Genomic DNA, 72,089 nt, shown 5'->3' with positions numbered 1-72,089 from the left:
TGCTTAAGCCTTTGATTATGTGGATCACAACAAACTGTAGAAAATCTCCAAAATATTGGAGTACCAGACCAGCTTACTTGACTTGTGAGAAATCTGTATGCAGGTCAAGAAGGAACAGTTAGAACCAAACATGCAACAATGGACTAGATAAAAGTTGGGAAAGGTGTATGTCAAGGCTGTATATTGTCACCCTGCTTATTTAATTTATATGCAGAGTACATCATGCAAAATGCCGAGGTGGACAAACTCAAGCTGGAATTAAGATTGCCAGGAGAAATACCAATAACTTCAGATATGCAGATAAAACCACCCTTATGACAGAAAAGGAAGAGGAATTAAAGGGTTTCTTCATGAAGCTGAAAGAAGAGAGTGAAAAAGCTAGCTTAAAACTCAACATTCAAAAAAGGAAGATCATGGCATCCTGTCCCATCACTTCATGTTAAATAGATGAGGGAGGAATGAAATAGTGACAGATGTTATTTTCTTGAGTCTCAAAATCACTCTGAATGCTGACTGCAACCATGAAATTCAAAGACGCTTGATCCTGGGATGAAAAGCTATGATGAAACTAGACAGAGTATTAAAAAGCCAAGACATCCCTTTGCCAACAAAGGTCTGTCTAGTCAAAGCTATGTTTTTTCCAGTAGTCATGTATGGATGTGAAAGTCGGACCATAAAGATGGCTGAGCACTGAAGAACTGATGCTTTTGAATTGTAGGGCTGGAGAAGACTCTTGAAGAGTCCCTTGGACTGCAAGGAGATCCAACCAGTCCATCTTAAAGGAAATCAACCCTGAATATTCATTGGAAAGACTGAATGCTCAAGTTGAAGGAACAATACTTTGGCCACCTGATATGAGGAGCTGACTCATAGGAAAAGATCCTGATGCTGGGAAAGATTGAGGGCAGGAGGAGAAGGGGATGACAAAAGATGAGGTGGTTGAATGGCATCTTCGACTCAATGGACATGAGTTTGAGCAAACTCTGGGAGATAGTGAAAGACAGGGAAGTCTACTGTGCTGCAGTCCATTGGGATTACAAAGAGTCAGACATGACTGAGCACCTAAACAACAATGAGAATTTTAAAATTTTGTATAGAGAAAATAAAAATTCACTTTATTTGCTTTATACATTGCTTAGTTTTTTTCTCTTTCATATGTATCTCTTCCTGTAATGTTATTAAGAACATTTTACAGAATACTTAATTACTGCGTCCCATGTACTGTGTTTTATGATTTATTTATTTGGATTTGCAGAAGAGCAAATTTGACTGATTAACGGTTAATAGATTCACTGTGGGACAGTGAATCTTACCTCTTTAGGGTAAGGAGAAGGATAGGGTTTTTGTTTTGTTTTATCAAATTTCAGGACAGAGCAGTCACTATGGAGGAGAGAGAAAAGGAGGAAGCTTGAACATGAAGGATCTTACACTGCAGCACAGTTCTAAGATAGGTTTTCCCAGGCCCATGAGAATCTCCTGGTCACAGTCTCCACTGAAGGATTGATTCTTGATTCTTGCTTCCTTTAGGAGTAAGTTAACCTTGGCTTGAACACTTTTTGTTCTTACACATTCTGTGGAGCAGCCTTTGGGAATCATGGCATCCGACAAGCACCATGTGCATTCAGAGGGCAGCAGATGAGGGCCTCTGGTCAATTTGTCTCTTGCACAGAGCAAAACTGAGTGCACATTTAGTCTTTTATTTACTAGTGGCTTTCTGAGATTGAAAACATTATAATACTCATTTTACAGAAAAGGAAAGGGAGGCTTAAAGAGACCAAGTAATTTTCCTTGAGTTTCAACAACAAATAGTGATGATGGAATTAAAACACAGATTTTTCTGACCTTTAAGTTGGAAATACTACGCTTCTTTTCAAATTGTTAGGAAAGTAGTCACAGAAATGACATAGTATCATTATGCTTAACCCTGAATTGAGGTACTAAATTGTACTCATAAAATTATATTTAATTGAATAGTTTGTGTAGTTTGGCTGTATCATATGAAATATATCTCAAAATATCAAAATAATAGAATTATCAAAAAGAAGTGATATTTACTAGCCAAGACTACAGGGTAGTTATTTTCCAAACAAACATATACCAATGAAGGTTTACATATTTTTTTTTCTTCTCAGTTCAGTTCAGTCGCTCAGTCGTGTCCGACTCTTTGCAACCCCATGAATCGCAGTACGCCAGGCCTCCCTGTCCATCACCAACTCCTGGAGTTCACTCAAACTCACGTCCGTCAAATTGGTGATGCCATCCAGCCATCTCATCCTCGGTCATCCCCTTCTCCTCCTGCCCTCAATCCCTCCCAGCATCAGAGTCTTCTCCAATGAGTCAACTCTTCACATGAGGTGGCCAAAGTACTGGAGTTTCAGCTTTAACATCATTCCTTCCAAATAAATACCAGGGTTGATCTCCTTCAGAATGGACTGGTTGGATCTCCTTGCAGTCCAAGGGACTCTCAAGAGTCTTCTCCAACACCACAGTTCAAAAGCGTCAATTCTTTGGCGCTCAGCTTTCATCACAGTCCAACTCTCACATCCATACATGACTACTGGAAAAACCATAACATTGACTAGATGGACCTTTGTTGGCAAAGTAATGTCTCTGCTCTGTCTATCGAGGTTGGTCATAACTTTCCTTCCAAGGAGAAAGCATCTTTTAATTTCATGGCTGCAATCACCATCTGCAATGATTTTGGAGCCCCCAAAAATAGTCTGATACTGTTTCTACTGTTTCCCCATCTATTTTCTGTGAAGTGATGGGACTAGATGCCATGATCTTAGTTTTCTGAATGTTGAGCTTTCAGCCAACTTTTTCACTCTCCTCTTTCACTTTCATCAAGAGGCTTTTTAATTCCTCTTCACTTTCTGCCATAAGGGTGGTGTCATCTGCATATCTGATGTTACTGCTATTTCTCTCGGCAATCTTAATTCCAGCTTGTGCTTCTTCCAGCCCAGCGTTTCTCATGATGTACTCTGCATAGAGTTAAATAAGCAGGGTGACAATATCCAGCCTTGACGTACCCTTTTCCTATTTGGAACCAGTCTGTTGTTCCATGTCCTTGGTATATTCTCTGCCCACCCCTTTCCTTCTAACCTTTACAAGGACTCTGGTACAGCCCAAGTGCAGGAGGACTTCAGTAACATGTGGTGACTAACATGTGCTAGGGAAGAACTTTTGTTCTAACAGTTACTGAAAAATAAAGATTGTTGCTGCAATTGGAGTATCTGTTTGCACAATATATTGTCCAATACTCCTTGACTTCCTTCCTTATTTCTTCCTAGTTTATCCAATTATTAATTACTTTGAGAAAATGAAGACAGTTGATCAAAATATTTAGATTGATAGTACTAATTATTTATGTGTAACTTTGGCTCTATATGTGTATACAGGTAATACATATATCATTCATTAAACCAGACTTTGTGCTGTGGAAATGAGAGAGTTAAGTAGCTCTATACCCTCCAAACAATGTTGCAATGCCTTTTAAGAGAGGTGATATGTTGTAGAAGACAGAATATCAATGAGAATGGTTAATATGTAAGTTTTACCATGTGTAACACTGTTCTGAATCATTGCCGCCAAAGTTAACTCATTTAATCCTATGAAATATATGATATTTTTGTTGCCATTTTACAGACAGAAAACTCAAGAGGCAGGGAATTCATGTTCTATGTGCAAAATCCTAAACTGGATTAGCGTCAAGATTTGAACCCAGGCAGGCAACCATACAGGAAAGGACTTTTTGATTAATGGGAAGATACTCCCTCACAATACTCATTTCAACATAGTCATTCCCACTGTGTTAATCTATAATGCCTTAAATTTGTCTCATATAGTAAAGATGGAACAAAGGAAATGCAGTTTTTCTGCCAATACTATAGAAAGCTACCTTAGTAAAATAGCACCTTATGCAGTGATTTTTTTTTTCTTTTCCTTTTATATATTAGCAATTAGGAGCAGAAATAACAAGGACAGTGGAAACATATTTGCTGAACTCAGGGGAGTTGAGCTAGGAAGAATTTTCTTAAGTCACTGAGGTTTAAAAAGTTGTAGACTAAGAAAATGACAGCTCCCTCAGTTAGAACACTAGTGCTGATCCAGGAAGAGGCCTGTCCTGCATGTTTATTGTGAAAAGCAGAAATGAGAGATAAAAGACTGATAGAAGAAAAGTGAGGGCAAAAGAAGAAAAAAAGGATCCAGGAAATCGTTGGAGAAGTTATCTACATGTTCTTTCAGAGGATGGACCATTAAAACAATGAGAAAAAAATCAACATATTTGCACAGTAATTGTGCAAAATTAAAGAGGAAAAAAATTCACCTGTATAAGTAATACAGTGCAATGTTAAATACTTCAATTTAGTGAACATTGTTTAGGACTTGGTAGGTTCTGACTGTTTGGGATTTGTGACTTCTTCTGATTATCTTAACAAAGCCATTTGATAAATAATGCATGCATGCTAAGTTGTTTCAGTCATGTTCAACTCTGTGACGCCATGGACTGCAGTCCATGAGGTTCCTCTTTCCATCTCCAGGCAAGAATACTGCAGCGGTTGCCATTTCCTCCTCCAGGAATCTTCCCAACCTAAGGATCAAACCTGAGTCTCCTGTGACTTCTGCCTTGCAGGCTGATTGTGTACCACTGAGCCACCAGGGAAGCCCATTGATAGATAATAATTATTTCTTTATCTGTCATCTTAGTCATAAATAAAGAAAACAGACTTAGGGAATTTATTTTATTTGCTCAAGATTAAATATCTACTTATTAATGGAATTGGAATTAGAATCTTTGTCCTCCAACTCAAGTCCTGTGGAAAATCAAGTTTCTACTGGGCTACATTTTTTCAAAAACCTAAATCCGGTGACATTTCTAGAAGATAAGAATTAGTTCACTATTCTCTGTATTATTAGCTGGATACTGATTCCCTAAAACCTTGTCTAATTTATACCTTGAGTTTGTGTGGCCAGCTGCTGTTCTCAACGGAACAGTTTCCATCACCTAAGCCCACTTATGTGCATAACTTTCCATGGGAAGTTTAGCTCCAGGTTTGGATAATAATGCCTTCTTGAAATATTCCTGTACAAGTTGTTTGTAGCTTGTTGCCTTGGGCTGTCAGAATAACTTACAACACATGTGACACCTTTGCTCTTTATTCTATTGGTTATTTTTAATAATTTATCTTAGTGTCATTCCTTACCCTGGTGTAGCTTCTATTGAAAAATGCATAAAAGGAGCAAGCCAATGTTGCTTATATTTGTGGCTTAGATAATCAACTTGGTCTAGAACAAAAGGGATTGAGTAAATTTACTTTACACCACAGAGAGTATTAAACTCAAATTTGATTTTGATAAAAGCAAAGTTAATATTGAGATGACATCATGCATAAGCTCTTACTATGTTCTGATGGGAAGACAATTGTTCTTGGGAGTCTTACATATCATCTCTCCATCACTATAATACACATTTAGGGTTTTGCAGGCTGGCAATTAGTACAATCATTTGTTGCCTCTGGCTTCACTATCATACTTTTTTTTTTTCTAGCTCTTTCAGTCACACTCTTATATCTGACAGGTTTTCAGTCAGTTCAGGACAATGAGCTCTCAGCTAGTGTGGCAGAGATGAAATGATCTTTCTTAACTTGTCTAAAACTACCAAACCCAGAATTTTTCTAGGTCAAATTACTGATGCAGTAAGCTATTCCTAAAACTAATTTATATCTCATTTTTATAGAACAACTTACCATTTTAAAAATACGTTGATATATTTTCAGTCTCACAGCAACTTTATAGGATTGGGGAATGAGTTATTATTCTCAGTATTTTTTGCAGAAAAAGAAGTGCAACAAAGGTAATTTGTAGAAAGCCATAAAATTCTTAAGTGGCAGTATCAGAAGTTGAAGCAGGTGGTTTTCTTGCTTCTGTACCATAATTACTCATAATAATTTTTGAATGATGCATGTATTTTCTACCCTGCTTCCAGCAGGCTTCAATAAACATGTAGATACTTGGTACATTGATTCATTCAACTTTTCTCTGATAATGACTGCTTACACACTTGCTGTATCAATGACCTACTAGACATAATTGTAATATTATGACTTGCATTTTGCTCCTTTTCCCTTAGATTATTTTAAGTTATTAATCAAACACCTTGGCTTGGCTGGTTTCTTACATATTCTCTGACTCTCAAGTTTTAAAATCTAATTTATTTAATTTCTATATACTTCCAGAAACACAAATATACACTCATTGGATATTTGAAGTTATAACCAAGGCAGAAATTCTTAGTTAAAAAAAAAAACAATTAATCATAAGAATAAAAATTATTACCTAGATCATGGTTTCTCCTTTATTTAATGTATCAGAAAGCACAAAGTTTTTAGTCATAAATAAAGAAAACTCATTAATCTGTTTCCTAATCTGGATTGGTTTCCCTTAGTGAAAGGTCTAATTTGTATTTTTTTTAATGAAATGATTTTTTTTCAAAATGCATTTTCAATACCCTGTTATGTACTATAATTGGAATTAGAGTAACAAAACACTAGAGTTCTGAAGCTGACTAGCTTCAGTGAATAGATAAGAATGATTTGAAATTAGCTCATCAATTGCTTGTATGTAAATGATTTTTAGAGTGCTGGGATACCTGAAAATGGTCCTTCTATTCTTTTCAGTCATTTCAATATTCTCTGTGCAAGTTTTAATTTTCCTACCAACCCCTTCATTATAGATAAGTCAAAGCTCAAGCCATTTTATTACAATTTAGTAAATGCCCCAAATGGATTATTGTGAAGTATGAATTGGTGAAATTCAAATTAATGAGAGTAGACAATCATAACTAAAGATAAATATCTATCTAGCTTTACCACCATCATCAGAAGTTTTAGGACGTTATGGCTTTGTTACTACACTTTGCAGACACTATACAATTTTTTAATGTATTGTAATTCTTATACAATTAATACTCATAAACTCTTCAAGCACTATCACATGATTTTCAGAGGCATTTATAATATTTAGAAAATTATTGATGCTATATGGTTTTGTAGAAGTAATGTGATACAGTGTTCCAAGGACAAGCTTGAAATTCAAAGTATCTAAGTTTAAATCCTAAGTTATTTTTTGAACAATTCAGTAAATCCTTTCAAACTTTAGTACCTTCATCTGAAAACCTGTGGTATTTGCACAAACAATGCAGTACTAATACCAATATTTAGACTTGAGAACTGGCTGATAAACACAAATATAAAACACTTTGAAGGTGTAAGTTGCCACACAAAAACGACTCTAATAGGGAATTTTAGCTTGCCTATGCACCTTGCATGTGTGTATGCTCAGTTGCTCAGTTGTATCTGACTCTTTGAGACCCCATGGAGTGTAGCCTGCAAGTCTCCTCTGTCCATGGAATTTTCTAGGCAAGAATATTGGATCAGGATGCCATTTCCTACTCCAGGGGATCTTCTTGACCCAGGGATCAAGCTCATGTCACCTGAGTCTATCGCATTGGTAGGCAGATACTTTACCACTGAAGCACCTGGGAAACCCCTTCTGCAGTTACACAGTATGAAAATCACTTGCATAGATTTGCTGCGTTTGAAGTCAACACCACAAATCCAATGCAATAAACTGGATCTGAAAGACAGAAACTCTGAATCATGAATTACTAGTCACATGGCAAATCCTCTCCTTTTTGCTGAAGATAATCACTGATATGACATTTTTTCCTTAGAAAGTAATTGCTTGCTTTGGTTTGTTATAGTTTCACTACCTAAGTATAAACCCTTAAGCACCATGGTTTTGGTGTGACAGTTTTGAATTGAATATGAATGGAATAATACATTGTATTTTCAATGTGTTTGATTCCTTTTGGTCAACATTGCACTTACAGGATTAATAATGTAACCAGTGAGGTATCTGATTTTAAATTTACCAGCTTATGGTATCATTTTTATTTGTTCTGTTTTATGATTCTTTTCACTTGATTAATTTTATTACTCATTTTTCCCTTTTGTTTGGATGTTATACAGTCTTTTCCTATTAATTGTTCATTTGGCTAAGGATTTTTCCATGTAGGCTAGGCTTATCAAAGTTGATATTACTTGGATATTGTACTCCCTTCCATATATTTATTTATGTGGCTCAGATGATAAAGAATCTGCCTGTAATGAAGGAAACCTGGGTTTGATTCCTGGGTCAGGAAGAGCCCCTGGAGAAGGCAATGGCAATCTATTCCAGTATTCTTGCCTGGAGGATTTCATAGACAGAGGAGCCTGGTGGGCTACAGTCCATGTGGTTGCAAGGAGTCCAACACATCTCAGCAATTAGCATACATATTTATAAACACTTTAGACGAGTTTAATCTAAATTGAAAACTACCTTAGCTAGGCCTTTAAGAAATAGATCCTCAGATTAGGTATTATCTCTTGGTGATGGATTAAAGAAGCACTTCCAAGAGAAACAGCAATGTATAGGAAATTAAAAGAAAGAGGGAAAGTCTCACATAGTACCTCTGAAGTTTAAGCAATGCCTCAGTTTGGTCCTGACCCATGACAAAGGAAATAGTTGTTTTGTTTTGCCTTTTTTTTTTTTTTTTTTTTTTTGCTCCAGTGACCTAAAGTTTTGGCTAAGAATTTCAGGAATGTGAGAAGAGTGGCTAACAGAAACAGAGGGGTGTGACGGTGGTAGAGAAAAGGATATGAAAACTAAGTAGCATGAATCATTGTTGGCTTTACACCTCCCCTCAATTTAAATGCTATTTTTCCTGTTTATTAAAATTCTAGTCTGTTTTGAACCCTACAATGTATCACTATTATAGTTATGTTGCCTATGTTAATTTAGATCTATATTTATATAATAAAATATACTTAAAAATTAAGAACATTTTTTAGAATAGTTTAAGGTTCACATCGAAATCAAGGGGAAATTGCAGAGATTTCTCATACACCTCCTTCCTTAAAGCATGGTGTGTGTGTGTGTGTGTGTGTGTGTGTGTGTGTGTGTGTGTGGTGTGTAGTTGCTAAGTTGTGTCAGCTTTTTGTGACCCCATGAACTGTAGCCCACCAGGCTCCTCTGTTCATGGGATTTTCCAGGCAAGAATACTAGAGTGGGTTGCCATTTCCTTTTCCAGGGAATTAACCCGACTCAGGGAAGGAAGCCTGCGTCTCCTGCATTACAGTCTTTCCAGTTATCAATGTCTTCCACAAGAATGGTACATTTTTCAAGACTGATGAACCTACATTGACAAATCATAGTCACCCGAAGTCCATACTTTACATTAAAGCAATGAGGTTGACTCTTGGTGTTGTACGTTTCGGGTTTTGGACAAACATGGTGACATGTATCCTCCACCGTAATATCATACAAATTATTTTCACTGACCTAAATAAATCTCTTGCTACATATGTTCATAATTTATGGAAGGCTATTTCTGGACTCTCTAATCGTTCTATTGATCTATTTGGGTATTGTTTTGCTAATACCACACTATCTTGATTATTGGATGTGTGTGTGTGTGTGTCTGTGTGTCTGTGTGTGCATGTACATGCCATTAAGTCATGTCCAACTCTTTGCGATCCAATGGACCATAGCCTGCCAGGCTTCTCTCTCCATGGAATTTTCCAGGCAAGAATACTGGAATGGATTGCCATTTTCTAATCCAGTGTATCTTCCCTACTATCTTGATTACTGTAATATAGGACAAATGTCAGACAGTATATGTCCTTCACACTTTGTTCTTCAAAATCATGTTAGATATTCTGGGTATTTTGCCTCTCCATATAAAGTTTTGAATAAGTTGATCAATATCCATAAAATAACCTTCTGGGATTTTGAATGGAAATGCATTGAATCTAGATCAGCTTGGGAAGAATTGACAACTTGACAATTAGGAGCCTTCATAACCATGAACATGGAATCTCTCATCATTTATTTAGTTCTTTGATTGCATTCACCAGAATTTTGTAGTTTTCCTGATAGAAATCTTGTATATGTTTTGTTAGATTTGTACCTAAGTATTTCATTTTTGAAGGTTGCTAATGTAGATATTTTGTTTTTAATTTCAAATCCCCCTTGTTTATTACTGATGTAAAGAAAACAGTTGATTTCTATATATTAAACTTGTATCTTGAAGCCTTGTTAAGATAATATTTTAGTTCTGAATTTTTTTTCATGAATTCTTTTGTATTGTCTATATATGGGCATGTCATCTGCAAACAAAGACAGTCTTATTCCCAAAATGTACAATTTTTTATTTAATTTTCTTGCCTTATTGCATTAACAAGGGCATTTGGTATGGCAATGAAAGACAGTGGTAACATGGGCCATCCTTGCTAAGTTCCTGATCTTAGTGAGAAAGCTTTCAGTTGTAGATATTTTTTATCAATTTAAAGGAGTTCCCTTCTATTCCTAGTTTATTGAAAGTGGTAATCAAGAATGTGTGTTGGATTTTTCAAATGCATTTTTTTTTCTATTTCTTGACATAATTGAATTATCTTTTTCAGGATTTTGATGTGATGGATTTTATTAATTGATTTTCAAGTGTTTAATCGACCTTCTTTAATTGATTTAAATGCTACTTGGTTCTGCTTTATTGACTATGCCAAAGCCTTTGATTGTGTGGATCACAATAAACTGGAAAATTCTTAAAGAGATGGGAATACCAGACCACCTGACCTGCCTCTTGAGAAATCTGTATGCAGGCCAGGAAGCAACAGTTAGAACTGTACATGGAACAACAGACTGGTTCCAAATAGGAAAAGGAGTACGTCAAGGCTGTATATTGTCACCCTGCTTATTTAACTTCTGTGCAGAGTACATCATGAGAAACGCTGGACTGGAAGAAGCACAAGCTGGAATCAAGATTGCTGGGAGAAATATCAATAACCTCAGATATGCAGATGACACCACCCTTATGGCAGAAAGTGAAGAGGAACTAAAAAGCCTCTTGATGAAAGTAAAAGAGGAGAGTGAAAAAGTTGGCTTAAAGCTTAACATTCAGAAAACGAAGATCATGGCATCTGGTCCCATCACTTCGTGGTAAATGGATGGAGAAACAGTGGAAACAGTGTCAGACTTTATTTTTGGGGGCTCCAAAATCACTGCAGATGGTGGCTGCAGCCATGAAATTAAAAGACTCTTACTCCTCTGAAGAAAAGTTATGACCAACCTAGATAGCATATTCAAAAGCAGAGACATTACTTTGCTAAGGTCCGTCTAGTCAAGGCTATCGTTTTTCCAGTAGTCATGTATGGATGTGAGTGTTGGACTGTGAAGAAAGCTGAGCGCCAAAGAATTGATGCTTTTGAACTGTGGTGTTGGAGAAGACTCTTGAGAGTCCCTTGGACTGCAAGGAGATCCAACCAGTCCATTCTGAAGGAGATCAACCCTGGTATTTATTTGGAAGGAATGATGTTAAAGCTGAAACTCCAGTACTTTGGCCACCTCATGCGAAGAGTTGACTCATTGGAAAAGACTTTGATGCTGGGAGCGATTGGGGGCAGGAGGAGAAGGGGACGACTGAGGATGAGATGGCTGGATGTCATCACAGACTCGATGAATGCGAGTCTGAGTGAACTCCGGGAGTTGGTGATGGACAGGGAGGCCTGGCGTGCTGCGATTCATGGGGTCGCAAAGAGTCGGACACAACTGAGCGACTGGACTGAACTGAACTGGTCATGGTGTATAATTCTTTGTATATACTGTTAGATTCAACTCACTATTATTTTTTTTAGGATTTTTGTATCTACGTTCATGAGATTTATTGATTTGAATTTTTCTTTTCTTGTAATATCTTTGGCCAATTTTGATACTAGGGTAATGCTGACCTCAGAGAATGAGTTAAGAAATAGTTTGTCTGTTTCTGTCCTCTGAAAGACATTGTAGAAAATTTGCATAATTTTCCTCTAAATCTTTGATAAAATTCACCACTGAACTCTTCTTGGCCTGGGGTTTTCTATTTTGTATTGTTATTAATCATTTATTCAATATCATTAAGGTATAGGCATATTCCAATTGTCTATTTCTTCATACATGAGTTTTGGCATATTGGATCTTTCAAGTATCAGTCCATTTCTTAAAGGCTATCAAATTTGTGGGTATAAAGTTGTTTACATAGTCCCTTTGTTATAACCTTATTGTCCATGGGATCTGTTTTAATGTCCTCGCTTTCATCTCTAATCTCAGTAATTTGTGTCCTCTTATTCTCATAACCTGGCTATAGGTTTACCAGATTCATAGATCTTTTAAAAACGCTAAGTTTTAGTTTTGTTGATTTTTCTTTGTTGATTTCTTTGTTGATTTCCTGTTTTCAATTTCATTCATTGCTCTCATCATTAATCAATCAATCAATCAATATATACATACATACATATATATATACTACTTTCTTTGATTTTAATTTGCTTCTCTATTCCTAGCTTCCTAGGCTGGGAATTTAGGTAATTGATATTTTTTTCAATTATATGTTTTCAATGTTAGAAAGTTTTCTCCAGGTACTGCTTTCACTGCATTCCACAAATATTGATAATAGTGTTTTGATTTTCATTTTATTGAAAATTTTAAAATTTATCTTGTGATTGCTTGTTTGTCCCACGTGTATATCAGTTCAGTTCAGTTCAGTCACTCAGTCATGTCTGACTCTTTGCGACTTCATGAATTGCAGCACGCCAGGCCTTCCTGTCCATTACCAACTCCCTGAGTTCACTTAAAGTCACATCCATCGAGTCGGTGATGCCATCCAACCATCTCATCCTCTGTTGTCCCCTTCACCTCCTGCCCCCAATCCCTCCCAGCATCAGAGTCTTTTCCAATGAGTCAACTCTTCACATGAGGTGGCCAAAGTACTGGAGTTTCAGCTTTCGCATCATTCCTTGCAAAGAACACCTAGGACTGATCTCCCTTAGAATGGACTGGTTGGATCTCCTTGCAGTCCAAGGGGCTCTCAAGAGTCTTCTCCAACACCACAGTTCAAAAACATCAATTTGGCACTCAGCTCTCTTCATAGCCCAACTCTCTCATCCATACATGATCACTGGAAAAACCATAGCTTTCCAGTAGTAATGTATGATTTTAAATTTGTCGAAGTGTGTTTTATGGGCCATAATTTTGTCTATCTTAATGAATATGAACATTTTTCTTTCTTCTTTTTTCCTTCCTGCATCTCCAAACTAGGAACTGAAATTGTTTTCTTTCTTCCTGAAGAAAAGAAAGTGCTAAGTATGAAATTTGTTACAGGTTTGCTACTGGTGGATCTTATCAGGATTTATTTGTCTAGCAATGTCTTTTTTTCACAATAATATTTATATAGTATTTTGTGTTCTGTTTATAATTTGAGGTTGGCAAATATTTTCAGTGCACACATTGATGTATTCTCCTGCTACCTTGGCTCTATTTTATTGATAGAAATTGTCAATGATCCTGATGGCTGCTAACTGTTATTAACTTAAATGCAATCTGTTTTAAGATTTATTTTTATGTTTGTTTTTATTTAGGTTCAAATGATGTCTTTGGCCATGAATTTCTTTTTATTTACCTTTTTTGAGATTCATCTACCTTCTTGAAACTACAGATCCTTTTTTATCAATCAGAGGAAATTCTAAAGAGTTAAAAACAATATTATTTCTACTACATCCTCTCTCATCTCCATTCACTTCAATTAACTTTATGCTATACATTCTCACTACATTTGCCATGTCTCTTCTCTCTTCACAGTTTTACAATCTTTTGTCTCACCTGGAAGCTGTATTTTTGTTCTAATGCTGCTATTAGTCCCACCTGTTGAGTTTTTAATCTTTGTTATTGTATATTCCATTTCTAGTTGTTCTTTTTGCAAATCTACAATGTCTTATTTATATTTTTCAACCCCTTGAAGACATTTCAAAGGTTTAACTTTTCTGCCTAATAGAAAGAATGTCCTTCTACCACATGGAATATCAATGGCATTTTATCTGTTGTCAATTATTTCTACTGGTTCTCAGTCACAGTGATTTGCATTGTCCTATAACTGGAATATCTTACATGTGAAATAAGTATTTTAGAAATTTTTTGACATAATTTGAGAACTAGAAGAGGATTACATTATCTCAGAGAGATTTTTTTTTTTTTCGCTTCTACAGCCCTGTAAAGGAACTAACAATCTAAAATAACTCTAAACCAATTTCACAAGCTGAAATTTTCACTGCCACAAAAATGACTTGAAGCTAGAATTCCATATCTGAAAAACCTAGTTTAATTTTGATTCGTGTTTACTCCTAGGGAACAGCTGTGCAGTGTAGGGAACATATGTAATTAAGTAAAAGCAGAGAACTGCTTATCAGATTCCCAACGTTTTAGTGAACCTGAATTTTAACTTTCCTTTTTGTCTCAAGGCTTTCAAAATTGCTTCACAATATCTTAGCCCGAACAAAAGCAACTTTGAATGCTAGCTTCACCTCTTGAGTTTTGTCTTGCCCTGGGTCTGGATATATACATATAAAATTTTAATTATGTGTATTGTTGTGAGTTAAGTTTTATGGAGGGCAATATGAGGACTGCAGCCCAGGAGACAGAATTTCAGAAACTCTGAGAAACTGTTCAAAGAGGCAGAGGGAAAGAACAGTATATACATAATTTTAGTAAACAGGAAATACATGCAATCAAACATGTTTATTTTTCAGAAAGTTCTGGCTGTTCTTGTGAAGTCACAAGAAACAGTCATCACCATGAAGGATTTTAGTGCTTTTCTAGATATGAGGAGATATAAGAATTGGGCTCATAAACACAGCTCCTGAGAATATCTAACTATCTGAAGACCTGTCCTGGCAATTTTCTAGGTGCACAGATTCCACCCTGAACACCTTCAGCGGAGTGTTGGAGGTCAGCAGCTGCAGCAGCATACAATTTAATCCTTGTAGAGGTAGATGGCAAGCACCCATGGCAAGTGCCAATTTGTGGTTGACAGTATCTATGTTTATATGCATGATTTTTATATTTGAATGTATACATTATAAATATATATTTATAGTCACATGTATAGTAACAGCATTTGTCGTTTTTACAGGAGGATTATTGTTCTAAATTACTTGTGTATTCATTACTGACTGCCTTGCATTTTATACGTAAGTTAATTTTTTAATAACTCTCAGAGAGCTGGCATAAGCCTTTTCAAATAGCAACCATAAGCAGTGCTTTAACACTTTTTTTTTTTTCAGGAAAACAACTCAATATTTTACCATAAGTAACTTGCCTATACAAATGCTTTATGGTTATAACCACTGTCATCATTAAACGGACCTTACATTTTGGGGAGTCAGTTCAGTTCAGTTGCTCAGTCGTGTCTGACTCTTTGCGACCCATGAACCACAGCACGCCAGGGCTCCCTGTCCATCACCAACTCCTGGAGTCCACCCAAACCCATGTCCATTGTGTCAGTGATGCCGTCCAACCATCTCATCCTCTGTCGTCCCCTTCTCCTCCTGCCTTTGGTCTTTCCCAGCATCAAGGTCTTTTCCAATGAGTCATCTTTTCACATCAGGTGGCCAAAGTACTGGAGTTTCAGCTTCAACATCAGGCCCTCCAATGAACACCCAGGACTGATCTCCTTTAGAATGAACTGGTTGGATCTCCTTGCAGTCCAAGGGACTCTCAGGTGTCTTCTCCAACACCACAGTTCAAAAACATCAACTCTTTGGTGCTCAGCTTTCTTTATAGTCCAACTCTCACATCCATACATGATTACTGGAAAAACCATAACCTTGACTAGGCACACCTTTGTTGACAAAGTAATGTCTCTGCTTCTTAATATGCTGTCTAGGTTGGTCATAACTTTCCTTCCAAGGAGTAAGCATCTTTTAATTTCATGGCTGCAATCACCATCTGTGGTGATTTTGGAGCCCAGAAAAGTAAAGTCTGACACTGTTTCCCCATCTATTTCCCATGAAGTGATGGGACCAGATGCCATTATCTTAGTTTTCTGAATGTTGAGCTTTAAGCCAACTTTTTCATTCCCCTCTTTCACTTTCATCAAGAGGCTCTTTAGTTCCTCTTCACTTTCTGCCAAAAGAGTGGTGTCATCTGCATATCTGAGGTTGTTGATATTTCTCCTGGCATCTTGATCCCAGCTTGTGCTTCTTCCAGTCCAGCGTTTCTCATGATGTACACTGCATATAAGGTAAATAAGTAGGGTGACAATATACAGCCTTGAGGTACTCCTTTTCCTATTTGGAACCAGTCTGTTGTTCCATGTACAATTCTAACTGTTGCTTTCTGACCTGCATACAGGTTGCTTAAGAGGCAGGTCAGATGGTCTGGTATTCCCATCTCTTTCATAATTTTCCACAGTTTATTGTGATCCACAAAGTCAAAGGCTTTGGCATAGTCAATAAAGCAGAAATAGATGTTTTTCTGGAACTCCCTTGCTTTTTCCATGATCCAGCGGATGTTGGCAATTTGATCTCTGGTTCCTCTGCCTTTTCCCAAACCATCTTGTACATCTGGTAGTTCATGGTTCACATATTGCAGAAGCCTGGTCTGAGGAATTTTGAGCATTACTTTACTAGCATGTGAAATGAGTGCAATTGTGTAATTAATATATAGACCCAAGAGTGTCACCTTAACAGAGTTTTTTAGGGTATTAAAATAATGCATAGATTGTTCAATACATAAGTGACTAAATACATTACCTCCAGCCTGAGAATATGACTTGGCTAACTGAGGGGACATTGAGCTTTTGGATGTTGACTTTTTCCAATGGAAAAAAAGAAAAAGATGATAGTAAAGTATTTTGAAAATAGAACAGTTTTAAAAATATGGAATTCAAACTGAAGAGTGTTGAAAGCTGTTCTTTGTACTTTGCCATTCCGTCAGGTATCTGGTATATAAAGAAAGTCATGGGTAAACAAATTGTAAGTTTAAAGAATGTAGGGTTTTATAGTATTCTTAAGATCATAAGGTCAATTCTGAAGTAATTATCACAGAATTGGAAGAGTAACATTACATGCTCATAAAATCCAAATGCTCGCTGCTAATTTATCAAGAAGTTTGAGTTATATGCTTTTTAACACTAATAAATGTATTCCTTGTGATGAGCAAAGGAAAATAAGCATTGCTATTAGGATTTATAACACTAAGCATGCACTGAAAGGACATTGTTCAAGGATTATTTTAAGGTAGTACATGATGTATTAATGCAAAGTGATAAACTTTACTTAATTGATATAAGTGTATATATATATATATATAGTTTATAAATTTGTAATTATACAATTCAATGTTCTGGTCCTGTTTTTAACCTTGCTGTGAACACTATTTAAATCTACTTTATATTTTCCCTTGAGGCATAAGGCATTTTTATGAGGAAATAATGATATCAAAAGTACAAGTCATTTTATAATCAACAATCTAAAATAACTCTTTAAATTTTAAAATCAATGGATCTATGAATCCATTCTTCCCAGCAGTACCCTATTTCATTCCCAAAACCTTCCTCTGAAGTTGCTTGAGCTTGCTACTTATTGTATCATTTCACCAATTACACTTTTAAATTGTATTTTAACATATAACATGAATCTACAAGTAATATATGTTATAGTTTCCTATGTTTTTAAAATAAGTTGGCATAGTTATATTTCAACTTTATTGTTTTCACCCATATCAGTTGTTTTTGAGATCTAATTATGTTAATGTATACTCTATTTGCTCCCCTATTTATTTTTCTAGAATAAATATTTTAGCATTTCTAGTGTTTAATAGTTCAAATAACTGGGTAATACTTTTTTTATTATTGTAATTCTTCTCAAGTACATGTGTAAATGAGTATAGACCTAGAGATAGACTTGCTTGATGTATGATATGAAACATCAGTTTTACTAGAAACTGTCAAATGGTACTTCAGATTATTGTGCAGGTTTATTCCACTTGTATCTAAGTGAGCTAACACAATGCATTGCCTTTCTTGAAGTTTCTACTTTCCTCAGAGTAAGAGATCATAGGCCTCTAAATAGTCTTGTTTCTAGAAAATGATAGCTGTACCAACACTGTCAGTGAAAACAACCAGGCATAATGGACAGAAATAACAACGACATTTTCAATGTATATATTCTGGCAAAATAGAATCCTGACTCCAAAAAATATAATAAAGCAAGAAAACAGGTATTTAATCAGAGCACTGAAACCATTTTTTATCTTTACCATATTTGCCTAATTGTGTTATGTGTTATATTTAGATGGGTAGTGAAACTGGGAGAATTACAATTAATAATAAAATCACTTTGGGAAATATACCTAAATCTAAATTGCAAGTAGCCTGTGGAATGAGGGAGATTCTAGGGTGGGAAGAGCCAGAAGCAGAGTGAAAATCAGGTAATTTATTTCCATGGGTGGATAGGAAGTACTTTCCATTTCCTAGGGTAAGATAGAGGAGAGGTAGTAGATGGTAATAGGACCCTAGGCCAAGATGGAAATGATTCACTGCTTTAGAACGAGACAGACACACACTTTGAGCAGAGACAATAGCACTGATACTGGTGAGAAGTAGCCCTATTTTCTGAGTCTTTCAGTAACAAGGGGAACACATACACACAAACACACATATCAACTCACAAATAATAAAGCAAGCAGTGATAATTAGAAAAGAAGGAACTTGTGTGTACAACTGTCTTGCAAGTCTTTTCCAGAAGTAGCAAACAAACAAAAAAAGTCATAAAGTCACATATCTCTTTAGTGGTAGTTTAAGGGGATATGTATGCTGCCTCAAGGAAATCAGGATATAAGAGGCTAAGGGAGGCATCACATGACTTTACTAATGAAGGTACAGTACCAGATAGGAGAAAGATGATGATAATGATGATAGTATGTAGTGAATGTTTATGACCTGCCAATTGATAAGGCTTTATATATTTTTTCTCAGTCCTGCAAAAAGCTGTAATGTAGGTATAAATATCATTCTCATTTTAAAGCTAGGAAAATTGAAGTAAAAGTTAAATTGTTTGTTCAAGGCCACACAGTCACATCAGTTGAAGATGAAATTTGGAAGTATGTTTTATGACAGTAGAGGTTGAACTTTTAAGCATAATACAATGTAAGCTATTATTAAATAAGGATCTATTTTCTCACTTTTTTCAGGAAGTTGGAGCCAGGGAGAAATAGGGTTTAATGATACAATGAGTATGCACTGTAGGACACCTAAAACATTTTGTTAGTTTACCAAGGAATATTAGTCTACTGTCTACATATATGTGGATAGAAGTTTTTATATCATTCACTATTTGTTGAATAAATGTTATCAAAGTATATAATTATTCTCATAATTTTATCAATGTAGATGATATTGACACTTTAATTCATTTTTTTATTTGATGAATGCATGAAATTCTGTGTATTTTCTGGATTCTCATTCTGAGTCCTAATAATTCCTTTATGCCTGTAGTACTGTTCTCCAGACAGCTATTGTAAGAAAGTTTATATATGGGGTGTTTCGGAACAGAGGATACTTTACTTTTTTATAGATGTTTAAATTGCTCTGATCTTTTAATGAATCTCTACCCTTTTAAAAAGAACCAGAGAAATCTTATCAGAGGATTCTCAAAATCTTATGTGAAGCAATTAATTTTGCATCATTGTACTCCACAATATATTATTAGCAGTCATTTCCCACAAAAACTCTGTCAGTATGAATGAAAGAGAATTTTGCTATAAGTATACATTCTCTCTATCCAATAGAATTTCTGCTTCAGCAGAATAGAAATGAAGTTAGTAGTAAATGTTCTTGAATAAGGAATGTTCTCTCCATAAAACTGTCAATGTGTTGAGTTTCTATGACATTGCTGATGACTATTTTTCAAGTGCTAGAATGTTCATTTTAACCTTGTTAATCTTTAAGAAAATTCAATAAGACAATAAGCACATATCTTGTTATTTCACTAGAGAATCCCTTAAAAGAGCATCTCTCTGTATGCAAGATCCATTGTAAGTTGTTACATAAACTTTTTGAAATTCTAAGTTGGTGGCATAAAGAAAACATTTAACTTTATTTTCACTTCCTTACCCTTACCTCCATGGGAATCTCCTCTTTGCTAGAAGACTGGGCTCTTGTTCAAAACATTTTAAATCTAAGAAGAGTTGCTAATCAATTTTCAACACTCTCCTGAAAAGAGAATGGTCACAAAAAAATCCATACACAAATTATTCTCACTCGTGGAACAGTTCCTGCTATGGCTAGAATGTTCCACAGTCATTGATGCTACTTAGTCAAAATGAATTGATCCTGGAAAGTTTTAAAAGAAGGTATCAGATGCTTTCCCAGAGTACCTGAGATTCCCAGTCTGGTATTCTCCCAATTCTGTCTGTGAGAACAAGAACAGAAGGAAGGAATGGTAAAAGAATGATTTAGGAAAATAAGAAATTCAGGAAGGAAATAGTAATGTAACTTGAAATTTCCTGGAAAGTCTAGGAGGGAAAAAACATCTTTAAAGATGCATTATGTTCCTAGGGATTTCTCATTTCTCTTTTTAGAAGTCTGCAGTCTTGTGCTTAAAAACAAACAAAAAAAAATCTATTGAAGACATTTTGAAAATGTCAATTACTGTTTTGTATCATCTTTTCTTTCCAGGGACAGAGTAGATAAATTATTTATTCATGATGATCTACATTTCACTTTCTCTAATCTGAAGGGCATATTCACTGGTGGTTGAGAAAATAATTTTTAGAACTTGAAAGGAGTGTTTATTCTTAAATGTAGTATACACTTCTGCATCCATCTGCAATCTTGAAACAAAATGGTAATTTCTTGCAACAGACAGATCTTAACATCTAACAGAAAGATATGAGCAGATAAAGGACTTCAATTATTGAAGTTTCAAGATGAATAAGAACTGTACTGCTCTTGAGTGGCCTAGAGGTAGATGATAGTATTTCAATCACAAGGATATCAATGAAAAAGAGAAGGAAAGATAGAAGCCATTAAAAGACTGCTTGAGGTAGTATATATTGCTTACCATGGAAAAGAAAGGTAAAAAATATAACAGAGAACTCCAGGCCAGTGAACTTGTCACAAAAACAAGTAGAAAAGACATACTAACTTTCTAGCAGTTATAATGGGAGAAAAGAGAACAGACATTTTGCAAAAGGGAATAAGAGCTGTTATATATTTGCCAGATCTTACAGGGAAAAGAGATCAAGGTCATAGTATTACAACTTTAAGGCTGGCTTAGTAATGTTCATGAATCAAACATTTCCTATGACTAGAAAGCATAGAGTTTTATAACTTTCAAATGCATTTTAAAATATAGCTTTTTTAACTGCCCCTCCCCCCCAAAAAGTTCTTAAGCATCAGATTTATGGCTTAAAATGAGGACTGTATGCCTTTATATTTTCTCTCTTGCAAACTATCTCACTGAAGTAGTGTTAATTATGTACAAAGGGGAATGAATATATTACACTAAACTGATAACAGAAAAGGAGCTGGGTTATTTGGGACCAACAGCAGATATATTTCTTAAGAAGAGAGTAGGGCAGATAGAAAAGGAAAAGGGATTAGTCATAATGGAGAACATTGCAGCTAAAATATACACTGAATAAGGCAACCCCCAAAGTAGTTATATTCGTATTGACAAATCCCTAAGAATAATTAGGGCCTGAACCATACCCGGCAGGAGGAAGCTGTGATTTATTAATAACTCTAAGGAACTTGTGAATCTTATATGGAAGAGAGATCCAGATAGTCTCCCATTCCTGTGCTCACAGACAGTACAATATTACATAGGAAATCATACTCAAAAATAATATTTTGTCTCTGAGAAACTGAATGATCTTTAAATGGAATGCAAAAGATAGCTTATACTGTGTAATGCATGTTTTTCAGGGATAGAATCAAAATAATGGCTGACATAAATTTGAAATGAATTTCTAGAGTACAAAGAAAAGAAAAAAATGATGAAGAGGTGGGGATATCAGAAAACTTAAAAAACACAGGGAATCAGTCCAGCATAAACTATATCCAGATAACAGATACTTTGTTAAAAATAAAATAGAAAACAAAATGACATAATGGAGAGACAAAAGGAGAAGCTAAACAAAAATAATATTTAAAACTTTTAATAAATGTATAATCTAGAGAGATATGTGCATACTGAGTGTGAAACAGAATGTCCACATCTAGAAATAGTCTTGTGGAATCTCATTATTAAGTATGGATACAACTCTTAAAATTGTGAGAAAGAAAGATTCATTTACACGAAAAGAAATATAAATTGAACTGGTTTCACATTTTATCAGTGGCTCTGGATGCTCCAGAGTATGTAGAGTGGTCATCTACAACCCATTAGCTTGTATGTCTTTAAACAAGTTATTTAATCTCTTCCCAGTTTAAAAGAGAGGAATCCATTTGACTTTGAACTTTGGAATGGCAAATTAGGGAAACAGAAAGAGGCAAAATGGCAAAAGGGAAAGAGGTTTCTGAAAGGAAACAAGACCAATCATATTAGAATGATTTAAAAAAAGTAAATAACTATGTCAACTATCAGCAAAATACCATGGAAAAGAAGCAGAATGCTCTCTTTATTAAGATACTTCTTAAAAAGTGGAAGTAAGTGCCAATTATGGTTCTGTATTGTATTGGAGGCATAGCAACACATCTTTGGAAAGAATTAGGTGAGAGCCAAGGTGGATGAGTGAGGGATCAGAGAACAAAACTTAGGTTTTGTGTGAATCTATGAATATAAGCTAGCCTGTTTGAAAATCTCCCAAATACAGAAAATCTGCATCACAATTGCAATCAAGCCCAGAGAGTGAATAATCTACCTATATGCCTAATTTGTTTCATTTTGATTTAAATCTTTCTGGACTCAATCATTGTCTGAAATAAAGTAAAATAAAAAGCCACTTTCCAGGTGCCATGGGTTAACCACTATGGAAAGTGATATAGTCTGTTAAAATGATTTCCCTCCTTCTGTAATAGCCCAGGAATACTATAGGACTCAAAGTAGGAGTTAAACAAGTAGTCAACAATTAACACAATAACTTACAAACTTTTTAAAAAATATTTGGTGTTTTCAGAATCATTTCCAGTTCAGTTCAGTTGCTCAGTCATGTCCAACTCTTTGCGACCCCATGAATTGCAGCACGCCAGGCCTCCCTGTCCATCACCAACTCCCAGAGTTCACTCAGATTCGTGTCCATCGAGTCAGTGATGCCATCCAGCCATCTCATCCTCGGTCGTCCCCTTCTCCTCCTGCCCCCAATCCCTCCCAGCATCAAAGTCTTTTCCAATGAGTCAACTTTTCACATGAGGTGGCCAAAGTACTGGAGTTTCAGCTTTAGCATCTTTCCTTCCAAAGAAATACCAGGGCTGATCTCTTTCAGAATGGATTGGTTGGATCTCCTTGCAGTCCGAGGGACCCTCAAGAGTCTTCTCCAACACCACAGTTCAAACGCAGCAGTTCTTTGGCACTCAGCCTTCTTCACAGTCCAACTCTCACATCCATACATGACTACTGGAAAAACCATAGCCTTGATTAGACAGACCTTAGTCAGCAAAGTAATGTCTCTGCTTTTGAATATACTATCTAGGTTGCTCATAACTTTTCTTCCAAGGAGTAAGCATCTTTAAATTTCATGGCTGCAGTCACCATCTGCAGTGATTTTGGAGCCCCCCAAAATAAAGTCTGACACAGTTTCCACTGTTTCCCCATCTATTTCCCATGAAGTGATGGGACCGGATGCCATGATCTTCATTTTCTGAATGTTGAGCTTTAAGCCAGCTTTTTCACTCTCCACTTTCACTTTCATCAAGAGGCTTTTTAGTTCCTCTTCACTTTCTGCCATATTTTAAGTACCAACAACAGATGACTTGACTTCTGAAACCTAAAGATTTCATATTGGACATTATAAATGTCACAGTATAGCAAGTAAAGGATAAAAAGACCCAGAGATAAGATAGTATTTAGTAAAGGAGCATAAATTTCGTAGTCTTACATAAAGAAAAGAGTTGTGGCCTCTCTCTGATCCTAAAGGAATAGAAACTTAAATATGTCTATAGAAAGGAAAATAGCAAATAGAATAACTAAAAATGAAAATCTAATTAAGAAAACTATGAGAATAATAGAGAAGCATAATTTTGGATGCCATGTAAGAGAGTTAAGCATCATTTCTCTAGATGTGAAATTAAAATGTATTCTGCCTAAATTTAATAATTAAGAAATGGCAACATTTTTTAAAACTAATAAAAAGGTGATATTTAGATGATTGACAACCAAAGACTTTATAAGTGTTCATTTAGGGGCAGGTCTAATCATTTAGAAGCCCAGGGCAAGAACACACATAAATTTAAGCATTTTAAATTTACTAAATTAATATAAAATATTAAATAAAATAGAATCTAGTTTGTAGACTTTTATAACTTCATAACAAAAAAATGGGTAAAAGTCTTATTTCTATATAGCTGAAATTAAGCAATTAACCATTTATCATATACATCTCTGTTGATATTCAATAAGCAGTAAAATATATATCCTTCATGAATTATTGTATATTTACTTCATAAAATTTCTCTGAATTATTTAGCAAAATATTAATTTTGTTACTTTAATCAAGAGTTAAATATATAACTAGAATTCCACTGTGAGTAATGCCAAATTAAACAACCTTTTTTGAATCTTTGTAGTTTTGATGTAATATTTTTAAGTACTTATTTTAATTAGAACATGTTCGGTTCTACTGAGGTAGCAACATCTGTTATCAGTTACTTTTTAAAGTGATACTTCAAAGCTAGAAAGAAATTTACCATTATCTTGAAACATTGCAACAGAATCGGTCCTACATGCTATTGGTGTCAAATTTGATCCTCTTTTATGCTCTTTGTACCTATTTAATCACAGCTCATTCATGCCCTCTTCTCTGGTGAATCCTCTTTGACCAAATGATAGCTAACTTGCCTGGGTGGATACATTCTTTCCCCCACTTCCATCCTAGGCAAACTAGGGTTGTACTAAAGGCCAGTCACTTGTCACAAGGTAGGATAAACCTATGATGCTATCTGGGCTATGAGACCACTTTCTTGTTAACTTTTTACCTCTTGCCTTATCCAGTTTCCCTCATTCTCCTCTTCTGCCAAAATAGACCTCAATGTATCATTTAACAAGAATCTGCACCTGATCTGGCTTCTAGGAGATGCAACTCAAGACAGGGCCCAATACAGTAAATTATCATGAATTTGATATTTTAATTTTATGTTAAACAACATTTTCATACCATATATCATAATTTCCCCTGTTTCTTAAAACGGTGTCTAGATCCATCAAGGAAAGTAAAGAATAATAATTTTTCCATTTCACTCCTGTCACATCTGGACCGAAGGGATACAAATGCAAGAGCGCTATAAACTCTTTAAGATTGTAGTTCATGTTTATTAGCTATGGTTGATAATAGTGTTCTAAATAGTGAGTACCTCTGAAACAGCTAAAAGGGACATGAGAGACATAAAAAAGAATGACCTGTTACAACGGAGTACATTAAACACAGTGCCACATAAGATATTTTCCCTAATAAATAGGTGATAATTTCAGAATTCTGATATAATAACTGAGATAATAAGGAATATGCAGAAAAATGCCATGTAATCTTAGAATGTACAAAGAATACTGTGATGCTTTACTACCTTAGTTTAAAATAAAAAAGGACTAGATTCAATTTGTGTTTTGAAAAATAAATTTGGCTGTTTTTCACATACATTCTAATTACATGGATATTTCAGTTGATTGTGGTTAAAGAAAAGAGTAGTAGATTGGAAGTTTGGAAACTTAGTATCTTGTCCCAACTTTCTAAGAGTTGAATGATTTTAGGCAAATCAACTCAATGTGTGTAAAAACAACTAAGAAGTACCCACTCCCCTATCTCCTCCAGCCCTGTCTTGCTACTTCCTTGTGTGTCACTGGGTGGGTGATTGTATTATTTGGAAATGTATCAGAGTTGCCAGAAGTTCCCAAAAAGAAATAGTGATAAAGAACTTGTCTGCCAATGCAGGACACATAAGAGACGCAGGTTTAATCCCTGGATCAGGAAGATTCCCTGGAGGAAGGCATGGCAACTCATTCTAGTATTCTTGCCAGGAGATCCTATGGACAGAGAAGCCTGGTGACTACAGTTTGTACAGTCACAAAGAATCCAACACAACTGAAGCAATTTAGCATGCCCACACCCATCAGATTTGCTACAAAATTTGTGTTACGAAAATCATGAATCATGATTCAGATGTTTTTTCTACATCGGTAAAAGCATATTTTTTATTTAAAAAAAACAAATGAAAATGGCAGTAATTTTTGACCACATATAACCTACCACCCCTGGTTCACACATTCTCCCTGCCACCATGAAGTTCTTAGACTTTAGGACCACATCAACTGTGTTTTGACAATAATAATATGTATTAAAAGATCTGTTAACTCTCAAGAAATATGCTATCATAAATTCTTTCTTAAATCTATTATATTAAACTACTCTTCACTTATTCTGTTTCTTGTTTTTTTTTTTTTTTTTTTTTTTTTTTCTAAATAGGTTAGAAACATATTCTTCTTTCAGGTATTATCTTTAATCTACCTCTTATGGACTCTCTTGGTTATGGTTTCCTTCAAAATAGTTACTTAAAGCATGAAAAATGTTCTTTACACAAAGGTTTGAGTATAATACAGTAAATTAAATATTGAAATACTTCAACTCTTTAAGAATGTTTAAGATAATCAAGTATGACTCAGAGGTAAAATCTGAATAAATAAATCTTAGAATAGATTTGATTCAAGAAAGAGCAGACATATACTTTCGCAAGTCTTTCATTAGGCCTAAAATTCAGTACATTTCTGCAAAAGATTCTCTGCTGCAAGTATGTTTCGATGAGATTAGTACATAAGTGGGAAAAAAATGCCTTGAATGACAAATGTTAAAAAAAAAAAAAAAAAGGAATTTTTGCCCATTGAAACCGTTCAAGTTGACAGGAAGTTATTCTCATTTGTATTGGTTTTATGACAATAAAACAGTGATACTTAAAAGTCCAATATGTCCAGTGCTGTTTTAAATTAGTCTCTAACACTGAGATTATTGCCTTAAGAAGTACATTATTTTTGTCAAGAAACTTTCAAGTAAGTCAGTACAATACACATTTTTCTGCAAAAAGAAGGCTTTCTAAGGGCCTTAACTCCTATAAAAGAGTAACTTAAATACTAAGGAAATACTTTCATTATTGCATCTAAAAGAATATTATTTATCATGAATTTAAATATCCTAGGATACAGGTTGAGTAAGTCATTCTTGACTATTTTTGTAAATTCTAGAATTTAGCTCATGTGCTCTTGTAAATTTTGTATTATAAGTTTTAAAACAGCTCAATATTAGAGTCCACATTGTTTTAGAATGTGTTTTGTGTTTTTCCACATGATGCATAGTCATGCCAACCACATTTAGCATCCTTGATTTCACCCATTTATGGTGGGAAGCATTTATTGTGGGAAGCACTCCCCACTTCAAAGTCCATGAAAATTAATATTGATTATGACATATGAAATATACCTTCAGTTGGACTGTTGTCATTTGCCCACTATCACAGGGTGGAAATCCATCCAGGCACTTTTGCAAGACACAGTAAACATTGGATTTTGTAAGGAAACTACTCTGGCACTTTCAGTTGGTTAAGTATTTTACACTTAATATTCATTTAAGCCTTAACCAAAAACCCTAAATGCATGATCCTCTGTAACTTGGATGGGAGGAGAGAGTATCTCAGAGAAGGTATGCATTCATTATCTTACCAAAGTTTATATATCTAAAATTTTGCATAAAATGCATATAAATTACAATTTTTACTTCTGCCCCATTATACCACACTGTATCATGTTCTTTGTATTAATAATAAAAGTGTAAAATTAGAAATACTTCACCTAGTATACCACTAAATTTTAGTGGAGCAAGTGTAGTTTAATCCCCACCACTAAGTATTGTTTGCTGCCTTCGTTAGTGGATACAAACAGAGAAAATTTATGGAATATTTTAGTAACAATAATCATTGCACTCAGTTGGTGCTAGCAGTCCAGAACCCACCTGCCAATGCAGGAGACATAAGAGATAAGGATTCAATCCCTGGGTCTGGAAGATCCCCTGGAGAAGGAAGTGGCAACCCACTACAGTGGTTTCATGTGGAGCATTCCATGGTCAGAGAAACCTGGCAGGCCACAGTCTTTCCATAGTGTTGCAAAGAGATGAACCTGAGTGAAGCCGCTTTGCACACATGCATGCAAGTAACTTAAAGTTCAAATTGTCTCTCTCTAATCTAATGGAATCTTCCCACATATTGTCTAAATAAAATATATCTGATTATAGATAAATTATAGTTATTTGCATATGACTACAGAACATGTCCAAATAGATAGCTCATGAGCAACTTAAATCCTAGATAGTCATGAACACGTACCACAATCTCTTTCCTTTCAGTTGTTGTCCTTGTATTAAATGCATACCTGGCACCTAACCGAATGGCTACAAACCAGTGCCCATTCAACATGATCAGGGCTCATATCATAGTAGTTGTGAAATATTTTCAGTATTACCTTTAAGGATTCTATTAAGGAAATCATCACAAAATTTAAAACACACACTTCAAAAATTTGAAGTTTTCTTTTATCTATTCAAGTGAGTTGCCAATTCTTCAAATATTTCATGTCAATAAATCAGGATTCTGGCCTTTTCTCTTCACTTTTATTGTTTGTTGTTTTTTTTTTTTTTTTTCTAGGATTCATTATTTAATAACTGATTGACAACAGACTCCTAATTAGTGTTACTATTTATCTTTTTTTCACTTTAGTCTTTCTTTTATACTTCTTCAAATTAATATTGTGAAGTAAAGTCCTTCACTGAGAAATCCTTTATTATTGTTCATGATTATTCAAAATATGTCATCCAATATTTTTATCTTAACCATTTGCATTTTTTATAATGTAAACCCTAAATGTATTTCAATTATTATTCTTCATTATTACACTTCCATATTTCTTCATCAATTGCAATATAATTGATATGCTCCAAAATGGAACTTATTTAATGTGCAAAATTGAAATTTTGAACATATGTGTGCATCCATGAATCAGCGAACTAAAATGGACTGGAATGAGTGAATTTAACTCAGATGACCATTATATCTACTACTGTGGGCAGGAATCCCTTAGAAGAAATGGAGTAGCCATCTGGTCAACAAGAGTCCAAAATGCAGTACTTGGATGCAATCTCAAAATCCATAGAATGATTTCTGTTCGTTTCCAAGGCAAACCATTCAATATCACGAAATCCAAGCCTATGCCCCAACCAGAAATGCATCTGGTCCCATCACTTCATAGAAAATAGATGGGGAAACAGTGGAAACAGTGTCAGACTATTTTTTTGGGCTCCAAAATCACTGCAGATGGTGACTGCAGCCATGAAATTAAAAGACGCTTGCTCCTTGGAAAGAAAGTTATGACCAACCTAGATAGCATATTAAAAAGCAGAGACATTACTTTACCAACAAAGGTCCATCTAGCCAAGGATATGGTTTTTCCTGTGATCATGTATGGATGAGAGAGTTGGATTGTGAAGAAGGCCGAGCACCGAAAAATTGATGCTTTTGAACTGTGGTGTTGGAGAAGACTCTTGAGAGTCCCTTGGACTGCAAACAGATCCAACCAGTCCATTCCAAAGGAGATCAGTCCTGGGTGTTCATTGGAAGGACTGATGCTAAAGCTGAAACTCCAGTACTTTGGCCACCTCATGTGAAGAGTTGACTCATTGGAAAAGACCCTGATTCTGGGAGGGATTGGGGATGGAAGAGAAGGGGACAACAGAGGACGAGATGGCTGGATGGCATCACTGACTCGATGGACATGAGTTTCAGTGAACTCCAGGAGTTGGTGATGGACAGGGAGGCCTGGTGTGTTGCGATTCATGGGGTCGCAAAAAGTCAGACACAACTGTGCGACTGAACTGAACTGAACTGTGCATCCATGAAACTATCACTATAATCAAATCTCCAAAATTTTCCCTCTGTCCATTTTGTTGTATTGAGAACACAGCATGAGACTTATCCTCTTAAATTTTTAGGTGCACAATACAATATTGTTGACTTTAGGCATTATGCTGTGCTGCAGATATCTAGAACTAATTCTTATTGCATAACTGAAACTTTATACCAATTGAAAAACAACTCCCTGTTTTCCCTCTCTGCTTGCACTGGCAAATGCCATTGTACTTTCCTTTCTATGAGAAATCATTTCACTGAGCGTTAATATCCTCCAGATTCATCCACACTGTCACATAGAACATAATTTTCTTTTTTTAAAGGCTAAATAATATTCCATAGTATGTGTATGTATATATACCATTCTCTTTACTCAGTCATCCATCAAAGGACATTTGCATTATTTTCATAACAAGTAGTGTGAGCAGTGTTGCAATTAACATGAGAGTGCAAATATTCAAGATTCTGACCTTAATTCTTTCAGATAAATATTTAGAAGGGGAATTGCTTGATGATGTGTAATTCTGTCTAAATTTTTTTGAAACCTCAATGTTGCTTTCCGTAGAAGCTGTGTAATTTCACATTCCCACTAATATTAAAAAGAGTTACAGTTTTTCCACATCCTTACCAGCCTTTATTATCTTTCTTTCTTTTTTTCCATAATAGCATATTGTAACTATGTGTGAGGTAACATCTCACTTATGTTTTAATATGCATTTCCATAATAATTACTGATGTTGGACAATTTTCATATACCTGTTGCCGATCCATATTTATTCTTTGAGATGGGAATACCAGAACACCTGACCTGCCTCTTGAGAAATCTGTATGCAGGTCAGGAAGCAACAGTTAGAACTGGACATGGAAAAACAGACTGGTTCCAAATAGGAAAAGGAGTACGTCAAGGCTGTATATTGTCACCCGATTTATTTAACTTATATGCAGAGTACATCATGACAAATGCTGAGCTAGAGGAAGCACAAGCTGGAATCAAGTTGCTGGGAGAAATATCAATAACCTCAGATATGCAGATGACATCACCCTTATGGCAGAGAGTGAAGAGGAACTCAAAAGCCTCTTGATGAAAGTGAAAGAGGAGAGAGAAAAAGTTGGTTTAAAGCTCAACATTCAGAAAACGAAGATCATGGCATATGGTCCCATCACTTCATGGAAAAAAGATGGGGAACCAGTGGAAACAGTGTCAGACTTTATTTTTTTGGGCTCCAAAATCACTGCAGATGGTGACTGCAGCCATGAAATTAAAAGATGCTTACTCCTTGGAAGAAAAGTTATGACCAACCTAGATAGCATATTCAAAAGCAGAGACATTGCTTTGCTGACTAAGATCCATCTAGTCAAGGCTATGGTTTTTCCAGTAGTCATGCATGGATGTGAGAGTTGGACTGTGAAGAAGGCTGAGCGCTGAAGAATTGATGCTTTTCAACTGTGGTGTTGGAGAAGAGCCTAGAGAGTCCCTTGGACTGCAAGGAGATCCAAACCATCCATTCTGAAGTAAATCAGTCCTGGCTGTTCTTTTTTTTTTATTAATTTTATTTTTACTTTATTTTACTTTACAATACTGTATTGGTTTTGCCATACATTGACATGAATCCACCACCTGTGTATACAAGCTCCCAATCCTGAATCCCCCTCCCACCACCCTCCCCATATCATCGCTCTGGGTGTTCTTTGGAAGGAATGATGCTAAAGCTGAAACTCCAGTACTTTGGCCACCTCATGCGAAGAGTTGACTCATTGGAAAAGACTCTGATGCTGGGAGGCATTGGGGGCAGGAGGAGAAGGGGACGACAGAATGAGATATCTGGATGGCATCACTGACTTGATGGACGTGAGTCTGAGTGAACTCCGGGAGTTGGTGATGGACAGGGAGGCCTGGCGTGCTGCGATTCATGGGGTAGCAAAGAGTCGGACACGACTGAGCGACTGAACTCAACTGAACAGATATATGACTTCCAAATCTTATCTCTCATTGCATAGGTTGTTTTTCTGTTTTGCTGATTGTCTTCACTGTGCAGAAACTTTTTGGTTTAATGTACTCCCTCTTGTCAATTTTTGGTTTTGTTACTAGTGCTTTGGTGTCATATCTAAGAAATCATGGCCAAGACCAACATCAAAAAGCACTTCTCTTTCATTTTGTTCTAGGAGTTTTACAATTCATGTCATGTATTTCTATCTTTAAACCATTTTGAGCTTTTTTTTTTATATGGGATACAATGAGGTTCATTCTTTTGCCTGTGTATAACTAGTCTTCCCAGCACTATTTATTAAAGAGCATGTCTTTTCTCCATTGTGTATTCTTGATGTACCATGGAAGATCAGTTGACCATATATCTGCTGGTTGAATTCTGGGTTAAAATACATGATTATTCAGGAGATGAGTGCCACTCTTAACTTATGCATATAAATGCATTTTTCTGTAGCAGAATTTCAGAACTCAGTTGATGAGTAAGTCAACAAGTATCTCTGAGTACAAAGCTTAATTTTAGGGATGTTAAAATAATATTTAGTGTCATCAGTTCAGTTCAGTTCACTTCCAGTTATATACATAAGTTACATGAAGACTGGCAGAATATTATTCAGTAATTATCAGACCTAATGCATAGAATACTATAATTTATTATGAGTAAATTAATATACCAGTTAATTGATCATCAGAGAATTCACACTGGAGAAAGGCCTTTTGAGTGCAGTGAATGTGGGAAATCTTAATAGTAGATCAGGTCTATTTGGTTATCGGAGAGTTCACACTGGAGAATGGGCCTTACGAATGCAGCTAATGAGGAGAGCACTAGCATTGGAGTTGGGGGTTGTAACAACATGGGAGGACACAAGTGCAGTCATCAGGAAGCAAATGGACCATTTCTAGGGAGGAATTTGAGGCACAGAGAGGGTGTGTTTTCTATTTCCTCCAAGCAATGGACAGATGGGCTTCCCTTGTAGCTCAATCAGTAAAGAATCTGCCTGCAGTGCTGGAGACCGGGGTTCAATCCCTGAGTTGGAAAGATCCCTGGAGAAGGAAATGACAACCCACTCCAGTATCCTTGCCTGGCAAGTCTTATGGACAGAGGAGTCTGGTTAGCTGCATTCCATGGGTCGCAAAGAGTCGGTCACAACTGAGCAACTAACACTAATGCTAATAAACCAGGCTGTTTATAAGCTTACAATCCAGCAATAAATGTTCTCTTTGCTTGTGAATTTTTATTCTAAAGAGTCGAAAAGAGGTTCAATGTCACAATTTTTCCATTACCTCATTTTTGTTGACAACAGCAAATTGCTTCAACAGGTAGTTTTCCTGAACAATAATAAGATTTCTAAATTAAAGATGTTTTAACCCGTTTTTAAAACCCATTTGATAGTTTCAGATCTGTTAATAATAAGTTCTTCTTCCCCTCTTTTCTATAAATAATAAAAAATAATAGCTAGTTAATTTTTTTGAAGATACATAAGTACTGTGGCCTCTTTCCAAAGAAACAGTTTTTAATTTTTTTTTAACTTCACAGCCTACATCAGCCCAATATGAATAACACCCACATTGTGAAGCATCTTTCAGGTCTGACCACAAGGCAATCAACTTGTTTTCCCTAAAAAAGATACAAGTCTAGTATTATTGGTGTCATCTTTTTCTTTTTTTTTTTTGATAGGATGTGTGTGTATGTGTGTATGTGTGTGTGAATACATGTGTGTAACAATGTTTCCCTCATGATCCATAGTTTTGTCTTAATTTTTCCATTGTTAGAAATTTGATACCCATTATTTCAGTTCTTCCTTGTCGCACTTAGTAAAAAAACAAAAATGTGTCTTTTTATCATTATCATTTTCTTAATATTTAGTAGAGGTGAGAAAGTAAATCAAAAGAAAGCACTTTAAGGTTGACTAAAACCACATTAAATTATCTTTACAAAAGATGGTTATAGACTTATTTACAGTTTCAGTGAAATGTACATTTCAAAGTGGTGGGAGGGGGGTTCAGGGTTGGGAACTCAGGTACACCTGTGGTGGATTCATGTCAATGTATGGCAAAACCAATACAGTATTGTAAAGTAAAAAAAATAAAATTTAAATAAAAAATAATAATAAATAAAATAAAAATGAACAAATTAAAAAAAAAAACAGAAAGATAACTAGTCAAATAATTTACATTATTTTTTCTAAATTATATTTGCCCTTTGCTTTTTTATGAACCTGTCCCTACCAGCACCAATAGGGCACTCTAAATGCAGAATTAATAAATAAACAAAAATGAATTATGAAAGAAAAAATAATGTTCACAGTGTTCATTGTGATTCAATTTTTCATTTACAGCAATTTAAGAACACTAAAAATGTCACTACAGCTCTGTTCCCCCATCTTAGACACTCAAATACACAGATTTCACATAAGTCTGAAACAGTGGGCTCAAAGTAGTGCTTAGGAACTTACCACATGGAATTTAATAAAAGACTGATACTCAGACTGTTCTCCATTGCATACACATGTCTTTTATTAATGAAAAAGAATGTGCAACTCTCATCACATTCAATATGACCAAAATTACAGTTGTAACCCTGTAATGAAAAGAAAACCCTGTCACAGTTTATATGTATACAAAAATATAAGATTGCATTATATTACAGAGGTTAAATCTCATTCCAGTTCTATGAAAGTATTAAAAAAATCAACCTGGCCACAATCATTTCTATGAATCTTGCCTTTTATACAGTATTCTATGAATGAAAACAGAATAAGTCACTTTTGTGAGTATTGCAATATTCTTGACATAATATTATTAGAGCATGAAAAATTATACCTTTTAGAAGCATAAAGAAGGAAATATAGAAAAGAAATAAATTAGGTGATCAAGAAAACCATAATTTTCTAAATAACAAACTAAGTTTTACCAAAGATAGTAATCAAAAGAAATTAACTACACATATTCAAGGAGGATTGAATATGTACTCATAAATATAGGCATTCTCAACACTCACTGAGTTAGACTTTTTGCATCTATCTTTATTCAGTAAACTATACTTTATTTTTTTGTAGAGCCTAGACTTTTCACACATAATATCTGACCCCTCACATAACCTGTAGCTTATGCTGTTAATGTTAGCTTATGCTGTAACTTCAGTTGTTAATGTATCAACTTGAACAAAGATGACAACTGTGCAGCCATACTATTTTGGAAAATATCAACTTTCTCCTAAGTTGTTCCATTTCTTGTGGGAGGCTCTTCCCTGGCCTGTCACTCATAAGAGCTTTTGCATTAACCTCAGTCTAAAGCCATTTCAATCACACAGACTTCCTCTTACATGGACATCCTTGCCAAGCAAATTGAGAGAAGAGTAATTGAATGAGAGTGAAATGGTCTAATCTATTGCACATAGCTGAGACCCTTATAAAACTCCCAGTTTTTCCTATGAATGCACTCTGTCTAAAGATGAGAAAGCATTGTGGTGGCCTTTTGTTACTTCTCTAAGTTTGTACAAAAAGGTAAGGAAAATATGCCAGTCTTTGGGGTGACAGGATGTAACTGACAGATCTTGTTACTGAAGGAAAGTGTTATTTTTAGGAGATATATGAAAATTTTCACACCCATACCGGGTTGCTTTGGACCCAGCCCTAGGAAAGGAGCACACCTACAGAAAGGACAATTCTGTATTCTATCATTCATTTTTTGGTTCAGTGGGAAAAGAAATGTAATTATAAATAAATACCTGTTACTAAATTAAAAAAAAAAATTCTCAATACATTCTCAGTGATGTATATATGAGTGGTGTACATTTAAAACAGGAATCAATGTAAGTGTAGTATAAAGTCTATTTCAATAACTATCTATTTTTAAAATTTATTTTTTATTGAAGGATAATTGCTTTACAGAATTTTGCTGTTTTCTGTCAAATGTCAACATGAATCAGCCATCAGTTCAGTTCAGTTCAGTTCAGTCGTGTCCGACTCTTTGCAACCCCATGAATTGCAGCCTGCCAGGCCTTCCTGTCCATCACGAACTCCCAGAGTTCACTCAGACTCACGTCCATCCAGTCCGTGATGCCATCCAGCCATCTCATCCTCTGTCGTCCCCTTCTCTTCCTGCCCCCAATCCCTCTCAGGATCAGAGTCTTTTTCAATGAGTCAACTCTTCGCATAAGGTGGCCAAAGTATTGGAGTTTCAGCTTTAGCATCATTCCTTCCAAAGAATCATCCATAGATATACATATATCACCTTCCTTTTGAAGCTCCCTCCCATCTCCTGCCCAGCCAACCCCTCTAGACTGATACAGAGCCCCTGTTAGAGTTTCTTGAGCCATACAGCAAATTCCTATTGGCTATCTATTTTACATATGGTAATATAAGTTTCCATGTTACTCTTTCCATACATCTCACCCTCTCCTCCCCTCTCGCCATGTTGATAAGTCTGTTTTCTATGTCTGTTTCTCCATTGTTGCCCTGTAAATAAATTCTTCAGTACCATTTGTCTATATTTCATATATATGGAATATATATATACATGTGTGTATATATGCATTAGAATATGATATTTATCTTTCTCTTTCTGACTCAATTCACTCTGTATCATTAGTTCTAGGTCCATCCACTTCATCAGAACTGACTCAAATGTGTTCCTTTCTATGACTGAGTAATATTCCATTATGTATATGTGCCACAATTTCTTTATCCATTCATCTGACAATGGACATCTAGGTTGCTTCCATGTTCTAGCTATTGTAAATTGTGCTACAATAAACAATGGGATACATGTATCTTTTTCAATTTTGGTTTCCTCAGGGTATACGCCTAGGAGTGGGATTGCTGAGTCATTTGGTGGTTTTATTCCTAGCTTTTTTGGGAATCTCCATACCATCTTCTATAGTGGCTATATCAATTTACGTTCCCACCAACAGTGCAAGAGCATTCCCTTCTCTCCACACCCTCTCTAGCATTTATTGTCTGTAGACATTTTGATGATGGCCATTCTGACTGGTGTGAGGTGATATCTCATTGTACTTTTGATTTGCATTTCTCTAATAGTGAGTGATGTTGAGCATCTTCTCATGTGTTTGTTAGACATCTGTGTATCTTCTTTGGAGACATGTCTGTTTAGGTCTTTTTCCCACGTTTTGATTGGGTTGTTTCTTTTTCTTACATTGAGTAGTATGAGCTACTTGTATATTTTGGATATTAATCCTTTGTTAGTTGTTTCATTTGTTATTATTTTTCTCACATTCTGAGGGTTGTCTTTTCACCTTGCTTATAGTTTCCTTTGCTGTGCAAAATCTTTTAAGTTTAATCAGGTCCCACTTGTTTACTTTTGTTTTTATTTCCACATTCTAGTAAGTGGGTCATGGATCTTGCTTTGATTTATGTCATCGAAATTTCTGCCTACATCTTCCTCTAAGAGATTTATAGTTTTTGGTCTTACATTTAGGTCTTTAATCAATTTTGAGTTTATCTTTGTGTATGGTGTTAGGAAGTGTTCTACTTTTATTCTCTTACATGTAGCTGTCCAGTTTTCCTGGCACCATTTATTGAAGAGGCTATCCTTGACCCATTGTATATTCTTGCCTCCTTTGTCAAAAATAAGATACCTATAGGTGCTTGGGTTTATTTATGGGCTTTCTGTCTTGTTCCATTGGTCTATATTTCTGTTTTTGTGCCAGTACCATACTGTCTTGATGACTGTACTTTTGTAGTATAATCTGAATTCAGAACGGTTGATTCCTCCCGCTCCATTCATCTTTCTCAAGACTGCTTTAGCTATTCAGGGTCTTTTGTATTTCCACTTGAAGTGTGAAAATTTTGGTTCTAGTTCTGTGAAAAATTCCATTGGTAATTTGATAGGGATTGCATTGAGTCTGTGGATTGCATTGAGTTTGTAGATTGCATTTGATAGTATAGTCATTTTTACAATATTGATTCTTCCTACCCAGGAACATGGAATATCTCTCCATCTGTTCATGTCATCTTTGATTTCTGTCATTAGTGTCTTATAAATTTCTGTGTACAGTTCTTTTGTCTCCTTAGGTTTATTCTTAGATATGTCATTCTTTTTGTTACAATTGTGAATGGGATTGATTCCTTAATTTCTCTTTCTGTATTATCATTGTTAGTATATAAAAATGCAAGTGATTTCTGGGTATTGGTTTTGTATCCTGCAACTTTGCTAAATTCACTGACTAGCTCTAATAATTTTCTTATACTATCTTCACGGTTTTCTATGTAGAATATCATGTCATCTGCAAATAGAGCTTTACTTCTTTTCCTATCTTGATTCCTTTTATTTCTTTTCCTTCTCTGATTTCTGTAGCAAGGACTTCCAGAACTATGTTGAATAATAGTGATGAAAATGGACATCCTTTTCTTTTTCCTGACCTTAGGGGGAAAGATTTCAGTTTTTCACCATTGAGAATAATGTTTGCTGTAGGCATATCATATACAGCCTTTACTATGTTAAGGTAGGTTTCTTCTATTCCCATTTTGTGAAGAGTTTTAATCATAATTCAGTGCTGAATTTTGTCAAGGGCTTTTTCTGCATCTATTGAGATGATCATAGGGCTTTTATCCTTCAGTTTGTTAATATGGCGTATCACAGTGATCGATTTGCATATACTGAATAATCTTTTCATTCCTGGATAAATCCAACTTGATCATGGTGCATGAGCTTTTTGATGGGTTGTTGAATTCCGTTTGCTAAAATTTTGTGGAGGATTTTGGGGCCTTGGTTCATCAGTGATATTGGCCCCTAGTTTTCTTTTTTCACATTGTCTTTGTCTGGTTTTGGTATCAGGGTGATGCTGGCCTTGTAGAATGAATTTGGACATGTTCCTTCATCTGCAAGTTTTTTCAAAGAGTTTTAGAAGAAGAGGCACTAGGTCCTCTCTAAATGTTTGATAGAATTCTGTGAAGCCGTCTGGTCCTGGGCTTTTGTTTTTTGGGAGATTTTTTTGGTCACAGCTTCAATTTCAGTGCTTGTAATTTGCTTGTTCATTATTTCTTCCTGGTTCAGTCTTGGAAATTGAACTTTCTAAGAATCTGTCCAAACCTTCCAAGTTATCCATTTTATTGTCATATAGTTGTTCATAATAGTCTCTTATACTCTTGTATTTCTGCATTGTCTGCTATAACCTCTACTTTTTAGAACATTTCTAATTTTGTTGATTTGATTCTTCTTTTTTTCTTGATGAGTCTGGCTAAAGCCTTGTCTATTTTGTTTATCTTCTCAAAGAAGCAACTTTTAGTTTTATTAATCTTTTCTGTTGTTTCTTTCTTTTTCATTTATCTGCTCAGTTCTTTATGATTTATCTCCTACTAATTTGGGGGCTTTTTTGTTCTTCTTTTCCCAGTTGTTTTAGGTATAAAGTTAGGTTGTCTACTCGATGTTTATCTTGTTTCTTGAGGTAGGATTGTATTGCTATAAACTTCCTTCTTAGAACTACTTTTGCTGCATCCAATAGGTTTTGAGTTGTCTTGTTTTCATTTGTTTCTAGAAACTTTTTGACTTCTCTTTTGATTTCTTCAGTAACCTGTTGAGAAGGTGTATTCTTCTGCATTTGAATGGAATCTCCCAAACATCTCAATGAGTTCCATGTCATCTAATGTATCATTTAAGACTTTTGTTTCCTTATTAATTTTCTGTTTTGATGATCAGTCCATTGGTGTGAGTGGGTTGTTAAAGTCTCCTGCTATTTTAGTGTTATTGTCAATTTCTCCTGTTATATGTGTAATGGTTTGTCTTATGTATTGAGGTGCTCTTATGTTGGATGCATAGATATTTACAATAGTTATGTCTTCCTCTTGGACTGATCCCTTGATCATTACATAGTGTCCTTCCTTATCTCTGGTAATCTTCTTTATGTCAAGGTCTATTTTGTCTGATATGAGGATTGCTACTCCAGCTTTCTTTTGATTAGCATTTGCATAGCACATATGTTTCCATCCTCTCACTTTCAGTCTATGTGTGTCTTTAGGTCTGAAATGGGTTTCTTGTAAGCAGCACATATTTGGGTCTTGTTTTTGTATCCATTCAGCCAATCTGTGTCTTTTGGTTGGAGCATTTAATCCAATTAATTTAAAGTAATTATTGATATATATATGTTGCTATAGCCATTTTCTTAATTGTTTGGGGTTGATTTTGTAGATCTTTATTCTTCTTTTGTATTTCATGACTATATAAGTTCCTTTAATATTTGTTTTAAAGCTAGTTCAGTGACACTGGATTCTATTAACTGTTGCTTGTCTGAAAGAAAAGCTTTTCATTTCTCTATTAGTTTTTGAATGAGATCCTTGCCAGGTACAGTAATCTTGGTTGTTGATTTTTTTTCCTTGCAGTACTTTAAATATATCCTGCCATTCCCTTCTTGCCTGCAGAGTTCTGCTGAAAGATTAGCTGTTAAGCATATAGGGTTTCCCTTATATGTTACTTGTTGCTTTTCCCTTGCTGCTTTTAATATTCTTTCTTTGTGTTTAGTCTTTGTTAGTTTGATTAGTATGTATCTTGGCATGTTTCTCCTTGGGTTTACCCTGTATGGGACTCTTTGTGCCTCTTGGACTTGATTGACTCTTTCTTTTTCCATGTTGGGGAAATTTTCAACTATAATCTCTTCAAAAATTTTTCTCATACCCTTTCTTTTTCTCTTCTTCTGGGACCTCGGTAATTCAAATGTTGGTACAATTGTTATTGTCCCAGTTGTCTCTGAGACTATCCTCAGTTCTTTTCATTCTTTTTACTTTATTCTACTTTTCAGAAGGTATTTTCAGCATTTTATCTTCCAGCTCACTGATTCATTCTGCTTCAGATATTCTGCTATTGATTCCTCCTAAAGTACTTTTAATTTCAGTACTTATGTTGTTTATCTCTGTATGTTTATTCTTTAATTCTTCTAGGTCTTCATTAATTGACTCTTGCATTTTCTGCATTTTATTTTCAAAGTTTTTGATCATCAATATTACTATCAATACTCTGAATTCTTTTTCAGGTGGTTTGCATATTTCTTCTTTATTTATGTGGACCTCTGTGTTTCTAGTTTATGTAGTATTTCTCTGGCTTTTCTTTCTTTCTTTTTCTTTTTTTTTTTTTTTTACCTTATTAAGTTTGAGGTCTCCTTTTCCCAGGCTTAAAGGTTAAATTATTTCTTCCTTTTAGTGTCTTCCCTCCTAAGTTTGGTCCAGTTTTTTCTGTAAGATTATAAAATGAGATTTGTGCTGAGATTTTGTTTGTTTGTTTGTTCTTCCTTTGATTGGCAAGGCTAAGTGAGGTGGTAACACTGTCTGCTGATGATTTGGTTTGTATTTTCATTTTGTTTGTTGTTTAGATGAGGTGTCCTGCACAGGGTGCTACTGGTGGTTGGGTTATGCCAGGTCTTGTATTGAAGTGGTTTCCTCTGTTTGAGTTCTTATTATTTGATACTCCCTAAAGTTAGATCTCTGGTAGTCTAGGGTTGGAGTCAGTGCTTCCACTCCAAAGGCTTAGGGATTGATCTCTGGTCAGGAACAAAGATTCCACAAGTGGTTTGTTATGGCAAAAATGAGATTAAAACAAACTCCCATGAACGAGAAACCAAAGATGAATCCCAGACAAATGGCCATTACAAAATCAGACAAATGATAATTAAAATGGCAGAATATACACCTACACATACACAGCCATGAGCAAAGCCAACACAGTCCAACAAAAATACAGTAGATTGATCTGGCATACAAAAGAAATAAAAAATTATATTTACTTGTTAAGAACAAACCTAACTAAAGCACAAACTGGAAAACAAAACTAAAGAAAGGTGCCAAGTGGGGAATAAAGGAATGAAAACAAAACTAACAAATATGTTAAGAGGAAAGGAATGAAAAAAAAAAAAGAAAAAAGAATAGATATGCAAAGTTAAATAGCAGTAGATAAGGAAGATTTATATACATTAAAGATTAACTGCAAGGGGAAAAGAACAGTAGGATAGGCAAGCAAAGGAATAAATGTAGAAGTATATGATAGATTAAAAATTAAAATTATATTAAAAAAAAGAAAATGAAAGAAGCTAGAAAAAAGGGGGGAAAAAAATGGAACACACAGAACTGCAAAAGCCCAACGTAGAGGCAGAGGTTCATAGCAACAGTAAAAAGTGTGACTGAATTTACACATACACATACATACCCATAAGCAAAATCAACAGTCCAACGAAAGTAAAGTACAATAGATTGATCAGGTAAAGAAAGGAAACCAAAAATTATATCTACCAGAAAAAAAACTAACTAAAGCACAAACTGGGAAAAAAAAAAAACTAAACAAGGTGCCAATCTGGGAATAAAGCAATAAAAATAAAACTGAGAAATATGTAGAGAGGAAAGGAAAGAAATAAAGAACAGATATGCAAAGTTTAATAGAGGTAGATAAAGAAGATATATATACACTAAAGATTAACTGCAAGGTGAAAAGAACAGTGGGGAAAGCAAATAAAGGAATAAATGTAGAAAAAATAATAATAGGTTTAAAAATTAAAATAAAAGAAAAAACAGGAAAACGCCACAGAACTGCAAAAGCCCAATGAAGAGGAAAAGTCTTTTCAGTTCAGTTCAGTTCAGTTCACTCAGGCGTGTCTGACTCTTTGCCACCCCATGAATCGCAGCGCAGCCAAGCCTCCCTGTCCATCACCAACTCCCGGAGTTCACTGAAACTCACATCCATCGAGTCAGTGATGCCATCCAGCCATCTCATCCTCTGCCATCCCCTTCTCCTCCTGCCCCTGATCTCTCCCAGCATCAGAGTCTTTTAAAACGAGTCAGCTCTTCGCATGAGGTGGCCAAAGTATTGGAGTTTCAGCTTTAGCATCAGTCCTTCCAAAGAACCCCCAGGACTGATTCCCTTTAGAATGGACTGGTTGAATCTCCTTGCAGTCCAAGGGACGCTCAAGAGTCTTTTAACAACAATAAAAAATGTGACTGAGAAAAAAATTTCAAAAGCTTAATTAGATTTCATAGTCCAATAAAATCAACAACTACAACAGAGTTGGGGGAAAAAGGAAGAGAAAAAGAAAAAACTCCAAAAGAATCTACAGAAGAAGTCAAATCATACGAATAATAAATGTTTTTGTTAAGTCACTGCTGTCAGAGTCTTTTCCCTCACTGGGAGTCACAATCCACCTCTCCTCCTTAGGATGCCCTCCAATACTGTGCTGATCTCTGGACTTGCTGTGGGGCTAGCTCAGATTCTAATCTGGCCTTACTCCTGTGTGTTTTTGCCTCCAATGTCCGCAACTATCAGAACTAGTGCATTTTCCTTTGTGGGAGCTCTCAATGACCTTTTATATATTCCATAGACAAAGAGTCTGCCTAGTCAATCATGTGGATTTAATCTTCAGCTTTTACACCTGGTGGGAAGGTTTTGCGTCTTCTTCCTTAGCCACACTGCCCCTGGGTTTCAATTGTTTTATTCCCACCTCTGCCTGTGGGTCGTCCACTGGGGTTTGCTCCTGAGGCTGCTCTGGAGGACTTGGGTTTGCGTCTGTCAGGGACAGATGTGAAGATGGTGCAGCTGCTTGTGTTACAGGGGTTCTGGCAGCACCAGGTACTCAGGGGTGTTGGCGGCTAGGGAAGCAAGGAATATAGTACTCCAGAAGGGTATGGCAACCAGTATTGGCTATGTTCCAGTACTCTTGCTTGGAGAACCCCCCCACCCTAAAAGAGGAGCCTGGCAGGCCACAGTCTACCGGGCTGCAAGGAATCAGACATAGACATAAGAGTCAAGGAGCATAGACACAAGACTTTTTTTTTGCCTGTGGCAGCTCTGCCCCAGTGAGAGTTGAGCATGAAGGTAGTGTAGCTGCTTGGCTTATGGCGACACTGGCAGCACCAAGTGTGCAGGGACACAGACTGCTTCTGCCGCAAGAGTTATGCCACTATCAGTCTTTTTACGAGCCTCTTGTAGCTGGTGATCAGAAGACCTCTTTGGAAGTTTTTCTCCATAGCTTTGCCTGTTCAGGCACTTAGAGGGCTCCCTTGCCTGGGGTACTTCTCTGTTGTTTGGTGTGTGAGGCACATAGAGAGGCCCCCCTGGCTGGGGTCCTACTCTGTTGATTGGCTCCAGGCATTAAAATGGGCAACCTGGGAGGGGTTCTACACTATAGTTCAGAGTATCAGTCACTTAAAGGAGCAGAGTGAGTGGGGTCATGCTCTGTAGTTCAGTGAGTCAGGCTCATTTGATGGGCTAGCCTCTCTGTTATTCAGTTGCCGATGCTGGCATGTTGGGAGAGAAAGGGGTGATGGCTCCCCCCTCCACGCACGACTCAGAAGTATCACCTTGCTTCTATGGCTGCCCGGCTTTCTTCCACTGGCATTTCCTACCACAGCCTCCTCCCTCACCTCCCTTTGATCTGGCTCTCTGCAGTCAACAGCAGCCCTTGCCTAGGATTACTCCACAATCCCTTAACTCCAGCTCCTAGATGTTGCACCTTCCAGGGGACCTGCATCCCTGTCCAGGGTACGTATGGCTGTGGCAAGGTCTGATTCTCATCCATTTAGGCTGCCACAGATCAGCTATTTCATTCTCAGCTTTAAATGTTTCTGCTCTGACTCAGACAGTTGTCCTGTTGTGGGGATCAGATCCCTGCTGAGGGCAGGTCCTGTTTTACGAACACTTCCCCCTAATTCTTTTGTCCCACCAAGTTTTACATTATTCTATATATTATTTTCTTCTGGTCAGTTACTCCTGTCTGCTCTCAGCTGATGTTCTACATGCACTTCTGTGTCCAAAAGTGTATTCCTGATATATCCGTAGAGACAGATGTACTGCATGTCCACCTACTCCTCCACCATCTTGTTCTCTCCTATATCTATTCATCTATTTTTATGTGTTAAGAATTTTTAAAACTTTTGATTCTTAAATATAACCCCACTATTTATAAATCCACTTTGGGTGTATCACGCAGATGTAGGTGCAAAGGCCAATTAACTGTATTCCTTATCCTCCTCTCTAGATATTGGTCAGAGAGTATTATGTGATAATTCAGAAAATCATCTGCCTTTTTAATAGGGCAGGAAATTTGTAGAGTTTCTTATATTTGACATTCTGATTAGTTTATAACTTGCAAATTCTGACAATTATCAAGTATTCTTAATGCTTTTGTATTGTATAACTGCTTCTTAGAATCATTCCAATTACATCACTCTTCCTTTATTTAAATTCTGTCTAAATTCAGAGCAAACCTTTTATTCTGCCAAGGAACCTAAAAATCTCAGATCAGAAGAAACTCTAGGGCTGAACCATCTGCTGGAATTTCAATCCTGTTACTTCTCTGAATTGATAATTTAAGAACTGTAAGTGGAAGGAAAGTGGTGGATTAGAGATGCCAAAATAAAACTAAATAGAGGAAATATCTTTTAGGTATAAAAAATTAACTTACAACTTTTAATTGTGGATTTTAAAAGGTACTGAGATATTTTTATGGAGAAAGTTGTCACAATTTTGGAAATGCTTAAAGGCAATCGGTGCCTGTGATAGCATTGAATAGGGGGAATAGTTACTTCCATAATGTAACAGCTCAATACACATTTACTGAACACTCCTCAAATGTGTTCAATCTGCTATAAAAGGATGATTTATTATTTTATAGAGAAGTAACTGTAGCTCCAAAAGAGAAAAGGATGTTCCTGAGGTCTCATAAGCAGTATTTGGAAGAAATGTAAATAAACTTTGATTAAAAAAAAAAAAAAATTCCACAACCTTTGGGTTTTCTTTAAGATTTCCTTACACACTGGGGAAAGTGAGAAGACCAGATATCATGAAAAATGTGAAAATCTCGTATAAATGAACTGGTTGATTGTAGTGTCCCTTCAGGGAGCATTTGAATTGTCCTACAAAATTTTATTTATGGAGAAATGTTATTAGTATGAAAATAATAACCTACAATTACATATACGGAACATAATCTAAAAAATGGATCACTATTCATACTGTAATGTGTGCGTTACAATCCCACATTAAGCTCCCTATTAAGTCTGTCTCTTGAATGACTTTTATTATATGCAGCAATCTTAAAATGCATGCATTCTTTCATTTCATGCATTAATGTACTGTTTAGAAATTAGCTTGTATGTGTGTGTGCATCTGTTTATGTTTCATCTGGATTTGTTTCTCTTTTTCTCTACTTGCTTCTTTTCTTTTCTTTTAGCCTATAACTATGTGTATCTGAATGGCAGATAAAGGCTTGAAAGTTTTGTTTCTTTTTGTTACTATCCAAATTTCTTTTTTTGGTTTTATTCTGACGACCTTGCCAAAAAAGACATATATATTTTTTTAAGATACTCACAGACTCAGACAACAAACAATTAATTTAAATCTGACATTTTGTTAACTATCTGGGTATAGATATACAGATTTGTCTACAAGAACCCAAGAGTAAATTGAACAATGAGACAGTCTTTATGTCAATGTATGGCAAAACTGATACATTATTTTAAAGTAAAATAAAGTAAAAATAAAAATACAAAAAATTAAAATACAAAAAATGAATAAGATAAAAGGAAAATTTACAATTGCACAGTAATATAAAAAATGTACACCCATGTAAACAAAACAAATGCAGCATAATTAAATTACAATTCATAAGGATGTGATACAGATGGTGTCAGTTTCACCCATGCATGCTTTGATAAAATATTCTACACACACTTGGTTAATGGGAAATAGATGGGGAAACAGTGAAAACAGTGTCAGACTTTATTTTGGGGGGCTCCAAAATCACTGCAGATGGTAATTGCAGCCATTAAATTAAAAGACACTTACTCCTTGGAAGGAAAGTTATGACCACTTAGAAAGAATATTGAAAAGCAGAGACATTACTTTGCCAACTAAGGTCCATCTAGTCAAGGCTATGGTTTTTCCAGTGGACCTACATGGATGTGAGAGTTGGACTGTGAAGAAAGTTGAGCACTGAAGAATTAATGCTTTTGAACTGTGGTGTTGGAGAAGACTCTTGAGAGTCCCTTAGACTGCAAGGTGATCGAACCAGTCCATCCTAAAGGAGATCAGCCCTGGGATCTCTTTGGAAGGAATGATGCTAAAGCTGAAACTCCAGTACTTTGGCCACCTCATGTGAAGAGTTGACTCATTGGAAAAGACTCTGATGCTGGGAGGGATTGGGGGCAGGAGGAGAAGGGGACAACAGAGGATGAGATGGCTGGATGGCATCACTGACTCCATGGACGTGAGTCTGAGTGAACTCCAGGAGCTGGTGATGGACAGGAAGGCCTGGTGTGCTGCGATTCATGGGGTGGCAAAGAGTCAGACACGACTGAGTGACTGAACTGAACTGAACTAAACTGAAAGTGACTTGTAGTAAAGAATTGAATCTTGTTAAGCAGTCAGCTCTCAGAGGTCACTCGTTATTTACACATGCTGCAAAGTGATACTATAAAATATATTTCTAGTGTTTGAGATTTTGCCTGTTTAATTTGTTTAGAAGCATTACAATAGGAACTATGAAGATTGGGATCCCAGCTAAGAGACTGATTCCTTGAAATGTTAACCACTTGTAGACTCACTGTTCTTATGACACTTCTTTGTCCTCAACTTTGTGAACAGCTACATTAATTGCAAGATGAATGATTGCCTAAAATACCAATTTGCAAAACAATTCCTTTTCAAATGACTATTTTGAAAAGCTAAGACTACCTGTATGTTACATTCTGATATTTAAAAAGCAGCAAAGATAAATGGGAAATAGAGAAACAAAATCATCATTCACACCCAGAAATTAAGAAACAAAAACCCAGTGTGTTAAAATAGCAATTTTCTTCATTATTTTATGCTACTGGAATGCTGTCTGTCTTTGACTATTGAGATGTACATCTAATTAAACCCTAGGGGTTTATTACTTTTGTTCTTCAATAAAGGGCACAATCTCATTTTAATATTGAAAGTGGATTTTTTTAAGTTTTTTTTTTTTTTTTTACTTTCTGTATTATTTCAAATAATAGATTGTTTAAAAAATAATTGAAAAGAACAATAGTCATTAATGCAATGCTATATATTTTCCTCAGTCGAGAAACATGACTGATAATGTGTTGCAAGAATGTATATCAAAGTTTAGCAATATAGTCAATAATAAGTTTGCAAATAAACCACTATAGTATTCAGTGCTTGGATGCTACTAATTAGCCCATAATAATTAATGCCAGTGACTGTACCAACACATCCAGAGTTCTCCATTGTTTCATATAGTCCAAGAAAATGCCTGTTATACCAACCTATTATTATGCTTCCATTAGAAAATGATGGGGTTATGATTTTTTTTTTTAACATTACAAAGACTGTTTGTGCAATGGAACACATACCAATTTGAAAATCAAAGTGTCATAGTCCAAAGCTTGGTTTATTGATTAGCTATATATTCTTTGGTTAAGTTACATAATCTCCATTTTTCATCAGCAAAAGGAGAGAATTTGAGAATTGTTGTATCCCAATTTGTACTCAAGGAACAACTGATCTGAACCTTTGGTATTATCTAATATGTACATAGTAGTTCCAATGTCATTCTTTATATGAAAATAAGAATCCAATTCTCATATGCCCCTAAGATTCTTATGCATATTAAAAGATGAAAAAACCTGTCTACATTAGCTCTGCAGCTCCTTCAAGGTCCAATATTCTATGATTCTAAATTTTAATGAAATGATTACATACACCAAGTTTCAAGTAAAATCAATTCTAGTCTTAAGTAAGGAGAGGCTTAATTGGAAAGGATTACTGCAAAAGGAGTGGAGAATACCTGTAACAGGAGGAGGAGACTATTGTAATAGAGAGATTTGCAAGAATCCTGAAGGTTAAGTAGACAAATACTTTTATAAGACAACAGAATGTGGCATGAGGTAGTAGGATGACAGGGTGGCATGATGGAACAGTTAATCAAGGAATGTCTTTCCTTGAAGTTAGCTGATTCCTAGGAGGGTCCCTTAAAGAAGGTTTATATGCTAGCTCAGGCTGATAAGGGGTCAAAATTCAAAAGGGTAGAGAGAGCAGAAGCCTAACTTGGTCAATCCCTTAACAAGGCTTTGTTTCAATTGATCTTCAAACAGTGTTGCTGATCTTCGTGAAACGAAGAATAGAAATCTGAACGATCTGTGTGTAGCCTTGTCACAGGTAGTTATATGTCACAGTGAGTCATATGGGGAAAAGGGTTTCCTTGCACTAATTCATTTCTTGAATACAAATTTTGTTGTGGGTGTTGGGTTCTCAATATTTCTGTTTTCTAGGGCTCAGGTACAATTCAGAACTGTCAAAATCAAATTCTGAGTTAGAAAAATAAACCCTCTGAAACTGGTACAAAAACGAGCACTCTGTTTCAAAACTCCACAGGGGGAGGAATTGTTAGATTGAGGTCTCACTTCTTGAGCAAAAACTTTAAGGATTTGAGTTTTCACAAAAGCAGAATACAATTTAGTTCAGCACCTCATTCTCACAGGGTGCTCTTCTGTAAAAGCATCCCACTTCACCTTTATTTCATGAAGGTGAACCACTCCCTCACTACCATGGATAATATACTTGGCCTTTATCAAATAGAGATTATATATATATATATATATATATATATATATATGTATGTATATATATATAGTGTCTATATGTTTTGTGAATATACACAAAGTTTCTTGTCAGCTTAGTGTCCCCAGCACAGGAAGGCTAGGAGAACTACTGATTTGGAACAAAAGCAGTGAATCTGGGGCATCATGCTCCCAAACTGCTCCAAGCAGAGTCTAAACTGCCTTGTATAGCAATGGAAAGCATTAAACATATACACAGCTGCTTGTTACCAGAATTGCTTATCTTGTAGATTTTAATAATAACTCACTTGATTTCCTGTAGTGCATGGTTACTACCTAGAAAGAATTATCCTAACTTTTTCTTTCCCTTAGGTATTTCTTCCATTTATTCCAGTCTGCCTTCTCTTGTCCTCCAACACACACACACACACACACACACACACACACACACACACACACACACACATGCATGCACACAAACATATGCTCATGCTCTGATAATGGGCCACTCAAAGACGAAGATGTAGAGCAGTTTGAAGACAGAGAATGTGTATCATGCTCTCATAGAAACTGAGTGTTATTTATGGGCATGACTTGACAATTCATCTAGTATATGCTTTGTTTATAGGAAGGGTTTGGTTGACATAGTAAATAATTTCTTCTTAGATGTATCTGTGTTGTTATTGCTTGCAGACTATGTATGTTTGGATCTCTAAAAGAGTTTTCTTTCTTGAGGAGTACATGAGACAATAGGAAATCATTCTCAGACTTGAAGCTCATTAGCTACTTTTATAATGCTCACTTTTACAAAAGGAGTGTGATAGAGGTGGAGAATGTGTCCATGCTGAAGATGAAGCTTAATACTTAGGATTTTTTTAGTACCCTTTAAAATATATTGACATGTCAAATCACCTAACTCCTGACCTTGACTTAGTTCAGAAATAATTATCTTAGGATAATTCTTTGATAATTATAGGAAAGAAAGATTTTGGAAATACTGTATGTAAGCTGGATGTGGTCTATTGTTAAAATATACTAATAATATAAATTACAATTAATTCAAAAATATTAATGATATCTACTGTGTTTATTTCATTTGAACAGTACTTTACAGTGTTGGATTCTTAAAAAATTTAGTCATGTAAATATCACTATATCTGATTTTAGATGAAGAAAATGAAGGTAGAAAGACAGTATCATGTGGTTGTTAAAGGCATAAATTCTAGAGTTTGAATGCCTAGATTAGAATCTAAGTTCATTTAATATGCATATACATGAACTTTTAAAAAGGAAACATATTAAGAATGATAGTCATATGTAATCTATATGATTGGGTCATTATGAGAATTAAGTTAAATTTTACAGCTAAAATATTTTCAAAACAAAGATTATGCCTGACAGAGTTAACTAGGTAAGTAAAGCTTTATTCAAGGCTACTACAGTAGGGGAGAGATAATAAAATGGAATCTGAACTCAATTCACCAAATAATATTTGTCAAGGGAGCCAAAAAAATCAGTGGAGAAAGGATAGTCTTTTTAGCAAATGATGTTGGGGAAATAGGATAAGCAGATGTATAAGAATGAAGTTAGACCCCTATTTTACACCCCTTCAAAAAACTAACTCAAAATGGATCAAAGACTTAAGCATAAGACCTGCTACCATAAAAACCCTAGAAGAAAAGTAGGAAAGAAACTGCGGACATTGATCTTGGCAGTGATTTTTCTTTGGATATGACACTAAAAGCATAAGGCTCTAAAGAAAAAATCAACAAGTAAGATTACATCAAACTCCAAAGCCTCTGCTTAGCAAAAGAAACAATCAGCAGAATGAAAAAGCAACATATGGAGTGGGAGAAAATGTAAGAAAATGTACATTTAATTACATTAAATTTAGTTACATTAAATGTACATTTTCTTACATTTAAATATATTAAATGTAATTGGAGAATTTATAAAACTCTTACAATTCAATAATAGAAAAAAATCTGATATGAAAATGGGAAAAGGAATTAAATAGACATTTTTTCAAAGAATATACACAAGTGGTCAACAGGTATATGAAAAATACTCAACATCACTAATAACAGAGGAAACACAAATCAAAACTACAGTAAGGTAAAGCTCACAATTTTTAGAATGGTTATTATCAATAAGAAAAGAGATAACAAGTCTTGGTGAGGATATGGAGAAATGGGAACACTTGTGCACTGTCAGTGGGGACATAAATCAGTATAGGCAGTATGGAAAATAGTTTGGAGTCTCCTGAAAAAGTGAAAAATAAAACTACCACAAGATCAAGCAATCCTAATTCTGGATATATATCCAAAGAAAATGAAAACAGAGTTTCAAAGAGATATTTGCACTCCCATGCTTATTGAGCATTATTCACAATAGCCAAGATATGAACATTCTTTCTTTCAACTGATAAATGGAGATGACAAGTGGCAGAGAAAGAATTTATAACGATAAATTTTCTAAAATAAATACTCTAAGGAAAGGAAGGCTAGGGGCCTAGACTTAGAAAAAATAAGCAGTCTAAAGTTTAATCAAGTTGAGGAGAATATTAAGGTCCTCTTGGTTAACACTTAGAAAGCTGTTTGACCCTTCTTAGGGTATGAGAAGGCAAATCATCTGTCCATGATGATAATGTAATTCTCAAATCAAATTTGTGAACCACTGGCTGCTTAATTTTAATGTGCATGAACTTAACTTCCTTGCTAACCTGGAATAGTAATTTAGGGGACCCCTTTTTATTTAGGGGATCTCATCTAGAGCACATGGCTTGGTAACTTGCACTTAGTAGGTGTATTTTTAAATGATCTTTTATGCTATGAAATGCACTGCCTTTGGAAAATGTAGATTTCAGACAGCACTTGTTGAGAGGTTTCCAGAAAATAATTCTGCAATCAGAAACTCTTTTGAGCAGGACATTTCAAAAAAATCTTTGCTCAATATTCCCTATCTTGTGAAATAATCTCAAGGCAATAGGATATCTTAGTCAATAAAATTCAGTCCCTCAATAGGACAATTAAGATTGATTGTACATGGAAAGCAGTCAATTAATATTCCTCTGGTTTGCTTTCTGCTTCTTTTGGACAGATAAACAGAACCGGTCAAACGTGAAATCAGTTTCCATAGTTTTACAATTCTGTAATTAGATAAGAAGCCGAAAAATCTTGAAGGATGTTTTACCTTTGGGCAGGTACCCGAGGGCAAGCTAAAAATAAACAGATTTAAAAATTGTGAAATGTAGCATATGTACAAAATGGCACACACTTCATATGCTTAAGACAATGAATAGTTACAAAGTTGAACACTCCTGAACCACCTTGGAAGGAAGCCATGCTGACAGTCTCAGGGAGTTCCAACTTGTTTTTGATTAACATCTCGGGAGATTGAGAGGTTCACAAGAGAATTTAAACTCTGATCTTAATCTGAATGAACATTTCTGCCTGTATTTTTCTGAAGCTTTCCTCCTCATTATTCTATGAAAACTGCAATCTAAAATTCTCCTCCACTAGTTATTTCTGTATCTGTAAAGCCTCAGGACTATCCTTGACGGTCCTGTTAAAATCAATGTTCTTTTCCCTCTATCAGCAGAATCAAGTTGTTATTTTGAAATTAATTTATGTCACTTTTCTTTGCACTATTCACTGAGATCCATCTTGTCACCCACATTTCACAGTGTGACATCTTGTCAAAGCCATTTTGCTGCAAGCCTTTTGAAACCAATATCATAAGTCAAATGCCTGGTCTATATACTAAGAATAAAATTTTGTCCAGTCAGCTAAAATGTGGCTATTGTCATTTTAAATGAAACTGTCCTATAAGAGCAAAACAACCAACTCTGGCAGACTCATATATACTTATACAGGTATAAGACAGGTCTAAATGAATGCATCTTTAAATAGAAATTGAAACTGATTGCATATTTAGATAAGCTAATTTAATAAACACCCGGGGGGGGGGGGAGCGGGGAAACCCTTGTGTGATAGAAATGATATCCCTATAATTGTTTTGCTTTTGTCCGATCTGCCACTTGAAAGAATTAGGAAAAAGACTGCCAGTAGAATGGTACAAAAGATCAGCAAATTGTCATTCTAGATAAGAATGCAAAGCCAGCACTCTCTATTTCCATCAATCAGAAGGATAATTCAGTTCCCTTGCATCAGAATCTATTTTCTACCAGATTATAGGGACATATTCTTTTTAATTGTCAAATTTCCCTAATAAAGGACAGCTGTTGACTCTCCAGAAAGTAATTATATTCCAATATTCTAATGCAGCCTTGAAGATGTAAGCCATAGAAACAAACAAATAAAAAAATCACTGGGTATTTGGCCGGAATAGATTAAAAAATATAAATGAAATACCTTAGGGACTCTTTCATCAAATGAGCTCAATTGAGGCTATTTGCTTCCCTCAGTGCAAAGGAAAATCAGACACTTTATTTTGAGTGGTTCTTTTGAGGTTTTATTTTTTGACAATACAACTGTATTATATATTTGCCCAGGGATTTTTACTGAATCTTTAGGTAGTGCTTTACTGTATTCAAAGTCACCAAAGATCACAATCACTGTATAGAAAAATTGAGAAACACTAAATATTAGGTGTGACAAAACCAGAAGATTCTGTTTCTGGAATTTCAGGTAAAAGTCAGCATAATAAACTGAGGTTCATCTTCTATAGAACTAATTCTCAATTATAGATGATTTATTACTGACCTATAGAAATATGATTTTTTTCAGTCTTATTTTAATTAAGCAAAGTTTTCTATAATTCTCATTAAGGAATTATAGTGAAATATTATGGCTACAAATTAGAATATGATAGTTATTTAAAGTACTATCAAATCACCAATGTACAAGTCTGTATGGGATCAAGAAAAAAGAAATACAGAAAATAAGATTTTATGTATAATGTCTGTGTCAGAGCAGAAAAATCATTAACTCATATGCTGTTTCCTTAAATTTTATTTCTTTTTTTTGGTGGGGGGGCAGAGAGAGGGGGAGGAGATTGGCAAGCTATGACCATGTCACATACATGGCCTGTTGTTTTTATTTACTTTTTCCTTTCAGGATATGTTACTAAGAATATTTTTTTTCCATTTTATGGCTAATAGGAACTGGATACATAAAGTCTTATACTTGAACCCCAAAGAGTAAAATCTTTAACCATCTGGCTCTTTAAGAAAGTTTGTTGGTCTCTGTTTTGCTGATCATAGAGAAATTACAGTTGAAGTTTCTCATATAAATACTTTTTTTTAGCAACTTAAGGTCCCTTCTAAGTTTCATTTCCTAAGGGATTTTTAATAGCAACTGAAAGGTATAAAATAATGGCATTCATTGAGATGATCATATGTTTCTGTTCCTTTAATCTGTATATGTGGTTGATCACACTGATTTATTACTACTGAATGCTTTAAATTCAGGTGGTAATACTACTTTACAATTATAGATTATTATTTTAAAATAATGATGAAATAGGTTAGCTAATATTTTATTGAGAAACTTTGTAACTAATTTGATAATTGAAATGGACCTTTAATTTTCTCTCTCAGTCTTGCTCTCTTTGTTTTGTATTAATCTAATTTTTTCAGTAGTTACATGAACGTTATAAGACAAGATGGGTTTTAAAAAATTGTTTCAATTTTTAGGTAAACTTGCATATCATATAAATGGATTATTCTTTGAATATTGTAAGATGTGAATTATGAAGCAATATGAGCCTGGGTTATTATTTGGAAGGCATATTTGTTATCTATTGTTGTGAAACAATGTGAAATGTAGAGAAAATATTTTTATATTTCTACATAGTTAGGGCTTTCTGAAAAAAAAAAAATGTACTTAACCTCAGAACCTATGTTACACAGCAAGCCACAGAAGTTAATTTCAAGCTGTATACATATGAAAAACTCTACAGAGATTTACGTAACTACAGAGGTACCTTTTCACACTTCACATTTTCTTTCGATTGTAAAGCTTGAGGCAATGGCTTTATATTTTCCCTAGAGAGGATTATTTACATTCCAAAGTATTAAAGTAGAAGTTTTCAAGAAGACTATGATGGATAGAGGAAGTTGTCTGCCTATTCTTTCTGTATATAAGTACAGAAAATTTATATTCTATATCCCTTGTCTATGAGACAGACTTTATATTTGACCTGGATCTCATGTTGGTGTTAGTGAACAACTGAGACACAAGGACACAATATATTTCTTATTATTAAATGAAATCTGATCTCATTTAGAAATTGCATGTGCCAAAATCAAGAGTGTTACATTTAGGACAAAATAATAAAGATAAATAAAAAGATCACATTCTGTCAAATAAAATTCTAGGAGTTTTCCCAGGGATTGAACCCAAATCTCCCGCATTATAGACAGACACTTTACCATCTGAGCCATCAGGGAAGTCCTCCATTAAAATTTTATCATCCAATAAGTAACAAATGGAGATGGACATTTGCTACATTGAGTCTTCTAATCAATGAACTTGATAAGTCTCTTCATTTATTTAATTTTCTTAGATTTTAATTTCTTAAATTAAAATTTTCTTAGTTTTAATTTTTGCTGGTTATTATAAATGAAATTGTATCTAATTTTGATTCCTACATGTTCAATTGTTTATATATAGAAATGCAACTGATTTAACTGTAATAATTCTGTATCTTGCAACATTTTATAACATATTTTCAAAGGCTTTATTTTGCAAATTTATTTTACTTTTAAAGGTCAATCATTTCATCTGCAAATAAAGAGCTATTTTTTAAAATTCTTAATTTGCATGCCTTTCAGAATATTTAAGTAATTTTATTTGAACTTCATTTCCTTAAACAGCATGCATCTGAGTCTTTTTTCCACTCTAAACTCTGTATTTTGAATGACATTTAAACCATGGTTGTTGTTCAGTTGCTAAATTGTGATTGACTCTTTGCAACCCCATGGACAGCAGCACACCAGCCTTCCGTGTTCTTCTCTATCACCTAGAGTTTGCTCAAATTCATATCCATTGAGTTGATGATGCCCTCCAACCATCTCATCCTCTGTCACCCCTTTATCCTACTTCCCTCAGTCTTTCCAGCATCAAGGTACTTGTCCAGTGAGTCAGATTTTCCACGTGAGATGGCCAAAGTACTGGGGCTTCAGCTTTCAGCAGGAGTCCTTCCGAAGAATATTCAGGGTTGATTTTCTTTATGATTGACTGGTTTGATCTAATTACCCTCCAAGGAATCTCAAGAGTCTTGTCAAGCACCACAATTTGAAAGCATCAATTCTTTGGCACTCGGCCTTCTTTATGGTCCAAATCTCCCATGACTACTACAAAAACCGCAGTTTTGGTGAAACATGTTTTTTGTCAGCAAAGTGATATCTATGCTTTTAAAAGTCCAGTCTTGGTTGTCATAACTTTCCTTCCAAGGAGAAAGCATCTTTTAATTTCATAGCTGCAGTCACCATCTGAAGTGATTTTGGAGCCCAAGAAAATAAAATTTGTCACTGTTTACAGGTTTTCCCATTCTATTTGTCATGAAGTATTGGGACCAGATGCCATGACCTTAGTTTTTTGAATGCTGAGTTTTAAGCAAGCTTTTCCACTCTCTTCTTTCACCTTCACAAGAGGCTCTCAGTTCCTCTTCACTTTTCGCCTTAGAGAGGTATCATCTGCATATTTGAGATTGTTGGTATTTCTTCCAGCAATCTTGATTCTGGCTTGTGAGTCATACAAACTAGCATTTCCCATGATGTACTCTGTATATCAGTTAATTAAGCAGGGTGACAATATATGGTCCTCACATACTACTTCCCCAATTTTGAATCAGTCCATAGTTTCATGTCTGGTTCTAACTGTTGCTTTTTGAACTGTATAGATTTCTCAGGAGACAGGTAAGATGGTCTATTATTCCCATCACTATAAGAATTTTTTATAGTTTGTTGTGATCCATACAGTCAGAAGCTTTGTACTAGTCAATGAAGCAGAAGTAGATGTTTTCGTCTGGAATTCCCTTGCTTTCTCTATGATGCAATGGATGTTGGCAATCTAATAGCAAGTTCCTCTGCCTTTTCTAAATCCAGCTGGTACCTCTGGGATTTCTTGGTTCCAGTCCTGTGATCACTACTATTGTTGTTGTTGTTCAGTCACTCTGTCATGTCCAACTCTTAGCAACCCCATGGACAGCAGCACGCCAGGCTTCTCTGTCTTCATCTCCAGAAGCTTGCTCAAACTCATGTCTATTGAATTGGTGATGCCATCCAACTATCTCGTCATCTGTCAACCCCTTCTTCTCCTGCCTTCAATCTTTCCTAGAATCAATGTCTTTTCTAATAAGTCAGCTCTTCGCATCAGGTGACCAAAGTATTGAAACTTCAGCTTCAGCATAAGTCCTTCCGATGAATATTCTGGACTGATTTCCTTTAGGATTGACTGGTTTTATCTCCTTGCTATCCAAGGGACTCTCAAGCATCTTCTCCAATACCTCAGTTCAAAAGCATCAAGTCTTCAGCACTCAGCTTTTCATATGGTCCAACTCTCACATCCATACATGACTACTGGAAAAATCATAGCCTTTACTAGTTGGAAACTTTTCTGGCAAAGTAATGTCTCTGCTTTTTAATATGCCATCTAGGTTTGTCATGGCTTTCCTTCCAAGGAGCGAGCATCTTTTAATTTCATGGCTGCAGTCACCATTTGCAGTCATTTTGGAACCCAAGAAAATAAAGTTTGTTACTGTTTCCATTGTTTCCCCATCTATTTGCTGTGAAGCAAAGGGACCGGATGCCATGATCTTTATTTCTGGAATAGCACTTCAAGAGGAAAAAGATTTTTCACTCTTCTCTTTCACTTTCATGTAGAAGTTTTTTAGTTACTCTTCGCTTTCTGTCGTGAGGGTGATGTCATCTCCATATCTAAGGTTACTGATTTTCTCCCAGGAATCTTGATCCTAGCTTCTGCTTCATCCAGCCCAGCATTTAACATGATGCATATAAGTTAAATAAGAAGGTGACAGTATACAGCCTTAATGTATCCTTTTCCCAATTGGGAATTAGTTTGTGGTTCCATGTCCGGTTCTAACTGTTGCTTCTTGATCTGCATCCAAAATTTCAGGATTCAGGTAAGGTGGTGTGGTATTCCAATTTATCTAAGAATTTCCCACAGTTTGCTGTGATCCACACAGTTAAAGGCTTTAACATAGTCAATGATGCAGATATAGGTGTTTTTCTAGAATTCTTTTTCTATGATCCAACAGATGTTGACAATTTGATCTCTGGTTCCTCTGCCTTTTCTAATCCAGATTAGATGTCTGGAAGTTCTCAGTTCACATACTTTTGAAGCCTGGCTTGGAGAATTTTAAGCGTTATTTTGCTAGTGTGTGAAATAAGGGTAATCGTTTGGTAATTTGAACATTCTTTGGCATTGCCTTTCTTTGGGAATGGAATGAAAACTGAGCTTTTCCAATCCTGTGGTTACTGCTGAGTTTTCCAAATTTGCTGGCATATTGAGTGCAGCACCTTCATAGCATCATCTTTTAGTATTTGAAACAGCTCAACTGGAATTGCATCACCTCCACTAGCTTTGTTCATAGTGATGCTTCCCAAGGCCCACTCGACTTTGCATTCCAGGATGTCTGGCTCTTGGTGAGCGATGACACTATTGTGGTTATCTGGGTCCTGAAGATCTTTTTTGTATAGTTTGTCTGTGTATTCTTGCCAACTCTTCTTAATATCTTCTGCTTCTGTTAGGCCCGTACTATTTCTGTCCTTTATTGTGGCCATCTTTGTATGAAAAGTTCCCTTGGTACCTCTAATTTTCTTGAAGAGATCTATAGTAGTCTTTCTGACAAAATGTGGTCCACTGAAGAAGAAAATGTCAAACCACTCCAGTATTCTTGCCTCAAGAACCCCGTGAACAGTATGAAAAGGAACAGAGAAAAGGCATTGGAAGTAGAGCCCGACAGGTCAGTAGATATCCAATATGCTATTGGGGAAGAGGGGACAAATACCTCCATAAAGACAGCTGGGGTAAAGCGGAAAAGACACTCAATTGTGGATATGATTAGATGCTGAAAGTAATGTCTGATTATGTGAAGAGCAATATTGCATAGGAACTTTGAATGTTAGGTCCATGAATCAAGGTAAACTTGACCTGGTCAACCTGGAGATAACAAAAGTGAACATCAACATTTTAGGAATCAATGAACTAAAATGGACTGGAATGGGTGAATTTAGTTCGGATGAACATTATATCTACTATTGTGGGCAAGAATCCCTTAGAAAAACAAATTAGCCCTCATAGTCAACAAGAGAGTCTGAAATGCAGTACTTGCGAGCCATTTTCAAAAATGACAGACTGATCTCAGTTTGTTTCCTAGGCAAAACTTTCAACATTACATAATCCAAGTCTATGCCCCAACCACTATTACCAAAAAACCTAAAATTTTGTGGTTCTATGTAGACTGACAAGACCTTCTAGAACTAACACACAAACATGCAAAATATCATTAATTTTTGTTTATAATATTTTTAAATATTATGGTATTTGTCTGCCCTCATTTTTTTTTTCTGTTTCTGTTTCTCTCTTTATTTCCTTCCTCACTTTTCTCTACAGAAGGATGATTTTTTAATACTTTGAAGATTTTTAGGAATCTTTCTTGATTTATTTACCATATTTATTGTTGCATCATTCTATATAGGTTTCACAATAGCTACTATAGGTATTATAATACATACATATACACAACTTACCATGGTCTAGTGATATCCTTATTTTACCACTTCAAGTGAGTTGTAGAAATCTTACTGAAGTGCAGTTCTCTTCAGTGCATCAGATGGTATTATAATTTTTGTTCCAATCATCAGATATGATTTTAAAATCTTAGAACAGAAGATAGTCTTTCATATTTTCCTTAATTTTGTCCTTTTATTGTTCTTCCTTTTTCTGTTTTAGTCCCAGTCTTCCTTTGCTATATTGTCTTTGCTGATTGGAGCATTTCTTTTGGCATTCTTTAAGGAATGTTCTCCTAGTGACAAATGTTCATCATTTTAATTTGCATGAGAATGTGTTTGTTTTCTCTGAATTCTTGAAGGATATAGAATGCAAGATTGACATTTATTATCTCTCAGACTTTTAAGCATTATGCCACTTATTTTGGGGATCCATTGTTTTGGATAAAAAATCTATTATCATTTAGTTGGTTTTCTCCAATGAATAACCAACATTATTCTTGATATGTTATAAATTTTATTGTTTGTCAGAGATTTTTGGCTCAGCTTAGCATCTCTTACTGAATCCATGGGCCAACTAAATTTTAAAAAGTATTTCTGAAAAGATCTCAAAGGAGTTTTCTTCCAAATATTTTTATTAGAAAGAGAACAAAGAATCAGAATTTTAACTGCTGTACTTAAGCACTTTTCTCATCCATAGTTCCCAGGGACACTGTTAACAACTTTTTAGAGAGTGCCTGAAGAACTATGGATGGAGGTTCATAACATTGTACAGGAGCCAGTAACCAAAAGCATCCCAAAGGAAAAGAAATGCAAGGAGGCAAAATGGTTGTCTGAAAAAGCTTTTCAAACAGTGGAGGAAAGAAGAGAAGCTAAAGGAAAGGAGAAAAAGGTAAGATAAACCCAACTGAATGCAGACCTCCAGAGCATAGCAAGGAGAGATAAGAAGGTCTTCTTAAGTGAACAGTGCAAAGAAATAGACAAAAACAATAGAATAGGAAAGACTAGAGATTGCTTCAAGAAAGTTGGAGATATCAAAGGAATATTTCATGCAAGGATGGGCACAATAAAGGACAGGAACTGTAGGGACCTAACAGAAGCAGAAGAGATTAAGAAGAGGTGGCAGGAATACACAGAAGAATTATGTAAAAAAGTCTTAATGGCCCAGATAACCGTGATGCTTAGGAAGCATTACAATGAACAAAGCTAGTGAATGTGACAGAATTCTAGCTGAGCTGTTTAAAATCCGATAGGTGATGCTGTTAAAATTCTGCTCTTAATATGTCAGCAACTTTTAAAAACACAAGTGACAGAGGACTGAAAAAGTCCATTTTCATGCCAATCCCAAAGAAGAGCAATGCCAAAGAATGTTCAAACTACTCTACAATTGGGCTTATTTCACATGCTAGCAAGGTTATGCTCAAAATCTTTCAAGCTAGGCTTTAGAAGTACGTGAACCAAGAACTCCCAGATGCACATGAACCAAGAACTTCCAGATGCACAAACTGGGTTTTGAAGAAGTAAATTACCCAGAGATCAAATTGCCAACATTTGTTGGATCATGTTGGATCCAACAAGGATGAATTCCTAAGCCACTTGAACTCATGCTCCAGGATGTCTGGCTCTAGGTGAGTGACCATACCATCAAGGTTATCCATGCCATTGAGTGAAGTGAGTGAGTGAAGTTGCTCAATCCTGTCCGACTCTTAGTGACCTCGTGGACTGAAGCCCACCAAGCTCCTCCATCCATGGGATTCTCCAGGCAAAAATACTGAAGTGGGTTGTCATTTCCTTCTCCAGGGGATCTTCCCGACCCAGGGATCAAACCCAGATCTCCTGCATTGCAGGAAGATGCTTTAACCTCTGAGCCATCAGCAAAGCCATCCGGTCCGTTAAGACCTTTTTTTTTTTTTTTTTTTTTTAAATATAATTCTTTTGTGTATTGCCTCTTCTTAATCTCTTGTTTCTGTTAGGTCCCTACAGTTTCTGTCCTCTATTGTGCCCATACAACATTTGTTGGATCATGCAAAGGAGTTTCAGAAAAACATCTACTTCTGCTTCACTGACTACACTAAAGCCTTAATGTGGATCATAACAAACTGTGGAAAATTCTTAATGAGATAGATGAGACTACCAGACTACCTTATTGGTTTCATGAGAAACGTGTATGTGGGTCAAGAAGCAGCATTTAGAACTGGACATGAAACAACTGACTGGTTCAAAATTGAGAAAGGAGTATGTCAAGGCTGTGTGTTGTCACCCTACTCATTTAACATATATGCTGTGTGTATGCATGCTAAGTAACTTCAGTTATGTCTGACTCTGTGTGACCCTAAAGACTAGCCCACCAGGATCCTCCCTGTCCATGGGCTTCTCCAGGCAAGAATACTAGAGTATCTTGCCGTTCCCTCCTCCAGATGATCTTCCTGACCAAGGGATTGAGCCCATATCTCTTAGTTATCCTGCATTGGAAGATGTGTTCTTTACCATTAGCACCTTAGATTAAATCAGGCAAGATGCCAGATTTGGTAAATCACAAGCTAGAATCAAGATTGTCAGGAGAAATATCAATATTTCTGCCATCTCTCTAATGGCAGAAAGTGAAGAGGAACTAAAGAGCCTCTTGATGCTGGTGAAAGAAGAGTGAAAAATCTGGCTTGAAATTAAACATTTAAAGAAAAAGTAAGATTGTGGCATCTGGTCCCATAATGTCACTGCAAATAGAAGACAAAAAAGTAGAAACAATGGCAGATTTTATTTTGTTGGACTCTAAAATCACCGTGATTGGTGACTGCAGTCATGAAATTAAAAGACACTTACTCCTTGGAAGGAAAGCTATGACAAACTTAGTGTCTAGACCTAGACATCAAAGATATGACTTTGCCAACAAATTTCCATTATAGTCAAAGCTATGATTTTTCCAGTGGTCACGTATGGATGTGAGAGTTTTACCATAAATAAGGCTCAGTGGTTGCACCATAAAGTGGCTAAAATATTGATGAATTCCAATTGTGATGCTGGAGAAGACTCTTGAGAAGACTAGTCAATTGTAAAAGAAATCAACCCTGAATATTCACTGGAAGGACTGATGCTAAAGCTGAAGCTCCAATACTTTGGCTACCTGAGGCAAAGAGCCGATTCATTGGAAAAGACCTGATGCTGGGGAAGATTGAGGGCAAAAGAAGAAGGAGGTGGCAAAGGATGAGATGGTTAGATAGCATCACTCAATGGAGACGGATTTGAGCAAACAGAGATACTGGAGGGCAGAGGAGCCTAGTGTACTACAGTCTATAGGATCAGAGAGAATCAGATAGGACTTAGCGACTGGACAACAACAACAATCTGTATTTATGATGCTTGACCACCAACAGAACATATATTAGCTTTGAAAACCCCCTTGTTTCTTGGCCTGTTCTCTAGAGAGCTAATGTTTTGTTTTGTTTTTTTCCTTATCTGCCATATCCATACATTAGATAAATTAGGTTAGTAAGATATTTCTAGTGAATTTCTTTTCACATTGATAAAGTACCTCTTTGGTACAAGTAAGTTGGATTCTGACTGTTTTAAGAACAAAAGTATCAGCTTTTGGTTAAATCCAATCATTCATTGGATAGGCTAGTCCCAAGCCTCTAAAGCTGAAAACATCTTTATCCTTAGATGAACAATGTGTATGTGATTCCCTAGTTTAGATGTTCAATCTTTAAAATGTTATTCAACATATTTCACATTTCAAGTTTGTCTATATGTCAGTAAGGTTTTGCTGTAAAACAAACTCCCCCAAAATTAGTGACTTAAAACAATAACCATGTATATAACTTACAATTCTCTGAATTAGAAATTTGGGCTGGACTCAGATAAATGTTTTTACTGCTCTCTGCTGGGCACACAAAATCAGATGATGATTTAGCTGCCTGGCTATTCAGGCATCCTCAAGTTTAACTCTTTCATGTGTTTGATCCTTATCCTCCAAGCTATTCCAGGCCTTTCCACATGCAAAATCTCTTGTGGTCCTGACTCAGAACTGGCACTTCATTTCTGCTACATTCTACAGGCTGAAGCAAGCCAGTAGTCTAATATAAACCACAGAAGTGGGGAGATAGCCCTTAACCCTTGATGAATAGAGATTCACATATACATTATAAAGACAATCATGCTGGAAAGAAATAAAGTATGGCCAATTTTCAAATCCAGTAGAGTATTTTTTTCATGTTTCCTGTCACTCCATTTAAATTTCTTTGTTTTGTTTAATTTACTTTAAAAATTACCTGAAAAGTTTTTTTTTTTTTTTCAAATTGATCTAGAAACTCCCATTATAGAGAGTAATCTCAATTTTTATGTCTATGGTGACATCAGTAGGGATAGTGTATGTATGTGTGTGTGCTTGTGTGTAGCAGTGCTGAAAATGGTGAAAGTGTCTCATTTCTTTTGTTATATGAAAATTTTGCTTAAGACTGTTGAAGTTCTTTTCCTTTGTTTTTTATTTTTGTATTTTTCCCTGTATGTCCCTGAAGTTCTATGTGTCCAAGAGTGTTAGTGAAATATTCCTACATAGTGCCAGTGGTATGAAATTTAATTTTATTCTATACCTACAAAAGGTCAGTTTTCATTCCAATCATGAAGAAAGGTAATACCAAAGAATGCTCAAACTACCACACAACTGCACTCATCTCACATGCTAGTAAAGTAATGCTCAAAATTCTCTAAGCCAGGCTTCAACAGTACATGAACCGTGAACTTCCAGATGTTCAAGCTCGATTTAGGAAAGGCAGAGGAACCAGAGATCAAATTGCCAAAATCTGTTGGATCATCAAAACAGCAAGAGAGTTCCAGAAAAACATCTACTTCTGCTTTATTGACTATGCCAAAGCCTTTGACTGTGTGGATCACAATAAACTGTGGAAAATTCTGAAAGAGATGGGAATACCAGCCCCCCTGACCTGTCTCTTGAGAAATCTGTATGCAGGTCAGGAAGCAAGAGTTAGAACTGAACATGCAACAACAGATTGGTTCCAAATAGGAAAAGGAGTATGTCAAGGCTGTGTACTGTCACCTTGCTTATTTAACTTATATGCAGAGTTCTTCACGTGAAATGCTGGGCTGGATGAAGCACAAGCTGGAATTAAGATTGCTGTTAAATTCAGTCACTCAGTCTTGTCTAACTCTTTGTGACCCCATGAATCGCAACACTCCAGGAGTCCGTGTCCATCACCAACTCCAGGAGTTTACTCAGACTCACGTCCATGGAGTCAGTGATGCCATCCAGCCATCTCATCCTCTGTCCTCCCCTTCTCCTCCTGCCCCCAATCCCTCCCAACATCAAAGTCTTTTCCAATAAGTCAACTCTTCACATTAGGTGGCCAAAATACTGGAGTTTCAGCTTTAGTATCATTCCTTCCAAAGAAATCCCAGGGCTGATTTCCATCAGAATGGACTGGTTGGATCTCCTGGCAGTCCAGGAGACTCTCAAGAGTCTTCTCCAAGACCACAGTTCAAAAGCATCAATTCTTTGGCACTCAGCCTTCTTCACAGTCCAATTCTCACATCCATACATGACCACTGGAAAAACCATAGCCTTGACTAGACGGACCTAAGATTGCTGAGAAAAGCATAAATAATATCAGATACGTAGATGACACCACCCTTATGGAAGAAAATGAAGAAGAACTAAAAAAGCCTCTTGATGAAAGTGAAAGAGGAAAGTGAAAAAGTTGGCTTCAACCCCAACATTCACGTGGCATCCAGTCCCATCAGTTCATGGCAAATAGATGGGGAAACAGTGGAAACAGTGTCAGACTATTTTTTTTGTGCTCCAAAATCACTGCAGATGGTGACTGCAGCCATGAAATTAAAGGACACTTGCTCCTCAGAAGAAAAGTTATGACCAACCCTAGACAGCATATTAAAAAGCAGAGACATTACTTTGCCAACAAAGGTCTGTCTAGCCAACGCAATGGTTTTTCCAGTAGTCTTGTATGGATGTGAGAGCTGGATTATAAAGAAAGCTGAGCACTGAAGAATTGATGCTTTTGGACTGTGGTGTTGGGGAAGACTCTTGAGAGTCCCTTGAACTGCAAGGAGATCCAACAAGTCCATCCTAAAGGAAATCAGTTCTGAATATTCATTGGAAGGACTGATGCTAAAGCTGAAACTCCAATACTTTTGGCCACCTCATGCGAAGAACTGACTCATTGGAAAAGACCCTGATGCCGGGAGGGATTGAGGGCAGGAGGAGAAGAGGATGACAGAGGATGAGATGGCTGGATGGCATCACTGACTCAACGGACATGAGTTTGAGTAAACTCCAGAAGTTGGTGATGGACAGAGAGGCCTGGCGTACTGCAATCCATGGGGTCGCAAACAGTCGGATAGGACTGAGTGACTGAACTGAACTGAACTGAACTGATACCTACAGAATATTAACTTCTCAAAACATCAGGTAGAAATAACTACCCATGTTGCTTCTCAGTGAAAATAGCAGAATTTTCTTGTCTGTGTTTACTAGTGTGTGCATGCTCAGTTGCTCAGTCATGTCCAACTGTCTGTGACTTCATGGTCTGTAGTCTTCCAAGCTCCTCTGTCTGTGGCATTTTCCAGGCAAGCATACTGGAGTAAGTTGCCATTTCCTCCTCCAGAGCATCTTCCTGACCCATGTATCAAAGCTGCTTCTCCTGATTCCACTTCATTGTTTTAAGACTCAGTTGTTCAGACCTTTTGGTTTCATCTCCCCTATTTGGCCTGTAATGATAAAATATTGGCCTCAAACTCCCTCAGTGCTTATATCCTCAGTGTTTCCCACTTTCCTGGTATCAGCTTGTGATTTTGTTTCTTGGTTGAAATCTAAAATTTATTTTTGGTCACGGGATTTTTTTCTTTCTTTTATTTTTAATTTAAAATTTTCATTGCTGTTTGTGTATTTTATTTTAAAATTTCTGTGTGTTTGAAGCAGGATGGATAATCTGTATTAGCTCTGAAACTGTACCAAAGTAGTTATAAGAGGTGCTTTTTGCTTGTTCTTATAAATCTTCCAGACTATAGGACACATTTAACTGATTTTAGGACCCATCAATAACCATGCATCATGAAAGTTCACTTTAGTGATTTAATAAGCCAGCCATGCCTATCTTAAACATTAGAGAGTGTTTCCATTTTAATTGAATCCTGATTTTTTTTTTTAAATCAAGAAACATGTCTCATTAGGAAATAGATACTATCTCCTTTTATCTACTGTGGCCTTTGAAGTTACTGAAATATTAAAGCATAATGGTGCTATATCTGGTTATACTCCCTTCTGAAATCCTGACTTTCTCTGTTTACAAATTCCATGTAGATTGTTGTCTCAGTATCAGAAGTGGTTTCACTAACCTCTTGAGTTGTCTTTTGTGTGTGCAGAGATTCTATAAACTTGTAGTTTTAAGTGGAACTTTAAGCTTTTACACAGCACATTGTAATTGTAGGATATGAACGTCTCTTCCAGGTAATATCTTATATATATATATATATATTAGGGTAGAATAGAATATTTTTCAAACTGAGTTTTAACAAACACTAACCTCAGGAGTTTATTGAGTGAAAAAATGAGGCAAGGAGTCAAACTATTTTGAAAAATGCTATACACTATCCCATTTTAGGGTATTCATAATGTATATTCAAATTATAAAACTTATAAAAATACTGTCATAAAGAACTTAGTTTTATTTTAAATCTTATATATTTTAAGACATATTAAAGAAGAGTTTTAGGTTTATAATAAAAAAGTGAGAAAGATACAGAAATTTTATATATGTTCTCTACCCCTGCACATACATAGCCTCCTCTGATATAAATATGCAGAAAGGTACTTTTTAAAATTTTTTTTAACAAAAGATCAACCTTCATTGTTACAACAAAATTAACCAAAGTTTATAGCTTTCATTAGAGCTCACTGTTAGTGCTCTGAATTCTGTTGGTTGAACAAATATATAATACATATATCCATCCTTATAATATGATGCAGAATATTTTCACTACTCTAATAATCCTCTATGCTCTGCCTATTCATGTCTTTTCCCTTATCCCATAGCAATCACTGATCTTCTTACTCTTTTTATTATCTCCATAGTTTTGACCTTTGCATAATGTCTTATATATCAAATTATATAATGAGGCAGACTTTTTCAGTTTCGCTGCTTTCACTCAGAATTATGTATTTAAGGTACCTCCTTATCTCTTTTTATGGCTCCAGAGCTCATTTCCTTTTAGAGATGAATAATATTTCATTTTTTGAATGTACCACAGTTTATTTATCCATATACCTCCCTAAGCATATTTTGGTGCTGCTACTAATTCACTTCAGTCATGTCCGACTCTGTGTGACCCTATAGACGGCAGCCCACCAGGCTCCCCAATCCCTGGGATTCTCCAGGCAAAGAACACTGGAGTGGGTTGCCATTTTCTTCTCCAATGCATGAAAGTGAAAAGCAAAAGGGAAGTCACTCAGTCATGTCCAAGTCTTCGCGACCCCATGGACTGCAACCCACCAGGCTCCTCCGTCCATGGGACTTTCCAGGCAAGAGTACAGGAGTGGGGTGCCATTGCCTTCTCCAAGGATATCTTAAGTGCTACCAATTTTGGTAATTATGAATAAAGCTGTCATAAATATCTCTATACAGGATTCTCCATAAATATAAATTTTCAACTTTCTTTGCCAAAGAGCATGATTGCTGTATCATATGAGTACCTATAGTTTTCTAAGAAGCTAACAAAATGTCTTCATACTGGCTCTTCCATTTTTCATTCACGCCATCCATAAATGAGAATTCCTGTTGCTCCATATATTACCCCACACTGTGGGTTGTCAGTGTTCTGGAGTTTGGCAATTCTAGTTGGCTGTGTAGTCTCATCATTTTAATTTGTATTTACCTGATGACACATGATGTGAAACATATTTTCATTTGATTAACTACCATAAAAATATCTTGTTTGCTTAGGTATCTACTCAAGCTTTTGGTCCACTTTTTTGTATTCTTTTCTTGTTGTTTTAAAAGTTCTTCACATATTTAAGATATGTAATGATGTCCTTTATCAGATGTGCATTTTGCAAATATTTTCTCCCATTTTGAGTCTTGCTTTTTCATTCTCTTGACAGTATCCTTCACAGAGCAAGCTTTTTTTTTTTTTTTTTTTTTGTGACACTGCATGGTTTATGGAATCTTAGTTTCTTGTTGTTGTTCAGTCACTGAGTCATGTCCAACTCATTGTGACCCCATGAACTGCAGCATTCCAGGCTTACTTGTCCTTCACTATCTACCAGAGCTTCCTCAAACTCATATCCATGAGTCAGTGATGCCATCCAAGCATTTCATCCTATTGTTCCCTTCTCCTGCTGCCTTCAATATATCCCAGAATCAGGGTCTTTTCTAAGGAGTCAGTTCCCTGCATTAGGTGGTTAAAGTATTGGAGCTTTAGCTTCTGCATCAGTCCTTCCAATAAATATGCAGGATTGATTTCCATTAAGATTGACTGGTTTGATCTCTTTCCGTCAAAGGAAATCTCAAGAGTCTTCTCCAGTACCACAGCACAAAAGCATCAATTATTTGGTATTCAGCCTTCTTTATGGTCCAACTCTCACATCCATACATGACTACTGGAAAAACCATCACTTTGACTATATGAGCCTTTGTTGACAAACTAATATACCTGTTTTTTAAAATATTCTGTCTAGTTTGGTCATAGCTTTTCTTCCAATGAGCAAGTGTCTTTTAATTTCATGGCTGCAGCCACCATCTGCAGTGATTTTGGAGCCCAATAAAATAAAATTTCTCACTGTTCCCATTGTTTCCCTATCTATTTGCCATGAAGTGATGGGACTGGATGCCATGATCTTCGTTTTTTGAGTGTTGAGTTTTAAGCCAGCTTTTTCACTCCTCTCTTTCACCTTCATCAATAAGCTCCTTAGTTCCTCTTCACTTTCTGCCAGAAGGGTAGTATCATCTGCATATCTGATGTGATTGATATTTCTCCCAGCAGTCTTGATTCCAACTTGTGCTTCATCCAGCCTAGCATTTCGCATGATGTAATCAGCATATACAGATTCATAATGGTGGAGAGGGCTGACAAAATGTGGTCCACTGGAGAAGGGAGCAAACCACTTCAGTATTCTTGCCTCGAGAACCCCATGAACAATATGAAAAGGCAAAATGATAGGATACTGAAAGAGGAACTCCCCAGGTCGGTAGGTGCCCAATATGCTACTGGAGATCAGTGGGGAAATAACTCCAGAAAGAATGAAGGAATGGAGCCAAAGCAAAAACAATACCCAGATGTGGATGTGACTGGTGATAGAAGCAAGGTCTGATGCTGTAAAGAGCAATATTGCATAGGAACCTGGAATGTCAGGTCCGTGCATCAAGGCAAATTGGAAGTGGTCAAACAGGAGATGGCAAGAGTGAATGTCGACATTCTAGGAATCAGCAAACTACAATGGACTGGAATGGGTGAATTTAACTCAGATAATCATTATATCTACTACTGTGGACAGGAATCCCTTAGAAGAAATGGAGTAGCCATTTCTTCAAAAAGTCAACAAAATAATCCAAAAGGCAGTACTTGGATGCAATCTCAAAAATGACAGAACGATCTCTGTTTGTTTCCAAGGCAAAGGCATTCAATATCACAGTAATCCAAGTCTATGCCCCAACCAGTAATGCTGAAGAAACTGAGGTTGAACGGTTCTATGAAGACCTACAGGACCTTTTAGAACTAATACCCTAAAATGATGTCCTTTTCATTATAGGAGACTGGAATGTTAAATATAAGAAGTCAAGAAACATCAGGAGTAACAGGCATATTTGGCCTTGGAGTATGGAATGAAGCAGGACAAAGGCTAAGAGTATTGCCAAGACAACACACTGGTTATAGCAAACACCCTCTTCCAACAACGTAAGAGAAGACTCTACACATGGAAATCACCAGATCGTAAACACTGGAATCAGATTGATTATATTGTTTGCATCCAAAGATGGAGAAGCTCTATACAGTCAGCAAATCAAGACAGGGAGCTAACTGTGGCTCCTTATTCAGATCATTAACTCCTTATTGCCAAATTCAGACTTAAACTGAAGAAAGTAGGGCCACTAGACCATTCAGGTATGACCTAAATCAAATTCCTTATGATTATGCAGTGGAAGTGAGAAATAGATTTAAGGGACTAGATCATAGACAGAGTGCCTGATGAACTATGGATGGAGGTTCGTGACATTATACATGAGACAGGGATCAAGACCATCCCCATGGAAAAGAAATGCAAAAAAGCAAAATGGGTGTCTGGGGAGGCCTTATAAATAGCTGTGAAAAGAAGAGAAGCAAAAAGCAAAGGAGAAAAGGAATGATATAAGCATCTGAATGGAGAGTTCCAAAGAATAGCAAGAAGAGATAAGAAAGCCTTCCCCAGCAATCAATGCAAAGAAATAGAGGAAAACAACAAAATGGGAAAGACTAGAGATCTCTTCAAGAAAATTAGAGATACCAAAGGAATATTTCATGCAAAGATGGTCTCAAATAAAGACAGAAATTGTATGAACCTACAGAAGCAGAAGATATTAAGAAGAGGTGGCAAGAATACACAGAAGAAATGTACAAAAAAGATCTTCATGACCAAGATAATCATGAAGGTGCGATCACTCACCAAGAGCCAGATATCCTGGAATGTGAAGTCAAGTGGCCCATAGAAAGCATCACTATTAACAAACCTAGTGGAGGGAATGGAATTCCAGTTGAGCTATTTCAAATCCTGAAAGATGATGCTGTGAAAGTGCTGCACTCAATATGCTAGAAAATTTGGAAAACTTAGTAGTGGCCAAAGGACTGGAAAAGTTA

Source organism: Budorcas taxicolor, chromosome 8 (genome assembly GCF_023091745.1).
Source record: "Budorcas taxicolor isolate Tak-1 chromosome 8, Takin1.1, whole genome shotgun sequence".
Taxonomy (NCBI): Eukaryota; Metazoa; Chordata; class Mammalia; order Artiodactyla; family Bovidae; genus Budorcas; species Budorcas taxicolor.
The sequence above is the reverse complement of the archived record's forward strand: the minus strand, read 5'-3'. Positions refer to the sequence as shown.